Source organism: Talpa occidentalis, unplaced genomic scaffold (genome assembly GCF_014898055.3).
Source record: "Talpa occidentalis isolate TD23 unplaced genomic scaffold, MPIMG_talOcc4v2.1 talOcc4.2, whole genome shotgun sequence".
NCBI classification, from domain to species: Eukaryota; Metazoa; Chordata; class Mammalia; order Eulipotyphla; family Talpidae; genus Talpa; species Talpa occidentalis.
In genome coordinates, this window is record NW_023602073.1 from 152731494 (window position 1) to 152798630 (window position 67137).

Sequence of the window (67137 nt, forward strand, 5' to 3'; positions counted from 1 at the left end):
CCGGAGACACTGGCCCCACAACCCCCGCACACTCTGGGGCCCTGGGCGCCAGGTCCGCAGCCCAAGCCGCTGCAGCCTGGGGTGGGGGAGCCGCGGCTTCTCCCTGGTGGGGTCTGTCCTGGTGCTGCCCCTCGGCACCCCTGGTGAGCCGTGTGCGCCACCCCGTTTGCCCCTTCTGGCCCAGCACCGGCATGGCTGTTCCCTCCGGTCCCTTCTCCCCCTAGGCGCGTCAAAGCCCCGCCCCAGCGTGTCCATGGAGGCCGGGTTGGCCGGGGGGTGGCTTTGTGGTCCCTCCCACCTCTCTCAGCTCTCCGGGGCGCAGCTCTCCAATTCCGGAGCAAACTCTCCTGAAATCTAAGGCGAGGCTGTCATTGCCTTCACCGTGTTCTGGGGGACACCGTTCCCCGCAGGGGAGCCCGCGAGAGCACTGATCCCGCCACTCGGGGCACAGCGCTGGGCCTTGGCAGGCGCCTCCACGGGGAGGGCGCGCTGGACACGAGGGGCGCTCAGAGGCCGGCTCTTCACACGGGGGCCTCCCGGGCAGCCCCGATGGCAGGTGGCCCCACGCCCGCCCCGCAGCCTCCTCAGCGAGCGCTGAGCCCCGAAGTCAGGCCCGGCTCGGCCCGGCTCCATCCCCCCTGACCGAGGGCCTGGTCAGGTCCAAGAGAATCTCGGGTGGCCTTGAGCCCAGCCACCTCCGTGAGCCCAGCCACCTCCTTGGACGTGGCACGTGTGCTCCACATGCCGAATTCCATTTTCTCCCTGTAAATCACGACATTTCATGGGTGTTCTGACTCCACACACACACATCAGTGCCCCGCGAGCCGCAAGGCCAGGGAGGCCCGAACCCATATTGATCTTGGAGGCCAGGACCCAGGTGGCAACGCCCTTCCTGGCCCGGCCGCCCCCATGCCTGTGCTGCGTGCCCACGAGGTGTTGGGTGCCTGGGGCAGGCCCAAGCTCCACAGGTGCGCGGGGAGCCTCCAGGGAATGAGCTGCCCTGTGCGCGCCCGCTGCGTGCCAGCCTTGGGGCTAAGCGCGGGAGCGTCCAGGCCTGCAGGGCCAGGGTCAGAGGGTCCCCAGCCGGGCTCCGGGCTGTCTTCCAGGAATGCAGAGTCTGCCATATGTGCAGCTGACAGCCCATGAGGGCCAAGCAGCTCCGCCCCCGGGTGGGATTATGTCCCCCCGACAGCCCGGCCAGAGGCTGAGCACAGCCCCAGCCCCGGGGAGGCCGGCTGCCGGGCGATGCTGAGGGTGCCTCTGCATTGGGCGCAGCTGTGGGCGACGGACAGGCTGGCAGGCCCTGGGCTGGGGGCTGGGCGGGGCTGGGGGCGGCAGGGACGGGGCGGGGAGCTGGGGGGCACTGGGTGGGTGCTGGCAGGGGGCTGGGTGGGGCTTGGGGCGCTGGGGAGAAGGCCAGGCAGGGCTCTGCTCCGCGCGTCCCGCGTCTGTGTGGTCCACAGGCCCAAACGCCTGTTGCCACTTGGAAGTTGTTTCCTCCCCCACCAGGTCTCCTGGGAAGAAGGGAGAAGGTTCCCCGGGGAGGGAGGGAACCGGCCTCCAGCAGCCACTTGCTGGGATGCCTGGGCTCTGCCATGGGGCCAGGGGGCACCGGGGTGAGAGTTTTGGGGCCTGGGGGGTGCCTGGGCGAGGGTTTTGGCAGGATGCTGCGTCTCTGCGGCGCAGACACCACAACTGGTTTCATGGGGGCAAGGTGAGGACGGCTCGGGGACCGACGGGGGGGTGTCTGTGGGCAGGGGGCGTGTCCGGCCTACTCTGGGGCCGGAAGGGGCCCTGGCTGGGCAGGAAGAACCAGGCCTGGAGGAGCTGCCCCGCTGGGCAGCCCGTGGGTCTGGGTGAGGCTTCGCTGAAGCGCAGACTGAGGGGCGGGGGTGGAGCGCTGGGGGGGGGTGCCGAAGGGGAGGAGCAGCGGGTCCTCGGGGACGGCGTGGGCACGGGGCTGCAGGACAAGAGGCGCCCCTGTGGGGTGGGCGGCTGCCCAGGGCACCCTGTGGCCGGGCCTCCTCTCCCCCGCCTGGACAAGGCTGGACGGCGGCCGGGGGCTGGGCTGGGGCGCAGGTGTTCGTGAAATCGCGGGAGCCAGTGAGCTGACTCGACGTTTTCTGGTCAAACGTGAATCAGCCAGAAATAATAACGCGATTGTCCTGCGTCTGCAGCGAGCACGAAGCCCTTCCAGCCGAGCATAGTAAAATAAACGCGGGCAGCGGCGCCTGGCTGGCAGCGGGCGGCGTGGGCTGGGCGGCGTGGGGGGCTGCAGAGACGGGGCCGTGCCCCCGCATCCCCTCTCTGTGGCGCTCGAGGTCCCGGCGTCTGGGCTCAGGGGCCAGCGGCGGCAGAAAGGCCCTTCAGCGCTGACCGCGTGCCTGAGAAGGCAGAGTCTCGGGGGGCTGCTCGGGCTGCCTGGAAGACGGTGGCCAGTGACCCCCGCTAGGCGTTGAGCAGGCGAGTCACGGTCCGAGGGGCCCGCGGGCCAGCCGGGCCCCCGAAGCACCCAGGCTGCCTGGGGGGTGCCCCTTGCGCTCAGGGCCTGCCTTGCCTGCCGCGTGGCTCCCGGAGCCCTTGGGGTGAGTGGGGCGGTGCGGGCCTCTGCCCCCTGCTCCCCGCGCCCGTGACGGGGTCATCGCGTCGCTCCGTGGCCGCCTCCCAGCAGCCGCGGGGTGCAAGGACAGACGCGCCCCTCCCGTCACCGCAGAGGACCCCTTGACAGCAGCCCCCGGAAGCGCGAGGGCCGGCCTCTGCCTCGTCCCGACGGTCGGGACCCCGCGGGCTGCAGCATTTGCTTGGCTTTCACCTTTTCCCAGTTCCCTAGTATTATTCCTTGTTCCCTTAACCGCTTGCAGCTGCTTCCCCCACCTGCTCCCAGGGAGCTCTGCTGGGGTTTCTCGCTGGGCCTTCAGGGGCCCCCACGGACGTGGACATGGAGGGGCTGAGGAGCCGCTGGAGCCCGGGGAATGGAGGGTGCGCGCTGGAGCCCCCCTCTCGGGAGAGGGGCCCTGGCCTGGTGGGAACGTGGGCGCGGGGGGCAGAGCGCCTTTGTCTCGGGCCGCCCAGCCGGCCCCAGGACCCCGGCCGGGAGCCAGGGCTGCGCCGTGAGCGTGGGTGACGGCGACGGCGGGGTCTGGAGCTTGAGCGCTGCCTCCCCGGCCAAGCCCCCGTCCTGGACGCGCCCCACTCCCGGTTTTCTGTGAGTCAGAACCGGGCTTTTCCCTGTGCAGCCGGAGCGGGGGCCAAACTATTCCAGCAATGCTGCTGCGTGGACGCCGTCCAGCCCGCGCCCCGGGCCGTGCCTGTGCAGCCTCGCGCCCCGCGCCGCTGGACCTCTCGGGCGCCGGCCGAGCCCGCCCGTTGTCCTCGGTCCCGGGCTGCCCCGCCGCCCTCCAGGCCGCCCGGGCCGCCGGCTGCGGGGTGGACCTGCGGGGCCGGAGCCCGACCTGCTGCGCGCCCAGCCGCCGGCCGGGGGCGGCCCGGAGCCCACAGGGACCTCGGCCGGCCCGCCCGGGCCGTGGTGCCACCGGCGGGGCGGGCGCGCGGGCGGGCGGCGCGGGGGGGCCGGCGCCCACCGGCCGCACCTCCCGGTGGCCCCTCGGCCCCTCCCTCCGCGGCCGCCCCTCCGCCGAGCGGGGCGCGGGGTGGGGCGCGGGCGGGGCGAGGCTCCGGGAAGCGCCGGCTTGACAGCGAGAGCAGCAGGAGCGCCGCGTCGGTCCGCAGCCCCGGCCCCGGCCCGGCCCGGCCCGCCGGCCCGCCCGCGACCATGCTGCTGCCGCGGCTGTGCTGGCTGCCCCTGCTGGCCGCGCTGCTGCTGCTGCTGCTGCTGCGGCTCCGGCCGGCGCGCGCGCAGCGGTTCTCGGCGCTCACGGTGAGTCGCGTCGCGCCGGCGGGCAGGTGACCCGGCTCCGCCGCAGGTGGGCCCGGACCGGCCTCCTCCGCGGGCGCCGCAGCCTGGGGCGGGGCGGGGCGCGGGGGGCGGGGGGCGCTGCGCGTCGCGCCCCACGCGTGGGAGGCCGGGAGGCCGCGCCCGCGCCCGCGCCCCGAGCCCCGCGCCCCCTTGGCGGGCAGGCCGGGGCGCCTGGCGGCGGAGGAGGGGCTGCGGGTCCGCGCGGCGCCCCCGACCCCCGCCGGGGTGCGCAGGAGCAGCGACCTTGAAGACTCGGGGTCTGCCGGAGGAGCAGGGGCGGGGCTGCGCGGCCTCGGTCCCGGGCTGCCGGGTCGGCGACCTTCTCCTTCTCAGCTGAGCTTCGGCGCCGGCCAGGTGCGCGGCCAGCCGAGCCCGAGCCCGAGCCGCGGGGCGGCCCAGCCCGGGCCACCGAGCCTGCAGCCCCGCCCGGCCCCTCGGCGGGGGCTGCCCGTAACGAACGCGATCTGCGGAGGCGAAACCATCCCCCTCACTGCGTTTTCCAACAAGTGCTCGAGAAAACACCAAGGTCCGGCGCCGGGGCCGCCTGCCCTGAAGGCCGTGCTGTGCGGCCAGGCGGGCGGCTGCGGTCGGTTCTGCTTTTCAGCAAATTTGAAGCAGTCCTGGGAGCCTCTTGTGAGCTGCGGAGGGGGAAGGAGCCGCTCGCTGCTCATACCTAAAATTCTTCTGCAGCAGCCCGGGTCCCTGCCTCCTGCCTCACAGACCGCTCGGGGATTAGCGCCGCTCCCCGGCCGGGGGCTCCCCACGCCCCGCTTCCCAGCGCCTCCGAGGCCCGGCCGGGAGGCTGACCGCCGCACGTGCCTGGACGCCCGGGCACACGCCTGGACGGGCCACTCCCGCGGGGGCCGTGGCGGGGCTGACGGACGCTCCGCGCTTGCCAGCTCAGCTGTGGCACCACAGAGGTCCTGGGGCGCAGAGGCAGCCCCCATCTGCCTGCTGGCGGGTGCCCCAGGCCTGCCAGTCCCCTGGAAGGACAGAATCACCGGCCAGTGCCAGGAACGATCGAAATCTCAGCCATGTCCCCCGCCCTGTCCTGGCCACCTTGGCCCTTACGGCTGCTCAGGGCCCGGGCTGTGGCCGAGCCGCAGCGCCCCACACACGGCTGCTCGGGGGTGGGGGGTCTGAGGCCGCACTGCGGTGCCCCGAGCCCCTCCCGGAGTCGGGGTAAGATGCGGTACACGGTCCCGGGCGGTGGACGAGCTGGACTGGCCTGTGCTGTGGCCTCTTTTCAGGCCCTTTCCTGTCTCTGGGGGTCTCTTCTGACTCCCGACGCCCCCGCGGGTCAGGAGCGGCGCCCGCGGGCAGCAGGGCGAAGCCGGGGTCTCTGGGACGTGCTCCCGCTCCCTCCTGGGCCATGGCTGGGGAAGCTGCCTGTGGAGCAGCTGCAAGTGGATGTGGGGCTTCTGGTCAGCTGGCTGGGCGCACGGTGGTCGTGCGGACACTATTACCTGGACACGGTGCCCCAGCCGGGCCAGGGGGGTCAGGGCCAAACCCTGGGGGATGGCGCAGCGGCGCGGGGCAGCAGACGCCCGCAGCCTGCTGGATCCTGCGTGTGCGAGCTTGGCCGGGCGAGGCGCAGAGGGCTGGACGCGGCCCCTCTCACCTGCCCTCCATGTGTCCCGGCCTAGAGCCAGCTGTGACGCCTGGACCCAGCACCTGCTGCCCTCCCGCCCTCCTGGCCTTTGCGGGGGGCCCACTGGCCACGCTCAGGCCCCCCCAGACTGAGAGTGGGCGTGGCCCCTGCCAGCAGCGCCTGAGCCCCTGTGGCTCCCCGAGGCCTCCTGATGCCTGCGCCCCGTCCCTGTCTCTAGCCCGTCGCAGGGAAGCAGGTACAGCCCCAAGGAGGCAGCTCCTTCGTCCCTTCCCGAGCGCGGCCGACAGGGGCGTCCGCAGAGGGCACTTTGGGTGCTGTCGCACTTACGGGGTCTGCCTGAGGCACCAGGGGTCATTGCCGTGACCCTTCCAGAAGCCTCTGACATGGAGCGTGGGGCTGCTGAGGGTGGGTCTCGGGGCGTCTGTCCCCACTGAAGATGCAGAGGGTAGGCGGCCCTGGCCTGTCACCCACAAGGTCCAGGACAGCGTGGCCTCTGTGCCCAGGCCTGGCCCCGGGCACACCTGTGCCATCATGCGGCCCTCACAGCCTCCTGACTGGACCTGGTCTGCAGTCTCCAAGTCCCAGAAGTTCCCGGAGGCCCTGCTGAGCCCCCTGGATAGCTGGAGGGAGGCTGGCCCCTCAACCTGGAGCTGTCCCCTCAGGGACACCCCAGGGCACGCCTGACCCATGGCCTCTCCTCGTGGTGGGACAGCGGCCACCTTCTGGGCCTGGGCTGGTTTGCTGCTGGGTGCCTGAGCCCGGGGTAGGGACGGTGGGCCCGGCCTTGGCTCCAGTGTCCAAGCTCCCGGCCCAAGAGGCTCTCAGCGTTGGGCAGCGGGACCGACGTCCGTGCCCGTGTCCAGCCGTGGCGGCGGACATAGGGCTGGGGTGGGCTGGGCCACGCAGGGTTGAGTCTGGGGCATGGTCGCCCCGGAGACAGAGGGGGGTACCAGAGGAGGCCAGGGCGCTCCTCAAAGCCACCTGCAGGCGGGTAAAGACCGAACGCCCAGGACAGTCACTGCGGCTTTGACTTGAAAGCGAGACTGAAGTCGAGCTGGGGCGGGCGCGGCCCTGGCGGGCCCCCAGGGGCTCCTTGGCACTGCGCTGGGCCCGGTGGGCCGGGTGGGGCTGGGTGGCCAGTGCCCGTGCCTGGAGGGAGAGCGGCGCTCCCCAGCCAGCCCCGGGGCGACGCTGCAGGGTTGACGCAGAGGAGGGTTGAGCGGCATCCCCGAGGCCTCGGACGGGGCCGGCCCAACCCCGCGTGGTCATCTTGTCCTCGGGGTGTGAGGGACACTCGGTGTGCTGGACGCGGACCCACAGCCCCGGGGGCAGGTTCCGAGAACGGCCTCTTGCAGGGGAACGAGATTCAGTCACAATCACGACAGCCCCCGGGCGCCCAGCGCGGCCCGACCACGTGCGGGTCAGGGGAGTGACGCCGGCTGCAGCCGCGTGTTTGTCGGGGACTTAGAGCCGCCGGCCATGGCGGAGATGGGAGCTCGTGCCCTCACTCCACCCGCTAGAGCTGCCTCGGGGGCACCGGGCCGCCGTGCTTGGCGGCCGCAGCAGGAGGAACGTACACACGGCGAGAGGACGCTCCCTGCAGCGTCGCCCGCTGCCCCGGCCTCGCGGCCCCGGGCCTGTCATCCTCCCTCTGCTCTGCTTCCCGGCCAGTGGCCGAGCTCTGCTCTCTGGCCCCGGTCCTCCTGCTCCTGCTCGGCCACAGGGCCGTGCCCTCGTCCTGGAGACCAGCGCGGGGGTGGGGACCGTCACCCCCGCCCGAGCCCCACACCGTGGATTCGGGGGAGCCAGTCCTTAACTTCTGAGGCTGCTGGCGGGGCTCCCGGAGGACGACCCTCAGAAGGCGTGAGTGCCTCGGGCAGCACCGCAGTCCGGGTGGGCACCGCCGCCGCTGCTCAGACTCCCACGCTGGGTGTGTGAGGGCTCCGGGGCCGCCAGCCCTGGGGGAGCAAGGCCGCCCAGAGCCCACACTGTCCCCCCGCGGGCCGCCCGGAGCCCATGCTGTCCCCCCGCAGGCCGGCAACCCCTCTGCTGCTCTGCCAGGTGGTCCCAGCACTGGACACGCCCGGGCCCCAGCCTGCCCTCGCGCCCACAGAGGGCCACGTCCCTGGGCTCGGCCGCTCCCGGCGTCTGCACGGGGCCAGCAGTCAGGCCATGCGCCCTCCCTGGAGCCCCCTGGGCGGCCCTTGGGGCCCCCACGCTTAGGCGCAGCAGGGGGATGCCTCCTGGTCGGCCCCGCAGAGCTTGGCCCCGGTGGACGGAGGTGCCAGCCTCCCTCCCGGGCAGCGTGCGGTTGTCCCATGCTTTCCCTCGTGGGCCGGCCGCATGTCCCTGCCCGTCTGCCCTGGGGGGCGCCAGGTCCTCCTCTCCGGTCGTGGCCTCCGCGGCGCTGGGGGGACGTGTGGCCAGGCTGGCTGGGGGCACGGAGCTCTGTGCCCCTTGCTGGCCGCAGAAGGGACACAGCCGCAGCCGGTCTCGGGGTCAGGGCCTGGGGACAGCGATTCCCTCGCACGTCACCCCCTCGGCTACGCTGCCGTCTCTGACGTGCCTCCCGCGAGGGACGGCGAGGCGCTGCCCAGCAAAATGGCCGAGTCCATGGACAAGGGGTGACCCCACCGCATCCCAGGCAGGATTCCCTCGGCCGCCTCGCCCCACCGGTCCCCGCCGCCCGTCTCAGAGGGCTGTGCTTGGAGGGGGCGGGGGGAGGAGGGGGGAGGCGGGGAGGGGGGAGCAGGAGCGAGGCCGGGCGGGGAGGGAGGGGCTCGGCCCCTCGGCTCCTGACCTGCTGCCCCTGTGCAGGCGTCCGGCCCCGTGGCCCTCTCTGAACAGGCCCATTGAGCTGCGGGGCCGACACCCTCCTGGAAGGGCCTCCCTGTCCACAGCGGCCTGGACCGTCCAGCGTGAGCCCAACAGCCGCCCGGGGCTGGACCCTCGGTCCTTGCCAGAGGCCCTGGCTCTGGCTCCTGTGGGCCCCTGGCCGAGCCTGCGGCCCCTCCCCTTGCCACGGGCCAGCGAGGCGCGGCCTCCAGAGAGCGCGCCAGGGCCAGGGGCCCCTGTCAGTCCCTCTCTTCTCGAAGCTCACGCCGTCCTGTAGTGGACGCCCACGAGCAAGGCTGCGGGCGGGCTCTGAACATGGCCCTGCGGCCCCCCACGCGCCCCACCCCGCCCGGCCCCGCCCAGCCTCAGGGCCGCCCAGCGGGGGGCACCCAGCCCGGCCCCCCCCAGTCCACCCCACCCTGCCCGGGCCCCCTCCCCCGGCCCAGCCAGGCGGGTCAGGGTCGGCCCACGGTCCGTCCTGGGAGGTGGCCAGCGGCCTCTCCCACCCGCCCCGCTCTCTGGCCTCGAGCGCCAGCTCTCCGGGCTCGTCTGGGCGGCTTGCTCGCTCTCCTCACCCCTGCCAAGCAGCTGCGTCCGCTTCCTGGGCGTGTGGCCGTCTCTGCGGGGCCTCGGGCCAGGAGAGCGAGCCCCGGCCGGCCTGTGCATCTGCAAGGCCCACGGGGCAGCCGCCAGGGAGATCGTCCCTTTCATTCGAGAGATAATCCGGGCGGCCCGGCGGCTCTGCCCGCAGCTGGCGGCCGTCCACAGGCTGAGCCAGGTGTGGGGGTGCGGCCGCTCTCCCGGAGGCATCGCAAGGCTCAGCCTGGCCACAGTGGGGCGCGCGCGGTCTCGGGGCGGGGTGGGGGCCACGGTGGGGCTGGGGGTGGCCACAGGGGGCATCTTGGGCCCAGGGAGAGGAGGCCGCCGCGGCTGCGTTCAGTGCCCAGGGCCCAGCGCCCAGCACTGACTCCCTGCAGAGGAAGTCCAGGAGCAGGCGCTGTCACTTGCTATTTCAACAGCTTTCCCTGGAAGCGTGGGGCGCAGGCCGTCTGGGGCGCTGCGCCGGGGTCAGGGAAGGGCGTCTGGTCACCAAGTAGAGTCTGGCGGCCGATCCGCCAGGCCCAGGGCCTCGAGCACCGCCGTGGCTGCCCCGCCCAGGGCCCTTCCCGCTGCAGGTCCCGTCCGCTCGGGCTCGGCGGGCGGGTGTTGCCAAAGCCGTGGCCTGACGCGCTTCACCTGCTGGGTGGCCCCTGCCGCGCTCTCGGGCGAGCTGTCTGCCTGGCGTGGCTTTCACGGAACAAGCAGCGCTTCCCTCCCTCCGCTTGCGGCAGTTTCTTTTGCGATGGAACCTTTGCCAGGGAAGCCTCCCGGTGCTCTGGCTGGGGGAGGACCTGAGGGCCAGGAGGGTCCCAGAGGGCGGGGGGGGGGGGGGTGGGCGGGCAGGGTCCCAGGAGGGCGGGGAGGCGCTCCCCAAGCCCGGGGCGGCGCCATGACCCCCCTCAGCTCCTGAGGGCCGGCCCTGACCCCGGCCGCCTCCTGCGCTGGGCCAGGCTAGGGGAGGTGCGGGCCCAGCGGGGCACGCGTGACGCCGTGTCATGGCGCCGCCTCCCAGCGCGGGCTGAGGCGCGTGCCCTGCGAGGGGGCTGAGGGGCAGCCCACAGGCCGGCACCACCTGGGGTCCCTGCCATGCTCCTGCCCCTGCCGCAGCAGCCCAAGGCCCTGGGGCGCTCCTGGGGTCCACCATCTTGAGGACCCCCACACCCAGAGAGCGGGCGCCTAGGCGGGCCCCCCCCGTCCGCCTCTGCCGCTCCCGGGGGCTCCCTGTGTCTCCAGCTGGCCCTGGCCCGACATCCCGCCCCAGGAGGGAGGGGCTCCGAGCCCCGGGGCTCCGCTACCACCTGCACCCCAGCAGCTCCCGCGGCCTCCCACACGCCGGCTGCGTTTCCAGGCACAGACGTGTCTCTCCCGTGTCTCTCCGGGCTCCTGGGGCGCCGAGTCCCGGAATGTCTGTCAGCTGCAGACAAGAGCAGAGCCCGACCTGCCGGCCTCTGGGCACCCGGTGCCCCCTCCCCACCCGCAGTCCCCGCGTGGGGGGCTCGGGCTGGGACCTCGCGCTGGCGGCCTGCGCCCGGCTGTCATGGCACCTCTGGGGCCGGGGCTGTGGGGACGCGGGTGGAAACCCTGTGGCTGCGGGCAGGCCCGACACGGCACTCACGCGCCTCGGGGCCTCGCAGCCGTCCCCTGCGCACAGGGGCCGCCATTTTGCTGCTCGGACGGGGCGGGGCGGGCCCAGATGTCCAGCCGTGCGCCTGGTGGCTCTGGAGCCCGGCCTTGGGGGTCTGGGGCGCTGGAGCTTCCCGTCAGAGCCACCCAGGGGGCTCAGGAGGCCCTGCAGGGTGCAGGGGAACAGCCCAGGAGGAGGGGGGCCTGGAGACCCAAAGAAGTGTCAGTGGGGAGTGCAGGTCGCAGAGCACAACGGAGCTGGGCTGGGGCCGGGGTGCAGCTATGAGGCTGGGCCTGGGGTGCAGCTGTGAGGCTGGGGCTGGGGTGCAGCTGTGAGGCTGGGGCTGGGGTGCAGCTGTGAGGCTGGGGCTGGGGTGCAGCTGTGAGGCTGGGGCTGGGGTGCAGCTGTGAGGCTGGAGCTGGGGTGCAGCTGTGAGGCTGGGGCCGGGGTGCAGCTGTGAAGCTGGGGCTGGGGCACAGTGTGACACTGGGCTGGGGCCAGGGTGCAGCTGTGGGGCTGGGGCCGGGGTGCAGCTGTGACACTGGGCTGGGGTACAGCTGTGAGACTAGGACCGGGCCGGGGTGCAGCTGTGAGGCTGGGACTGGGGTACAGCTGTGAGACTGGGACAGGGATGAGGTGCAGCTGTGAGACTGGGCTGGGGCCAGGGTGCAGCTGTGAGGCTGGGCTGGAGGTCGGGGTGCCTAGTGGAGCTGGGGGCTCGTGGGTGCCTCACTTTTTGGCCTGGACACACTCTGCTCCATCTCCGGCCCCAGAAGGGCTGGCCGGGCCCTGGCCGGGGTCCCGCCTGTGCATCTCCTGTGAATCTTCCGGAACGACGGTAGATCTGGCAGCAGAGCCGCCCTCGCCACCTTCCCAGTGGCTTCTCAGCATGGACGAGGGCTGGGCGCGTCTCCAGGTGGGGCTCGGGTTCGGCAGCCGCTCTGGGGTGGCCAGTCGCGTTGTCCTGCACGCTGGGTGCTGCTGGGTGGGCTGCCCCCCCCCACTAGAGACGATCGTGGTACCTGCGCTGTCCTTGCTGTGGCCTAGTCTGTGCCGCCTCCCTCTGGAGCCACTGCTGGTCTGTGAGGGACAGGACAGGGCAGCTGGCAGGCGCTCAGAGAGGGGGACGCGGCTCTCGCTGTGCTCCCGGGGAATCCGGAGCGGAGGGGTCGCGAGGCGGTCAGCCTGCAGGAAGCTGGCAAGCCGGGGCCCTGACCTGGAAGGAGCTCGACCAGAGCCGCCCGTGTCCACCACAGGCTGGCGGCTCAGGCCCACGGGAGGAGGCCACGCAGGGTGCCCGCGCACGCCTGTCCGCTGAGGCAGAGGAGGAGACGGTGGCTGCGTCACCTGCTCACCTGCATGTCCCCTGGTGTCACTGCTCGTGCTGACACCCTGGTGTCCACTGGCCCTCCGTGCAGCCCGGCTTCCGTTGCTGGGGCCCCAGCCGCGCGTCCATGTGGGCTGCCGGACGCCAGCTCGTGTGTGGGCAGACCCCGGGCGGCCGGTCTTGACGTGGCCTCCGAATTCCAGTGTGGGCCTCGGCGCCCTGGCACTGGTCAGACTTGGGTGCACTGCTGGTGACCCCCTGACCGACGGGCCCTTGGTGCTGGGTCTGGGCAGCTGCAGTGAAGCATGAGCTTGAGGTGCTTGGGAGGGCGCCTGGGGTGCAGGGCTGAGCGGTGGTAGCTTGACTGCTGCAGGGTCTACTCGCAGGGCTGTTCTCGGGGGGGGTGCTCTGGGGGCTGTTCTCGGGGGAGTGCTCGGGGGGTGTGCTCTGGGAGGTGTGCCCTGGGAGTGTGCTCGGGGGGTGTGTGCTCCAGGGGGTGTGCTCCCGGGGGTGTTCTCAGGGGGGGTGCTCTGGGGGCTGTTTTCGGGGGGATGCTCTGGGGGGGGTGTTCCCAGGGGTGTGCTTTTGGGGGGAATTTGCTCTAGGGGGGTGCTCCCAGGGGTGTGTCCTGGGAAGTGTGCCCTAGGAGTGTGCTCGGGGGGTGTGCTCTGGATTGTGTGCTCCAGGGGGTGTGCTCCTGGGGGTGTGTTCAGGGGGTGTGCTCAGGGGGTGTGCTCAGGGCGTGTGTTCAGGGGCTGTGCTCCTGGGGGTGTGCTCCAGGGGTGTGCTTGGGGGTGTGTTCAGGGGGTGTGCTTGGGGCGCGTGCTCCCCAGGCGGCTGCTGCCCCCCCCACCACTCTGCACTTGGCCGCTTCCCACCATCCCTTTCTGCCCAGGCGGGTCCGAGTTTTACTGAGAAGACAAAGCAGGGTCTGTCCGGCTTGGGGGCCTCCTGGACCCCCACCCCCAATCTGGCGCTGCCTTCCCGTCTCCTCCTGCCGGCTGCCCGCGCTCTGGGGCGGCGGCTCTGACCAGGTGCGCCCGAGCAGGCAGGAGCCTGTCCCTGGGGCCCGGTGCCCGCACAGCTGGGCCGGATCCGCTCGGCGGGGGGCCCAGGATGCTGCCCCGGGTGTTGGGGGGCTCCACTGCCTCAGGGGCCGGCAGGGCCCTGCACGCAGCCGCCTGGCAGTGGGAACTTTCCAGAGCTGAGCGGGACCAGGTCCGCGTGCGCTGTGACGAGGCTCCCGCACTGTTTCTGTGCTGGCCGGCGAGGTGCTGGGCGCCCCAGGGCCTGGCCTCTGCGGGGGCCCCGGCGGGGGGTGCCGCCTCCCCCGTGCCTGACCCCGCGTCGGCCTGTGGGTGACCAGGTGCCGCCACCGGGAGGGCAGAGTCGCGTCCTGAGCACACGCCGGTGCTTGACGTGACCCGGGGCGCGAGTGGCGGGCGCAGAGGGCCCACGGAGGTTGCCCCGGCCCTGCAGCACGCGTCCCCTCCCTCCCTCTGCACCCCGCTTGGCTCTCCTGGGGTGCGACCCCCGCTGCTGGCTCTGGTGTCCCTGGAGTCTCCGGCCCCTGTCCCCCCCCAGCAGGCAGGCGGGGCCCTCAGGCCGGGCGCGTGGAGGTGTCGGCCACGCCAGCTCCTGGAGCCCCTCCTGATGACGGGGGCCTCGGGGCTGACTGCACGCGTGAGCACGAAAGTGGGGAGCGGCCCGTGCAGGGACCCCACAGACACCTCGGGCGACAGGCTCCTGCAGGAAGACTCGCGGCCCAGGGCCAGAGCCTGCCTGTCCTGCGCCCAGGAGGTCGTGCCAGAGGTTCTGGGGGCCCCCGACCGGCCTCATGGCCTGCTGGTCAGCTCCCGAGGGCCAGCTCCTCCCTGCAGTGGGGCGGGCCCTCGCCTGCCCCGGCCCTTCCTGGCCGTGGGCTCCTCCGTGATGCAGAGCGGGCGGCTTCCCAGGAGGGTGTCCCCAGTCTGCCGGGCGGCCCTGGGTGGTGCTGGCGACGGCCACTGCTGTCCCTGGGCTCCCTGCCCCTCATGCCCTCACGCATGCTGCCCGCGGGGCCTGGCCCTGCTCCTCCACCCGCCGGGCAGGCTGGTGCTGCCCCCTGTCCAGACGGGTCGAGTTTCTCCCACTGAAACCCTGACGTCCTCAGAGGCCCCCCTCGGAGGGGCCTTTTAATTTGCGTCCCGGTCCTGGTCAGGGCGCGGGGCGCACCGCAGAGACGGCCGCACAGCAGCCGCGCCCCCCCCGGGGACGTGCCCTGAGGTGTCCTGCCCCCAAGCCCCAGCGAGACCCCTGCACACTGTCAGGGGGCACCTTTGAGGAGAAAGCAGGGCACTGGCCGCCACTAAGCGGCGAAAGGCGCCAGGGAGATTTTGTTTTTCACAAACGGGAGGCGCACGCGGGGTCTCTCCGTGCTCTGGGGACACCGGCGTTTTGGGGGGACACAGGCTGGGCCTAAGTGGGAAAAACGCAGGACGCCCGCTAGACCTCTGGCCACCGCCGCCCAGCTTACCCCTCCGCGTGGCCGTGATGGGCAGACGCAGCGCACAGCGAATCAGGAACACCCGCCCGAGGATGGAAAATGGTGGAAAATGTCAAAAAGAGAAAAAAGAAACAGGAGCGATGACGTGAAAGCGAGTCTGGGGCGGGCGGCTGCCGAGGTCAGCGGGAGCCGGCGCTGTCCTGGTCACCAAGTGCGTCTGCAAGGCCCCCTGCGAAGACCTCGGGCGCTGCCGAGGGGGGCACCCGGGGGCGGGGCCTTTGGGGACGGGGTGTCCTGGGGCCGGGGCCTGAGGATGGGGCTGGACGTGGGCGGGGAGGCAGCCTGGGGGCGGGGGCCCCCTCAGCCTCTCTGCCTGGGAACCGACCCGCAGCACCCGTGGACAGACCTGGCGACGCGGGGCGAGAGTGTCCAGTGGCCGGGCGGCCGGTCAGAGCGGGTGCCTGGCCTCCCGGCCCAAGTCTCTGCTGTGGGATCTGGGGCTGCGAGGAGGGGGGCACCCAGAACAGGCTGAGGGGGAGTGGGCTGAAAGGTGAAGCAGGAAGAGGGGCTCCGGGTAACACCCGGTGCCTGCAGCGCCCTCCTGCCGTCTCTCACCTCGCGACCCGCTCCAGTGGGGGTGCCCAGCGAGGTGCCCATCAGAGGGGGTGCCCAGCGGGGGTGCCCAGCGGGAGGGCCCCGAGGGACGGGCTGGGCTCCGCTCCCCGGCAGGTGCCACCTGCCCCACCTCCCCGGCCAGCATGGGCTTTGCTGTTGCTTCCTTCAGCGGGGACTGGCCAAGGGCACGCCTGCCTCCTGCCCCCTGGCCTGGCCAGGCCCGCCCCAGCGCGTCTCGGGTGCGTCCTCTCCATGGTGGGGCAGCAGACAAGGTCCCCAGGAACGAAAGGGCTCCCCAAGGTCACCAGCGGCACCACCGGGGAGGCTTCCGGGCTTCTCGGGACTGTGCTGGTTGACCCTGCCTCGTGGACGCGGCTCTGCAGCCACCGCATCGTGTGGAACGTGAGTGTCCAGGCGGCGGGGGCGGAGCTGCAGAGCCCCGGCCAGCGCACCCTGACCCCTGGCAGGCCCCAGCCCCTGGCTCCCGGCCCCACACTGGCCCCGCTGCCCCCTGCTCCCCGGGGCTGCTGCGTCTTTGACTGGGCCACTGTGGCCAAGCCCCCTGCCCCCCCACCCAGTGCTGTTTTTAAGATGAGTCGCACATTTCCCCTTCGCGGACGTGCTCTTGGCTCCGGGAGCGTCGCCTCCAGCCGGCCAAGGCTTGTTCACCACGGTCTGTCTTGAATTCTCCCGCCACCGACAGAAGCTGCGCTTTGCCCCCTAGATACGGGAGAACAAGCTTGGGGACACGTCTGCCCCCGAACTTCTGGGCTAGCTCGAAGGGATTTGCTCCAGCATCGAGGTTTAGGTGCCATTTGGGATCCGAAGCCCTGGCCGATGGGCCGGCATCAGCGGCAATAATAAAAGGTTTCTAGAATTTTCTCCCTTGGAAAGTCTGAGTCACTGGGTGCACATGGGGAAACTGCTGCTCTGTGATTTTTAAGCCCTTTTTCCTGCAGTGAGGTTCTTTGTTCCAGTGACCCTGAGAAGTTGAGAAAGGTGGCGGGCGCTCCGGGAGAGCGGGGTGCCCAAGCCCGAGGCCGGAGCCACCTTGGGGTCCCCGGAGCTGGACACTGGAGGGTGGAGACGCCCCGGCAGGCGCTGGGGCCGTGACTCAGCTGTCCTCCTTCCGTCCCTCTGAGCGGTCAGTTCCCAGCAGCTCCCAGAGGAAGCACTGGGCGCCTCCCGGGCGCAGGCACAGGCACCTGCAGGGGCTCAGGTCCAGCCGCGGGGCCCCCTGGATGCTGGGCTGGCTCTGCGGGGTGCTCACGGGGGTCCTTCTCGTTTGCACTTCTCTTGTATGCAGCGTCCCGTCCGCGGTGTGGGAAGGTGACTGTGCACTAAGGAAAGCCTCGCCGGGAGCTGCGCGCATCTGTGTGCCGTGGAGGAAGCGCCGCTTACTCCGCTCTTGCTAGTAAAGGGTGCGTCCCTGAATAATTCTCCTATAAAAGCGCCTCCAGGAAGCTCCGGGCTGGCTCTCGGCCAGTTCCCGTTGAATCAGCGTCAATAACAGCCTCCCCGGAGGTGGGGGCCCCAGGGGGCGAAGACGCGTGTGTCCAGGGGGTGGGTGCGGGGAAGGGCCACCCCCCCCCCCGGCCCCGGTGGGGAGCAGGGGAGGCGCTTCCCGGCCCCTCTCCCGTGTCCTCAGGCCAGTGCCCTGTGAGGCAGGGCCCCGGGTGAGTGGTGTCCGGCTGCTGGCCCGAGGGGAGCCCCGGGGGAGTCCTCCCGGCAGCGCAGATGTGCAGTGAGCCCCCGTGGCCCCTGCTACCTCCCCCAGGCGGGCACGTCTGGGGAGCGGCGGCGCTCCCGGAGCGCTGTGGTGACGTGCCCACGAGTCCAGCAGTTTTGCCGCTAATTCTGTGCACTTTCCTGCGGTGTCGGAAGGGAACCGCCGCCACGCCCAAGCCCGGCCATCAGGCCGCGGGGGTGTTGGGGGTCGCTGCACAGGCAGGGCTGCAGTCCCCGCGCAGGGCCCGAGGGTTTCTCTCCAGCAGCTCAGGGCTCCTGCTGGACGCGGCCCGACCACTGGCCATGTGTCGCCGGGGCCGCAGAGTCTTCTGGGGGGGCCCCGCCTGCGGCGCTGCCCCGACGGCGGGTGGTCTCCTCTGGCCTGGGCTGGGGGAGGGCTGTCCCTCGCCAGCGCCCCTGCTCCCTCTGTGAGTGTCCCAGGGAAGGGAAGCAATGTTGGTGGCAACTCTCGGACACCGAGGAGCGGCTCGGCCGTGAGAGAAGCCGGCGGCCCTGGCTGGGGCCACCGAGTGCCTGGCCCGCGGTCAATGGTTTCCACGAGCAGGACGCTTGGTGGGTTGAGCTCAGTGAGCAGTAGAATCCGGAGGGTCAGGACTGGACTACAGCAGCAGCTTCTGGATCGTTCTGCCTGTTGAAGCGGCAGACTGGCCCTCCGGAGCGTGTTGCTCGCCCAGGCCAGCCACGCCTGGGCCGCCCGGGCCCCGCGCCCGCTCCCCGCCGCCCACACCCCCTGCGCTCCCGCCCGGCAGCCTCCTCGGAAATGCCTGTCGGCCTCCGGAGACACGGGCACACGTCCCCAGCGCACGCGAGGCCGCGTCAGACGCGCCTCGTCGCCTTCCGGCTGGGGATTAAATTAGAAACAATTTTCTCGAGGCTTGATCTGCCCGCGGAGAACACGCGCCGCGTTTTAGGTGTGTCCTGTTCTCAGCTTGGCCTCCCCGAGTGACCGTGTGTGACTCAGTGGGGGTTTCTCCGGCCCAGCCGAACCTCTGCCCACTGCAGGCTGCGCCAGACTGGCCTGTGGCTGGTCCAAGGGCCCTGGGGGAGGGGGGAGTCCTGCGGGGGGACCCAGGGGAGGGGGAGGGGCCCTTGAGAGGGAGGGGTACAGGTCCCCCCTCCAGGCTGGCCACACCCAGAGGCCGTTTCTGAGGGTGCAAGTGCCTGGTCAGCGTTCAGGTCTCACTGACGCTGCAGGCCGGGGCTGGGAGGGAGTGTGCGTGCGCGCGAGCCGGCGTGCCTGCAGCAAGTGTGTGTGCACGTGCGTGTGTGAGCGAGTCTAAGCGTGTGTGTGTGGGGTGTGCGTCACCCGGGCAGGGCTTGGGGTCTGGTGTGATAGGTGCAGGCGTAAAGGAAGGAACTGGCATTGAGTCTGGATTTTTGGCCCAGCCCCTTGAGGAGGGACCTCGCTGGGCAGGGGCAGGGCAGGGCAGGGGTGGGGCTGGGCTGGGCAGGGGCAGGGCAGGGGCTGGGCAGAGCAGGGAAAGGGCAGGGGACAGGGCAGGGGCAAGGTAGGGGCGGGGCTGGGCAGGGCTGGGGGTTTGGGGTAGGGCAGGGCAGGGCAGGGGCAGGGCAGGGCAGGGCAGGGCTGGGCAGGGCAGGGCAGGGCAGGGCTGGGTAGGGCAGGGCTGGGTAGGGCAGGGCAGGCAGCCTCCTGGCTCCCTAGGGGCTGGGCCCGGGGTGCCGGGGTGGCTGGGGCTCCGCAGGACCCCGTCCGCTCTCGCCCCTCCCCGGGGAGGCCCGGCCTGCCCGGCGGGCGCTGCACCCTGGCGGGGTGGGGCTCTGCCCGGCGGGGCGCGGGTGCGGCTGTCAGAGCCGGGAGTGTCTGTCGGGAGTGGAGTCCGCGGAGCGGCTCTCGGGAGACCCGGACTGGAGCTGCCGCCGGGCCTGGCGGGGCCGGGCTCCTGGCACCGCGCCGAGGCCCGGGCTCCCCACCGCCGTGGCGCCGCCGGGCCGTGTGTGTCGGGGGCCACGAGCAGACGCGGGGCGTCTCGAGAGGCCTCGGTGCGGACGCGGAGGCGCCGGGCGGGCTCGCGGCGCTGGCGGCGGCCCTGGGCGGGGCTCGGGCCCCTGGAGCGCCTCGACGGCTCTGGGCCCGCGCCGGGGCCCGCCCGGGCGGCAGTCAGGCTTCTGCGCCGAGGCGGGCGGCGCCTCCGGTCCCGGGCAGCAGGTTCGCGCCCTCGGGTTCGGGTTCGCGCCAAATCCCCGCGGCCGCGGCCAGCGCCGGCCCCAGCCCCGGGGGACCCCCCTCGCCCCCGCCCCCCGCCCCGCTACCGGCCGCGCGTTCTCTGGCGCTGTCGCCCGCGGCGGAGGACGGGCCGCCCTGGGCTGCCTCTGGGGGCCTGGCCGTGTGGCCGGCCCCGCGCCCGCCCTGCCGGACCTCGGGGCGCACGCGGCAGGGGCCGGGCCGGGAGCCCCCGGGCTGCGCGACGCCCGCCCGCCCGGGCCCGGGTCCTGCGGCTCCGACGCCGCCCGGCCGCGGCCCGGGCCCGGCCCGCCCTCAGCCGCGGGGGACATGGGGCAGCGCCGGCGCCACGCGGGAGCCTGCGGGAGCCCCCGGCCGCGCCCCCACCACCACCCCGGCCGCGCCCCCCCCCCCCCCCCCGCCACCAACCCGGCCGCGCCCCCCCCCCCACCACCCCGGCCGCGCCCCCCCCCCCCCCCGCCGCCACCACCCCGGCCGCGCCCCCCCCTGCCACCACCCCGACCGCGCCCCCCCCCCACCACCCAGGCCACCACCCAGGCCGCGCCCCCCCCCACCCCCACCTTGCCACCACCCCGGCCGCGGCGGCCTCCCCTCCCCCCGAGCCGAGCAGGCCGGACCGCAGCCCGCAGGCGGGGAGGAGGCGCCTGTGACGGGTCGGGACTGGATGCTCCGGGGAGACTCGGGGACCCCAACAGCATCTGCGAGCGCCCCCCGCAGCGCCGCCGGCCAAGCAGGCCTGGGGGCGGGGCCTGAGCGGGCGGGGCCTGGGTTGGAGGCGGGGCCTGAGGGCGGCAGGGGCGGGGCTGCGGGTGGAGCGGGCCTATGGGCAGAGGGGGTGGGGCGGGGCCTTGTGGGGGAGGGGACTCCGGGCGGGCGGGGCCTGCGGTGGGCGGGGCCGCAGCTCCCCTGTGCCCCCCTCCCCGGGCTCCCCCAGCCGGGTCCTGCGGGAGGCCCCGGCGTCTCACAGCGGCCAGGCCGAGCCGCAGGCCTGAGGGTCAGGGTCACAGTACGGGTCGCCCGCGATGCCCCGTGACTGCCCCACTCTGCCACGCAGGGACTCATCTGCGGCCGCCGTCCATCCCGTCGGCAGAATGGCGGGAAGTGGGGAGTCCGCGTCATGGGGGGCCCTGGTCCTGGCGCGGGGTCGCTGCCAGAATGTTGCAGACACCGGCCCTGGCGGGGCCTTGGCTCAGGGAGTCAGCGACCCGCGCAGGGCGGGGGGCTCGGTGCCCCACCTGCCGGGGCCCATCTGGGCTGCTCCCTGAGGGACAGCGACTGTTTCGGGAGCCCCTCACCCCGCCCCTCTCTCTTCACTGGCCCCCGTTTCCCTACTTTGGAAGTGAGGCTCAGGATGCGCGTTCCCCTCGGGTAATGACTCTCTTTGGGATTTACACAACTCCGGGGGGAGTCCAGCCTGGGGTCCCAGTGCGTCCCCGTTCCCCACGCGGGCGAGCGCGCCGCTGTCCGAGGGCAGCGTCTGTGGGGCAGACTCGGGGCGCCCGCCGCCTGCCCCCTGACTGAGCAGCCACCGGTGCTCAGAAGCCAGGCGTTCTCGTTCCCGAAGGCCGCGGCTGGCCCTAGCTCGGCCTCCCTCCCTCCATCCACCTCGTGTTCTAGAGGCCGGCGCGGGCCGGGCGTGAGCGGACCCGCTGGGGTCGGCCTCCACCGCCCTCCCGCCCGCTGCTGCAGTAAGTGGCTGACAGTGGGTGTGTCGCCTCGAGGCTGTCCAGAGCTGCAAGCCGAGCGGCCATCTGTCCACCACGATGCCATCCACTGCCCATCCAAGGTCACCCCTGCAGAATTCAGTGGGCACTGCTCCCGAGCAAGGCTTGGTGACCAGGCGGCTTCTCTGGGTGATGGGAGGACTTTGGGCAGTTGGTGGCATTCTGAGACCTGGCGCCTCATGTGGGACAGGGTCCAGGAGTCTGGACGCTCCGAGCGGGTGGCCTGGGGTGTGGGTGTGACCACGGGAAGCTTCCTGGGCCCCACGTGTCCCCCCCCCAGGACTAGAGGCGACGACAGCGGAAGTCCTGAGGATCGGCTCTGCGGGACGCCCCCTCGCGAGCAGGGGAGGGTGGTCGTGCGGGGAGGAGCGGGGCGGCTGGCGGGGCTAGCTCGGGCAGCCTCTGAGGGGCAGCGGCTGGAACTCCACTAACTACGGGTTTGGATTTGCGAGATACTGGGGCCCGTCACTCTGTGTCTCACCTGCGAGGTGCTTCCCTGGGGTTCGTGGGCTTCACAGCAGGGGGGCACCCAGAAAGCACCTGCCAAGATGTTAGGGCAGACGTCCTGGGCTGCTGTGTGCCAGCACGCCCTCGTGACCGGGCGCCACCTTAAATGGCAGGCCCGTGTCTGCCGCCTGCGCACTGGAGGAGCTTCGGGTTGACTAGAATTCCTTTTCCAAACGCGCACAAATGTTCATTTCTGCTCCCGGTCAGGCCGTCTGTCCGAGGGCGCCCACTCCTCTCCCGCGCCTGCCCTGAGCCCTCCCTTGGCTCCATGGTGGTCGCTGGCCTGTGCTGAGACTGAGTCCCCGCGGGAGCAGGAGCAGCCGCCCAGGCGAAGGTGCTGTGAGGCAGGCCGAGGGCGCCAGGACTGCGGGGGCAGCCGAGTTCGTCTGGCCTCTGCTTCCATGGCGGCCTCCCGTTTCCCTGGCCTGGCTGGCGTTGTTCCAGGCGTTGGTCAGAGCTGGCAGGGCTCCCCAGTTGTCCAGGAGGGAGGGGGCGGCTCCCCACACTGCCGTGAGCGGACCCAGGCTGGCCTGCAGCGGCCCCGCCCCAGGCTCAGGGGCACAAAATGCTAATAGCCATTTAGCAGACAGGTGCCAAGGGGCCGCCCCACCCTCCCCCACCTCCTGGACTTGGACCCCGGGCAGCGTGGTAGGGCTGGATGGGAGGCGTGCCAAGGATTCCGTGCTGCCGGGCTCCCGCACCCCTGGGCGCTGTCGCAGCTGGGGAGGGGCGGGCCCGGCTGCTCTTTCCCCTGCGCCTGCTCTCCTGCAGCCGGAACCCAGCAACAGCTGAGACACGCCGTCCCCTAGATGGGTGCTCTGTGACTCCTGCCCCTAGATGGAAGGACCCCAGGGCGGAGCCAAGCCGTGGAGAGCGGCAGGGTCCCCTCTCGAGACCCTGATCTGGGTTGACTTCTGCCCAGCCACTCCCACCCCAGGGCTGTCCTCAGGCCCCCTCCCCACTGCCACCAGCAGTGCAGGACTGGGCGCAGGGCCCTGGAGGGGGCACGCAGGGGGACACGATCATGGCGCTCAAGCTCTGTCCACCCCCGGGCAGAGCCAGCCTCACAGGCCGGGAGCGGACACCCCGCGGCGTCCCCCATGGCTGCAGCCGGCTTTCCTTCCTCCTACGCTCTGTGCTCCTGCGGGGACCCCTCTGTGGGGCAGGCGGTGTCGGGGGCCAATGGCGCAGGCCCCCCGTCCTGCCACTCTTGGTACCTTGCCTGCCCGACAGAGGGAGACAGGGCTACGGACGGCCCGAGATGTGGGGGCGGACGGGAGGGGCTGGGGCGCCCTGTCACTTGGCCTTGCTGGGGCCGCCTGCAGACCGGGTGGACGCTGCCCACTCTGAAGCTGGGCGCCGCTGACACCGTGGGCCAGGCGGGGGCTGGCTGCTGGGGTCCGAGCTGGGGCCAGCGGGCTCTGTGTCACCCTGGCGGGTGGCCCTGGCAAACAAGGGGCGCTGCAGCCTGTGCCCGGCCCTCCTGAGGGTCCCGGGGGCCAGGCCCTGGGGTCGGCCTGAGGCAGGCGGCTGGTGTCCGGAGGGCGGCGGGCTGGGTCTCGCCTGCTCCTGTGGTGGCCGCTCTCCTCACCTGCCTGGTTTCTTCCCCGCCCCCCCAGTTCTTGCGAGTGGACCAAGACAAGGACAAAGACTGCAGCCTGGACTGCGGGGGCGCCCCGCAGAAGCCCCTCTGCGCCTCGGACGGCAGGACCTTCTCATCTCGCTGCGAGTTCCAGCGCGCCAAGTGCAAAGACCCCCGGCTGGAAGTCGCCCACCGGGGCAGCTGCAAAGGTGGGCGGCGCGGCCAGCCGGGTTGTGTGGCCCTGGGCACTGGGTCCTGCCGGTGCAGCCGTCGGGAGCGTGTCCGTGATGGGGGCGTGGCTTCCGAGTGCTGGGCGTGGTCTCTGTCTGTGGGCGTGGCCTCGGGCAGGTGGGCGTGGCCTCGGGCGGGTGGGCGTGGCCCCTGGGCGGGCGGGCGGGCCCCAGGCGGGTGGGCGAGGCCTCGGGCGGGCCCCAGGCGGGTGGGCGTGGCCTCGGGCGGGTGGGCGTGGCCCCGGGCGGTGCCGTCGCGGGGCGGCCGGGCCGGGGCGGCGGGTCCAGGGGCCGCACGGCCACTCCGGGCCCCGGGCGGCGCGGCCCGGGCTCCGAGCGCCCTCGCCCCGGAGGCCCGGCGCCCCCTGACGCGCGCGTCCGCAGACGTGTCCCGCTGCGTGGCCGAGAGGAAGTACACGCAGGAGCAGGCGCGGCGGGAGCTGCAGCAGGTGTTCGTGCCCGAGTGCCGCGAGGACGGCACCTACAGCCAGGTGAGCCGGCGCCGCGGGGGGGGCGGCCGGGTCGCGACCGCCCGGCCCCCGCGGCGAGGCCTGACGCGTCCAGGCCGGGGTGGGGGGCGCGGTCAGAGGAGGCGCCACACCCGGTGCGGGGCCCCCTCCAGGGCTGGGAGCGTGGGGCGCAGCCCCCACCCGGCCCCTTGTCCAGAGACGCCCGGCCCAGGCGGCCCAGCGGGCGCCGGCGCCGTCCCGCCCGCAGCGGCACATCCGTGCCGGCTTCACCCCAGGAGCTCGCCCAGCGCAGGCGGGCACCCCGGACCCCGGACCCCGGGACCCGGTCCCAGCACCGCAGCGCGGCCGCTGCCGTGTCCCGCCCTGCCCTCAGCCCGGGGCTCGCCTCCGAACCCGGGGAGGCGGCTGGTCACTGACCTTCCCCTGCGGCCGAAGCGCAGCCTGGGAGGGCGCCCCGCCCTGCTGTGTCCACTGCCCCGCCCCGGCCACCCACGCCCCGCCTGGGCACCCCAGCCTCGCCCGGAATCCCCATGGCGTCGCAGTGTGGGCTTCTTTTTGTACATCATCACCTGCCCTTTGAAGGGGGAGCGAGATGTGGGGGCGCGCAGGGGAGGCAGCGCTAGAAGGGGAGAGAGCCAGAGACGGAGACTCAGCAGCTGGGGACCGGGGCCGGGGCGGGGGTGCCGGGCCCTGGCTGGCGGCCGGGGCGCCTCACGGCCGCGAGGGCAGACCCTGCAGAGTGGGGCGCAGCGGGCAGGGGCTCCTGGGGTGGCCGGGGGCTTCCTGTGGGTGCTCTGGGCCCCTAGTCAGGGTCTCACCCCAGCGGCCTGAAGCCCTGGCCTCCTCGGGCCCTGGACGGTGCAGAGCTGAGGTGGTGGCCGCGCCTCACTGCCCTGTCCTCCCCGCAGGTCCAGTGTCACAGCTACACCGGCTACTGCTGGTGCGTCACGCCCAGCGGGCGGCCCATCAGCGGCACCGCCGTGGCCCACAAGACGCCCAGGTGCCCAGGTAAGTCCCCTCGTCCGCTGCCGTCTCACCTTGGAATTCAGGGACGGCTGTCTGGGAGGGGGCGTGGGCCGCGTCCAGGAGCCGAGAGCCCGCGGGCACCTGTTTCTGGAAACAACCACAGGGGCGCAGGGGCCGGGGGCGTGAGCACAGGCTGGCTGGGGCTGAAGAAGGGCAGGTTTGTGGCCCTGTGCGCGTGGGCTGGCGAAGGCGGGGCGGGCTGCGTCTCGGGGGCTGGTCCCTGTGTCGGGCACGAGGCCTGGAGGCGCCGCCGCGACGCCGGCAGAGCAGCTACAGAATGGCCTGTTTCACCAAAAACGCTTTGAACGAAAGCAGCTTGTGTGAAAGCAGTTTGTGCTGAGTTTCGATTAATTTCTCGGAAGCGCTGTCGGCCCCGCGAGAGGCTCCGGGCGGGTGGGAGCCCTCGGGCCTGCGGGTTCAGCCACGCAGCCGGCTCGGGTGGCCCTGGCCTCCACGTCGTGGAGCGCACCCCCGCACGTCCCCGGTTTCGGCCTCGGGTCCGGCCCCCCACCCTGTGCAGCGTGGGGGTCCAGCTCGTGGCTCCCAGCTCCGGTGGCAGCAGGACACGGGTGGCAGGGGCGCGTCTGGGTGGTGCCCACCTGTCCAGGGGCTGGCCAGCGGCCAGGGCCAGGGGCTCCCTTAGCGGGATTAAAACACATCCGAGTGCTTGTTTCTGCACAGAGACACTTGTTTTTAAGAACCATTTTGTCATCCACGCAGAGCTCGGTCTGCGGCTGCTCTGGGGCCCCAGCGGCCGGCCCCTCCCAGCCCCCCCCAGGTGGCTGTGTGTTGCGTGGGCGGGAAGGCTCCTGGGGGCCCTGGCTTAGTCTGGGGGTGCTGAGGCCCACCCCCCCGCACGGTTTCCTGCCTTTCCCGAGCCCAGCGTCCAGGAGGCCAGTCCTCGCCCCCAGCTGTCCACGAGGAAGCGCTTCCGCTGCCCGCTGTTGTGCTGCGATGCTCTCAAGAGCGAGGACGGACTCCCTCAGCCTCCAGAGCCTGCGTCCCGGGGACGCCGGGCAGCGCCGGGCAGCCCGCTCCGCGACTCAGGTCCCGCCTCGGGGGCTGCTGCCGAGGGGCCGCGGCTCCGTCCGCGCGGTTTTCTTTCCCGCTCCTCGGAGCAGATTCAGCCACGAGGAAGCAGGAGGGCCGGCGCCCGGGCAGCGTCTGGAGAGGGGAGACCGGCCGCCGCGGAGCAGGAGCCCCCGCCCGCGCGTGCGCGCCTCTGGGTTGTGTTGTTTAAGATTTGTTTTTTGATTCATTGAATTTTTTCCTTCCACCTCTGTCCCCGGAGCTCTCCCGCCACGCCTCGCCGAGCACCCCCCCCAGCCCCTGCGTCTGCCGGTCTTGCCCCCCCTTGCTGGAGGCCTCAGCTGCCCGTTGAGACTCTCCCTGGCCTTTCGCGGCGTCTCTAGGCCCCACAGAGCAGCGCGGCCCTCGGCGGCGCTCGTTTTCCTTCTGATGATTTCGGCCGGTGTCACCCCTCGGCTCCGTCCGTGTCCCTGCGAGGGGGGTGTCTTTTCCGATCGCTGAGCAACAGCCCGCTGTGTGGCTGCACCACGGCTCTTGGGTCCGGGCGCCTGTTGGGGGCGTTTGGGGGTTTCCGTGTCTTGGCTGCTGTACCTGGGGCTGCAGACACGGGCGAGCAGGCTGCCCCGGGCTCGTGCGTGTCCGTGGGGAGGTGCCTGGACGGGGTCGCTGGGTCGCGTGGTAGAGCCGCGTGCACTGCTCAGCGGGACCCCGCGGGCTCCCCGCCGTGACCGGCCGGTCTCCCTCTGGCCATGGGAGAGGCTCCTTTTGCTCCACACCCTCTTGCCGGCGTCTGCTGCTTCGGTTGCTCTCCTGACGGGGCCTTCCTGCTGCAGCGGGTGGGGGGGGGGGGCTTGAACGCACTTTTACTATTTTCAAGCGCTTCTGTTGGCATCCGTCCACGGCCCCGGCAGGGTGTGCACTACCCATGCCAGGCTCGTGGCCAGCGGTCAGGCCCGGCCCAGGACTGGCCTTCGGGCAAGGGCGTCCTGGGGTGCCAGGGGCCGAGCGCCGTGACCGCCGGTGGCTGCGCCGGGAGCAGATGGCGCGGCCCCGCGGCCCCTCCGCCCGTCACCTCCTCGCTTCCCTTCCAGGCTCTGCGGGTGAGAAGATGCCGCAGCGGGAAGGCGCGGGCAGGGAAGGTAAGCGCCTCGGGACGCGTTCCCGGGATCCAGACTGTGCCTGAACCACCTGTGAAGTCAAAGCTGGAAACACGCAGGACGTGACTCCCCGCCTGCCCGCTCACCCAGCACACGCTCGGCCAGCTGCGCGGGTGCGGACGCGCTCGGGCGCCCGCGGGCCGGGAGAGCTGCTTGGCCCCAGGGGCCGCGGGGTGCCGGCGGGCGTGCCCCTGCGGAGAGCAGGCCAGGCCTGGTCCCCCGCCGCTCGGCCTCTCCGGGGCTCCGGGCGCTGGAGGGAGGCGGCTCGCCCGCCAACGGGGCTGGGGCGCAGGAGAGCCGGGGCCGGCCGCCAGCCCCTCCCCAGCCCCTGTGCCCGGGCCTCGGGCCCTGCCGCTGCTGGGCGCCCACCCTCTCCTCGCCAGCACCCTGTGCCCTCCGAGACCCACCTCTGCGTGCACCTTGTGGGCCTGGTGGTCGGAGTCGCTGTCCTGGGGTACTCAGAACGCCGCGTGCCAGCACCCCAGGCGGGAGCCAGCACAGGGCCCAGCTGACCCCCAGTGACCCCGCCCCCCGCGGGGCGGCCGACTGCTGGGAGATGGGGCGGCCCGGCAGGGAGCCACCACCAGGCGGGAAGCCGGTAGGCGGGACATTGAGGGAGGGCGGCCTGGGCTGGAACCCCTGCCCTGCTGGGTGGGCCTGTCTGCATTTTTCAGAGAAAAGCACAATATTCCTGATTAGAAAACTTCACTGGCAGTGGAAAGGCAGGAGGAGACGGAAGGAGGGTGTCCCCCACCCTCAGGGCTCCAGCTGCAGCCGCCACAAAGCGAAACCAACAGTGGGGACCGGGCTGTGGCTGGGAGGGCGGGAGGACGGTCAGCTCCTGCCTGGGTGGCGCACTGAGGCCGGGACACGCTGCCCCTGAGACAGCCAGTCCTGCCAGACAGGCAGCCCAGCCCCTGCGGCGGGGCCGGTGCCCGCGGTGGCTCTCCCAGGGCCGAGCCCAGAGGCACCAAGGGTGGCCAGGGTGGCCGGGGGTGGCCGGGGGTGGCCAGAGTGGCCGGCCCAGCACGTGGCCTCTGTCCCGCCTTTTGGTATTTCCCTGGAAAGAGCTTGTGGGGGGCTTTGTGTTTGCTCTGCAGACAGCCGGGTGGTGACCAGCACCCGGCCCTGCCGTGCCCCTGGTGACGCGTGGTCAGGGACTGGGGCAGGAGTTGGGGGTCCTGGGGGCCACCAAGTGCCCTGACCAGCCTGCTGGGGAGCAGCTGGGTGCTCCTCACCAAGCCTTTCTGTCCATCCCAGAACCCTAAAGCTGGGGAGCCCACGGCGTTCCCCGTGTAGTCCAGTGGACTGGTCACCAGTGGCTGTGCCCTGAGTGGTCAGCTGCTGCCCCCTCACCGTCCCACCCACGGGCCTTCCCTGCACAGAGCGGGGCCACGCCCTGCTCTCCACCTAGGTAGAGGGGCCCCCAGGGGCCTTGGCCCCCACTCCCCCCCAGCACTGCCAGCCCCTTCCCGGCAGCGTCTGGACCCAGTTCCTGCCTTCCTGCCCCGCCTCCACCTCATCAGACCCGGCGCGGCCCGGTTTAGAGCCCCCGACATGGTGAAGCAGGAGCCTCCTCTGGGGAGTGTGCACCGGGGCGTCTTGTGGGGGTCCCGCGGGGGGTCCTGTGGCGAGGATGCAGGGGTCTGTGGGGTCCTGCGCCCCCACCCGACACTCACTCTCCCGGTTGTAGTCTCCTTGCAAACCTTTTCCCTTCTGAATTCAGATGATGCCTCAGCCCCAGCACTGGAGACCCAGCCCCAAGGAGACGAGGAAGGTGAGCGGGGCGGGCCCGGGGCGCGGGGTGGGCCTGGGCCGCGGCTGCGGCTGCGCAGCCCGGTGAGGTGGAACTGCATGGAGCCGGCACGGCGGCCCGACCCTGCTGCTGGCGCTGGTGAGGGCAGCCCATCTGGGAGCCACGCAGGCCGGCCCCTCCCTCGGCCTTGGAGCCGGCGGTGTGGACGTTTGCCAGGATCCCGGCTGGGGCGGCCGCCCGGGGAAGGGAAGCGCCTCGCAGGTGGGTGGGAGTGACAGGCCGTGGGTGTGCGCCCCGCCGGGCGGCCCCCAGCCCCACCCACTGCAGCCCCCGGACCCCCAGACTCCTCCCCGTGGCGCCCCCCTCCGTCCTGCCGCCGTGGCCCTCAGGCCCTGGGCCCCAAGCAGCCCCGACCCGGCCACACGCGACCTCGGCCCCGCTGCCGCGGGGACCCCAGCCACCCGGTTTCCGCCCTTGGGCCGTAGCACAGACACGTCTTTAAGCTGTTTCAGGCAAAACCGAGCCTCACAAAGGGTCACTCCTCGAGGGACAGGCCCTTCCCGCTGGGAGAACCCCCAACACCCGCCAGGGCGCGTGGGGCGCGGGTGCTGGCAGCTCCCACCGTTGGCTGTGAATGAGGAAGGAAAGAAAAAAACATTCTAGAGCGTCTCTGGGTCACTATTTCCTGAGTCACCCCCACCTGCGAGCCTCCGGGCGCGGCTCCACCCCAGGCTCCGGGGTGCTGACCGCTGCCCTCCCCGCAGATATCGCCTCCCGCTACCCCACGCTCTGGACGGAGCAGGTCAGAAGCCGGCAGAACAAAACCAGCAAGAACTCAGGTGAGCGGGCCCGGGGCTTCCAGGGCCCCCCTGGGCCCCCCACAGCCCTCCTCCCAAGTACCCTCCCCGCCTCCCCGCGGCCACACAGGGTGGGGTGCGGTCGCCCCCTGGCCTGGTGGCCTGCCTGGGAGCCGCGCCCACTCCTGGGGGCTGGCGTGTCCACCTTCAGAGTGACTGCCGAGCGCTGTGCTGGGCCGGGGTGGCCGTGCCGCCGGGGCTCGCGGCTGGGTGCCCGCGGGGCCTGCGGTCTCGCTGGTGGAGGCTTGGCGCCGTCTGCCTTTCCCAGCACACCCAGGCCTCCCCGGAAGAGGGCGTCTTCCAGGCTGGAAGCAGCTCTGGGGAGCACAGGCTGGGGACGGGGTGACCCCGCCGGCCGCCTGGCCAGTTCTGTGGCCTGTCACAGCAGGTCCGCGGCGTCCTTCGAAGTGCATTTTTAGCATCCGTGGAACAAAACCACAGGGCTCAGCGTGTGCCGGCCGCTGGGAGTGGCCGAGTCGCCGTACCCCCATTCTGGACATGCCCTAAATGTCCAGGCCCCAAGACAGAGCCCACAGGGTGGGGGTGGCCACTGGCACTGCCCTCTAGGCCCAGGGGACGGCGCGCAGGCCAGCACCCCGTGACACCCCCGCACCGGCCAGCCTCTCCCAGCGCTCCTGCTGTGGCCGGTGGGCCGAGATGCGGCAGGGAAAGTCCCGAGGCCCGACCGCCTGGGAGGACGGGAGGCCTGAATCCAGCTCAGAACAACGTGCGGTCAGCGAGCACTGCCCAGAGCTGCCGCTTTGTGCAGGCGACTCCAGTGCTTAGCAGGACAGCAGCTCGGCCCTCACCAGCCCCAGCAGGGCCTTCTGGCCGCCCCTCGCTGGCACCAGGTTGTCGGCCTGCGGGGATCCGTAGCTGGAACTGACTGGTACAGCAGCCCAGCTCCCCGTGCAGCCTGGCCACCCGGGGCTGCGTCTTGCCGCTGCCCTGCTCCGTGGCCGGTCTGAATCAGCCTATGGGAGCGCAGCTGGAGGACCCCCTGGCCGGCAGGGCCGCGTGAGTGACCGGGTCACTCAGCCGGGTCAGGCAGCCGCTGTGGGCAGACAGAGCCTCTCCCAAGGGCGCCCGGTCTGAGCAGACGCCTTCCCGCGCCCACTGCGTGCCCACCGCGGTCAGCAAGGCTTCCAGGTCAGGGAGCCGCGTCTAATTGATACCTGTAAAGGAGGCTTCCTTACACTTGCCCGGCACGTGGGCAGAAGCGGGCAGCTTGCTGGCCCGGCTCCCGGACTGCCTGTTTGTGGCCGCTGGCCTGGCAGAGGCTCCCTTGCTCCCACCGAGGGCTGTGTGTCAAAGTCCAGTGTTAGTTTTGTCACCAAACACACCGGCCAGGATGCGCTGCGCACGTGGGCGCCCCTGCGCGTCTGTGGGCAGCTCTGCCGGAGGGTGCTCCTGGCGGAGGACAGAGGGCTTCCCCAGAGGGACAGAGGGGGCCGGGGGCGGCCACAGGCGGGGCGTCGCGGGGCGTGGTGGGGCGTCGCGGGGCGTGGGTGGGAGGGCAGCACATCCCACAGGACCCTCCCGCCCCTGCCCTGCGGTGCCAGGCGTCGTGGCTTCTTTGTTCCAAAACAAACCCCAGGGAAGGACAGAAACGCGTGGCCCCTGAGGGGCAGGCCCGCGTGGGACAGCGGCCTGCACTGGATGGGCTGGATGAGGCTTGGACAAAGGCGGATGCTCCTTGTAGTGCCGGGAAGGCCCCTGAGCAGGCTTCCTATGATCCGGGCAGACGGGATGAAGGAGAGTCCTGGAGCCCTTGGTGGCTTTTCAGGCTTTTATTGAGCTGTTACATGTAGCGCAGCAACCAGGCAGGGGTGGGGGGGCCGGGACCCCGGCAGGCCCCCAAGCCCGCAGCAGGTCTTCACTCTGGGCTTCTCCGGCTTCTTTCTCCCTCCTCTCCCCTGCCTGCCTCCTGCCTCTGCTGCTCCTGGCGGACGTCTCAATACTGGACATCTCAATACTGCGCCCACGGCCCACGAAGTAAACCGCACAGCTTACAACAACGTAACAACCGCAGGTGCCCATCAGGCAGGGCGATCCTAATGGTGGGAGGGCAGAAAAGCCTGAAAACCATCTGCCCTACAATCCACCCCCTCGGGGTTTTCTGCCATACAGGCTCCGTGTAGGTTATATAGGGTCTTCCCTTAGCAAACGTAAACACTGCAGCCCTGGCCCACAAAAGAAAAATAAGCAATACAACAGAACACAAATAAGTCCAGGCAGGACACCAACCTAGTGGCAGAGGACAGGGTTACTGGCACCAGCAGATGATCCACCACTCCTGCTGCCCAAGGCACTGCTCATGGGAGGGGGGCACTTGGGCATCTGCCGTCCCACACCAGGGGCTGTCAGGCTTCCCGGCCTTCTCCGGCTGTGGTCTCGGTCACAAGCCACACCACATCCACGCCCAGGAGGCGCTCACTCTTGGACTGGCGATTCTGTACTCTGAGGGTAATCGCCCGATCCTCAGGTTCTGTCTGCGGTCGCTCCAACACTTGGCTTTCACAGCCGCCAACGCGACACGCAGACCCCTGCACTCAGGCCAACCCACGGCACAAGCACCTGGGTCGGGGACCCGTGGATACAAGCTCCACATGTGGCCTCTCTTGGGTCCCCTCTTCGGCTGTGGGCTCCACCACCAGCCACGTTCCCCACCGTCCCCCAAGGACGGGTTCCTCAGCTCCTCACCCTCACTCAGCAATGAGCAGGGCGTCCCCCACAGGTGATTTTAAGAGACTCACTGGCCTTCCTCAGCTTACTTGGGCTGCTTAACAGCCGCTCAGGGCTTTCCAATCTCAGCACCAGCTTTTGCCTTTCTAAGTTGGCTTTTTTCCTCTGCCTGGCTGCTGGGCAGTGCACAGGCTGCTTTTGACCATCAAGGCCCACTGGCCACCCCCAGATTCCCATCTCCTGGGATGCACAAACAATACCATCCACCCTCAGGGTCCCCAAAACACCATTACCCTGCCAAAGTTCCTCCGCCTTCTGGAGGGATTGTCAGTCCAAGTCCGTCCATTGTTCCTCGCATCAGCACTTGGCGAGCTCCGAGTCATGGTCCTTCTCCCCCAATGATTTTGCTGCCTCAGGGGTCGTGGGCTGATCCTCGTGGGCCGTCTCCTCCTCCACGCGAGGTCTCATCCCACAGCTCCCGAACCTTGTCCACCTCCTGTGCTCCTGCAGCGTCTCTAGCTCTTCCAGCAGCTCCTGGACTCTGGTCACCTCCCGTGCTGCCATGGCACATCCAGCGTTGTCACAGGCTCACCGTCTGCTACTCCTCAGTCCCTCCTGAGGTCTTCAGAGGGCTCCATACCCGTCTGCTTTGAATCATCCTGCCCACTACGCCAATTGTAGGCGTAGTCAGGGTGGCCACAGAGCAGGTTTCTTTATGATTCAGGCAGACCTAGAGCCCTCGGTGGCTTTTCAGGCTTTGTTGAGCTTTTACATGTAGAGCTGCAACCAGACACACAGCAGGCAGGGGTGCCAGGGCAGGGGTGCCAGGGATGCCAGCGGGCCTCCAAGCACCTGGCAAATCTTCGCCCTGAGTTTCTCTCTCCTGGGTTCTCTGCTGCCTCTGCTTCCCTTGGCAAATACCTCAATACTGCCGCCGTGGCCCACACAAGTAAACAGGTAACTTATAACAATATAACAAACGCGAGCACCCCATCAGGCAGGGCAACCCCAATGGCAGGAGGGCAGAAAAGCCTGAAAACCATTTACCCTGCACTCCTCCTCCTGCCTCCTTGGCCAGGACAGTGGCCTCCCGTGTGCCTCCCTCTGCCAGGACGGTGCCCTCCCTCGTGCAGACCCCAGCAGACCATGTCAGTGTGCGAGGCTGAAAAGTGCTTTCCCTAAGAGTGTGCCCCCAGCCCCCATCAACATGAGGCTGATGGTCTTTACCTTCCTGACACCCGGTATGTCCAGTTTGACTTGCGCTCAGCAGGCGAGGAGATGGGTACCCCTGGACCCCTCACCCATGGGGCTTGGCGGGGCTGTTTCCAGCTCCGAAAGGCCACACGCACATCTATTAAGCACAAATCGAGCGGTGCGCTCTCTGCGGCACCCCTGGCATCCCCAGACTCCTGCCTCTTCCCTTTAAAGCAGCAGATGCTGAGGAAGAGGGCACAGGTCAGGGTTGGCTGGACAAGTCGCCGCTATCCGGGAACCGGGCTCTGCTCAGGGCAGCAAACTCCCGCGTGGCCTCTGGAGCCTGCAGAGAACAGACACTCTCTGCAGGGCAAAGTATTTTAAACAACATGAAACAGCACAGAACAGCTTCCACAGGAACTGAGGATCCCAGCGGGGCGGGTGCGCCTGGTCTGGCGTGGGGCCGCCTGGTAGGAGGCTGGCCAGGAAGCTCCCGTGGGCGTGGGGCCCTGACCTGCCAGGGGCCGGGTTTGTCCCGAGGGTTTTTAGCCGTCAGCGTCTCTGGTGAGGACCAGGCTGTCGCCGTATAACCTTTTACCAGCGCCGCCCGGCCCTGTCCTGCCCGCAGCCCCGCCGCCCCGGTGTGGCTCCACCTCCTTCGGTGGGTGCTGGGGTCCCGCTGTGGGTGCTGTTGTAGCTGGAGCCCCTGGGCCTGGACCCCCAAAATGACATTTCACACCAGAGAAGAGTCGTTAGCTTTTGACGTTTGTGGGGTCGACCTACACTGGGGACTCTCACAATGTTTGAGGGGAAAGGGCCAGGCTCTCCAGGCCAGGCCTGAGATTTGAAGTCCAGGGGCGCCAAGGGCAGAGACGGCAGGCCCTCGGGCTCAGGGTCGCCTCCAGGGCTTCTCCGAGGAGCTGTGGAGCCCTGGGGAGCCAGGCTCCCGGCAGCCTCCTGTGTGGTGGGCTGGGTCTTGGCAGTGCCCCCTGGGTACACTGACCCCCGCCCCATGCAGGACACTGGGGCGCTGGCAACCCGGGGTCTGGATGGAGAAAGCTGGGGTGCCCCCTGGGCCGCCCTGCATGGCTGGCAGTGGGGGGGTGGGACACCTGTGGGTCTGGGATAGACGGGTCGCCCCTCCCCACCGCCCTCACTGCGCCCCTCCCAAGGCCACGGTGCCCTGGACAAGGCGGGCAGCCCTGGCTAGGGCGTGGGGACCAGGCGGGACTGGCGCCCGCTGGCTTCCCGGGCGCGGGGAAGTGCGCTCTGCGTGGGCGGTGCCGGCCTGGCCGCGCAGCTGTCCAGACCCGGAGTTGGCGGGGCTGTGGGTCCCCTCTCCCTGGAGCGGCCACGCTTCCAGCCCCCTGTGGGGCCCGGGACAGTGTGGGGCCCGGAGAGCTGGCGCCTGCGTCCGCCTGGGACACGCGCCCGCCCTGCGCCCACCCGCAGCCTGTGCGCCCTCCCGGGGAGACGCCTCCCACCCCTTCTGCGCCGCCCAGGGCTCTGCCCAGGCTCCGCGCCCCGCCCCCACTTTTATGGGCCCTCAGTGGAAACATTTTTCTGCTTTACCCAGGGTCAATAGTTTTTGTTTTATTGCACACATTAAAATTTGTGCCAAAAGATAATTATCTTTTGATTCTGCTTTAAATCACAGTAAATTGCCTTCCCCGGGGAAAAATAAGACCAATTATATTTCCCTTCTTCATTTCCAAGTTTGAAAATATTATTTCCCTTTTATCCCTTCTTTCAAGCGTACATGCGATTGCACAAGCATCAAGGTGGCAAGTGGCTCCCTCAGCGCTCAAGGTTGGGGCACTTGGAGAGATCAAAATAGTAAAGTCAGTCAAATGGCCGCTTGGAAACAGGCCGTGAAGGTTTGTCGTCTAAATATCAATCAGCTGCCGAAATCACGCCGCCTCGCTGAACTGGAAAGGAGGGTTTTCATTTCAAACACCCCGTTCTTGGGCTCAGTGTTCACACTGGTGGGGTGACCGGGGGCGGCACTTCAGGGCGAGGCCAGGCAGCAGCAACGGAAGCGAGAAGGTCGGTGGCCGAGGACTGGGGCCCACGGGCCCGCGCCAGGTGTCCTCAGGCCTCGGCGGATCCGGTCACTCTCGAGTGACCTTTGCGGAGTCGCTGAGCAGGGCTCGGCCCGGGGCTGAGTCCAGCGGCCGAGGCTGGTGCCCGCCGCAGGCCGGGGCTGGATGAGGCGCCTCTCTGGGACTGGGGGGGCTGGCGCCCGGCTGGCCTGACACAGCGTGGGTGACCAGAGGGACGTGGTGGCCGCAGCAGTGAGAAGTGGTGAAGGGGCCTCTGGAGCCCGAGAACAGAGCAACACCCCTTAACCTGGGTCGGGGGTGGCCCAAGAGAGCTGAATCTCGAGGCAATGCTGGGGCACTGCTGGGGCACTGCTGGGGCACTGCTGGGCAACTTCGGGGCACTGCTGGGGAACAGGGGTGTCCCCACCCGGAGGGCTGAGGCCCAGGACCTGTCGCTGCACTGCCCTCCCTCCCCGGGGCTGACACGGCCCCGCCGGAGTCCCTGGGCCATCCCCTCTGAGCTTCAGCCCCTCGCTGGCCACCAGGAGCTGCCCGCCAGGCCCGTGCCCGCGTCTCCCGGCGTCTGCCCTGAGTGGACTGGGCCCTGCAGGTACAGGGAGGACTGTCCCTGAGGGGCCGGGGCGTGCACGCGGCTTTGGAGATGCTGGACGGGGGGGGAGGCCGCCTGACAGCTGACGCCGCAGGACCCAGCGCCTGACGCCCTGCGTGGCGGGTCTGGAGCACGTCCCGGCCCGGCCTCTGCCCCGAGGACGCTGCAGCCACCCCACCCCTCTCCCCACACACCCGCCCACGCCCCACCTCGGGCCTGTGACCCCGCCCACAGCCGTGTCCCCGTCGGCTGTGGCCCCCCGGGTGGACTCGAGGGCCCCGTGCCCGCAGCCGGACGTGCCGCACGCAGGCAGCCGCTCTGGCCTGCTCTGCCCGGGCCGCTCGGCCGCGCCCGCCGCCGCCCCTCCTCCGCGCCGGGAGCTCTGGAGGGACCTGGAGCTGCGTTTGCAGCCGCGGCTCTGATTTTGTTTATGTTCACATCTGAGCGCGGCCGCGAGCATGTGGTAACCATTATCAGCAAGGTCTGGGGCACATTTTAATTTTTCTTGTAATTATACACTTGTGTGAATTGAAACACCGAGTTTCTGGAGGGCCCTGCGAGAGAGCCAAGGCCGGGCGCGCCCGCCGGCCCCATCCCACCCTGGGCACACGTCCAGCGCCCACTGCCCGCTCCCCGCTGCCCCTGCTCGGTCCTCAGCAGCGTCCACCCCCCGGGAGGAGGCTGTGGCCCCGCGGGCCGGCTCTGGCACTCGGCCCTGCCCGGGCGTCAGAGGCGCAGCGGCCGGCTGTGCGGGCAGCGCCCGGCCCTCCCCTCCCCTGCGCCTGCCAGGCCCGCCAGGCGAGCCCCAGGCCCGTGCCCAGCTGTTGAGTCGGTGCAGTCACTTCTCGAAGGAGGAAATGCTGTGAAAGAAAAGCGCAAATCACGCGTTTACTGAAATCGGCCTTGTTTCGGGGTGCGCGTTGCCATGGGGGTGTCCCCAGGCAGTGCTCGCGGCTGGGGCTCCGGGCTGCGGTCTTTTTCAGAAACCCCCTCTGGACACTCAGCCCTCGGCCTCCAGGGCCCTCTGGGCGCACAGGCGGCTGCAGCCTCCTCCCCGGCTCCGGCCTCCCTCAGGGCCCCGCCCTGGCCCTGCAGCCACAGTCGCCCTAAAGCCCTTTCGCTGAACACAGTTCACAGTTGGGCTCACACTTGAATTCTGGGGGTGCACAGCACAGGCCTATTCAGTCTGGCCTGGATTTGGGGGTTCTGCATTGAGGTTCTGCGTCAGCTTCTCGCGAGGCACGTCTGCCCTCCCCTTCCTGTTCACTGGAGCTCACAGCGTCTCTGCAGCGTCCTTCTGCCGGGACCACAAGTCGCGAGCCACAGCTCGACCGTGCGGGGTCCCCGCAGAGTGCGTTGCACGTGAGTGTGTGGGGCCTGTGTGTGTGCGTGCGGGCCTGAGGCAGGGCCTTCGAGAGCTGCTCTCACTCACAGAAGGGCACTTCTCTGCTCTCTGTGTCGGGCACAGGAGTTGGCACGGGTGGCGGTGGGTGGAGGTGGACGGGTGGAGGTGGCACCGGCACCAGCAGAGGTTGCACAGGTGGTGGTAGGCGGCGGTGGGCGGGTGGAGGTGGACAGGTATGGGTGGAGCTGACCCAGGTGGAGGCAGCCCAGGTGTCTCGCTCGGGAGCAGGGAGGGGGTCCTGGGGGAGCCCTCTTGCTGCAAAGCCAGTTTCTGTCACTCTGCCTTCCTGAGTGGAATGGCCAGCCTGGGCCACGCTCCCGGTGGTGGACAGGGGGCCGTGGGTGGGACACGCTGGGGCCGGGGGTTTGGCTGGAAGCGCACATGGCTCCTTGCGTTGACTTGCCGAGGCCGGGGCCATTGTCTCCTGGGGGGCTGCTCCCCGGCCCTCCATCCTCGGCGCCCAGGCCGAGTGTGTCCTCCGAGGCGGCTTCCTCAGGCCTGGGGCCTCGTAGCAGGCGTGCTGCTTTGTCCTCAAGGGCTGTCCCGGCGTCGTCAGCTTGAGGGCCCGCCGCCCCTTGGGGTCGCGCCCATGCCCACATGCATGCGCACACACCCGCCGTCTGAACACTCGGCCGTCTGGGGCGTCCCCAGAGGGGCACGCAGAGATTCTGTGTAACCCCAAGAAGCAGCTGAGCTGGCCACGAATGCGCACGCCTTGACGTCAGGAGCCGCTGTTAGGGGTGCACGGCGGCGCTCAGGGCGAGGCGGCCGACATGCGGCTCCTCCATGTGTCCTCCCCGGGCCAGGGTCAGTCTCCATGTCGACCACTGGGCTGCGCCCCTGCAGAAGGGGACCTGCGGGCCCACCCAGGGGCGGCCCCGGCGGGTGAGGTCCAGGAGAGATGCCGGGTGGGGGGGGGCAGGGCTCACCAGGATGGACCGTGTGCTGCCCCGGCCACATGGCTGGCTTGGGAGGGCACGTGGCCGTCCCCGCCTGTCCCTGGGGGCCATCGGGAGCCTGTGCGGGTGTCGCCCGGGGCTCTGACCCAACAGGGCCCGCGGCCTGCCCCCGACGGTGGCGCTGGCTGGCCGCAGCTCATCCGCTGCCTTCCCCCAGCGTCCTCGTGTGACCAGGAGCAGCAGTCCGCCCTGGAGGAGGCCCGGCAGCCCCGGAGCGACGACGTGGTGATCCCCGAGTGCGCCCACGGTGGCCTCTACAAGCCGGTGCAGTGCCACCCGTCCACCGGCTACTGCTGGTGCGTCCTGGTGGACACCGGACGCCCCATCCCCGGCACCTCCACCAGGTGAGCGCGTCCTTGTGGGCCAGAGGCCGGGCAGCGCAGGCGGGCCCACCAGCCCCCCGGTCCCGTGAGCACAAGGCCACCCCGCTCCCGGCCGTGCCCCAGAGGTGAGTGCCATGGACACTGTCCCTGTAACGGCCACCAGGGGGCAGTGACGGGTGGGGGCAGTGAGGGCTGGTGAGGGGCTGGGCCCAAGGCCTTGGGCAGCGTCGCCCCTGAGCCCGCAAGTGGCCGGGACACAGCTCCCCCTTAATGAAAGACGCTGCTCTGGGCCTCAGGCCCAGGGAGCCCTCACTGGCCCCATTTGGCCAGCTTGGCGGTCATGTCCTGCCCTGCCCCTGGGTCTAGGGGTGGGTGACCACACCGGGTGGCAATTCCTTCTTGCGCCAGTTCACACCAAGCCGCCTGCGTGTGGGAGCCTGCCCGCTGCCTCCGCCTTTCCTGGGCCGGCCCTTCCTGACCCCTGGGTCAGCTCCCTGGAGGGGCCGGTGCGGCCTGCGGGATCTAGAGGAGGCCGCGCTGGCCCGGCCCGAGGTGCAGGCGGCATCCAGGCCACGTCTGGGCCCGGCCTGGGGATGCCTGGGGCGCTGGTCCCTGGAGGCCTGGGCGGGCCTGGACCCCTACCCTGGCTGGCTGGGGTGTCCCCAGCAGGCCTCTGAGAGGCACCTGCGGGCCGAGCCGCCCCGGGGCTGTGCTGGGAGGAGCAGGCACCCCGGGGCCACGCAGGCTGTGGGGGAAGAGGCGCGGGGCAGTGTGGGGTGCGGGCGAGGGGTGGGGGCGGGGCCGCGGCGGCTGGTGGAGGGCGCCCTGGAGGGAGTGTGAGCACGTGGAGTGGGGCAACACGCGGGGTCAGGGAGGGCAAAGGGGAGCCGAGAGCCTCCCTTCAGGGCGGACACGCCCAGCGTCCAGCTGCTGTGGGCGGCGCATGGACGTGGTGCGGCCGCCTCGCGCGTCTGGGATTCTGGGCTGAGGCTCCGCAGGCGCCGCGGGGTCTGGGGCCGTGAGCAGAGGGGCAAGCGGGTGGCGCGGTGGCCTCGGGGTCGGGAGGCAGAGCCGGGGAGGGAGTCGGGGCCGGGGGGACGGAGGTGCTGACTTGGCCACGTCCGGAGGATGTTGGGAGAGGCGGGAGGTGTCCTGGAGGGGTCCCTAGGTCTGGCTGCTGGACCCGGGCGTGGCCCACCGGGGCTGGGGCCGCGCGTCCTCCCCCGGGGCGGCCACTGTCCTGGCAGTGGGGCCGCGGCTGGGCGCCCCCTCTGAGGACCCGGTCCCCCCGCTGGTGTCCTCGCTGCTGTCCTTGTCCTGGCCAGGCGCCGTGGCCACGCGCCCCGCAGAGCCCCGGCCCCTCGTCCGGGCTCCACAGTGCTCCTCTGGCCCAGCAGCCGCCCCGTGGGCCCTTGGCTGAGGGGGCGCCAGTCCCTGTCCCCACCCGGGCGGGCGTTGGCCGGAGCCCTGGAGGCCGCCGCGGCCCCGTCCTGCTTCCCGCCCGGGCTGGGCCAGTGCGGGGTCCACGGAGCCCCCGGGCCCCCCGCCGGCGCACCCGCTGGGAGAGGAGGGCGTGTGGGGTGCCGGCCTCACCCCCTCCGCGCCTGCTGTCCAGGCAGAGCCGCCGGCCTGTGAGGGACAGTGGGGGCCCCGCGCAGCCCCGCCCTCCCTCAGACGCCCCCTGGGCCCAGAGGAGCGCTCCTGTGGGGAGAGTGTGCCCGTGTTTGATGGTGGGGAGACCAGTCAGCAGTGGGTGACGGGGCGAGTCTCCCCGAGGAAGACCCTCTCTCTTCCAGAGTGGGAGGGAAAACCGGGCGAGGAGGGGCCGGGCCTCGTGGCCCTCCAGCCAGGCTGCCGCCGCCCCCGCCCGCCCCCAGCTGTGTCCCGCCCCAGCCCCCGGGCCCCAACTGCCCCCCCTTTGTCCTGCACAGTCCCCAGCGGGGCTGAGGGAGGTGCGGGCGGCGGCTCTGGTGTCTGAGGCCGCGGGATGCCCCGACCAACCCGCGGCGTCCTGGGCGCCAGTGCCCACCGGGCTCAGAGGCGGTGCCTGGGCGGGTCCAGCAGGCGTCCGCGGCCGCGGCTGCTCGTGGGCCTGGGCCGGAGCCCGCAGCGCGCGTCCTGGACCCGAGAGTCCGGGCCTGCCCCAGGGGCCTGCGGGACCGTCCCCACAGGACCGTGGTGGGGTCGCCATGAGAAAGGCTGTGGCTTCCTGTGGCCACGAGAGCCCGCCTTGGGGAGAGCCTGGGCGTGGCTCTGAGAGGCTGGTCCTCCCTGGCGGGGAGGGGTCCCGCGCCCCTCCTCCCGGCCGGGGGCCAGGGCCTGTCCCAGACACTGCGGGGCCTCGGGCCGCGCCGCCCGCCCTGACCGCTCTGTCCGCCCGCAGGTACGAGCAGCCCAAGTGCGACCACACGGCCAGGGCCCACCCCAGCAAGCCCCGGGACCTGTACAAGGGCCGCCAGCTGCAAGGTGAGCGCCCCCCTGCACCCGCAGGGCGCCCTCCCCGCAGGCGGGCCCCGAGCGGGCTGAGGCCCGGGCTGTGCAGGCCAGGACGGCCAGGGCGCACGGCCCCGTGTCGGCAGCCCAGACTCACTCCGTGCGGCCCCCACCCCGCGGGCTCCCTGGAAAGGCCCGCGTGCTGCCCAGAGCGGCGGGCCCGGCCGGTGACCAGAGACCGCGGGGGCTCTGCGGCACGGCCTGCGTCCGGGCCCACGCGCTGACCCCCAGGTGGACGTGGCCTCTGCGGGCTCTGGACCTGTAAGGCCCCCCGGGGCGGGGCACGGGTGGGGCGTGGGCAGGGTCCAGGCAGGGCGGGGAGGGCCTGGGGCGTGGGAGGGGGCGGGGCGGGGGCAGGGCGGGGGCAGGATGTGGGCAGGGTGGGGAGGGCCTGGGGGGACCCCGGGTGGGGCGGGGCGGGGCCGAGGTGGCCCAGGCTGGGGCCTCCTGAGACCCAGGAGCAAGCAGGCTCGGCTCGGCCCCAGGCCCCAGCGCGCCGTGTTCCTGGGCTCCCTGCGAGTGTCCTTTTGGGGAGGCGTCTCCCGGTTGGGCACCGTTAGTCCAGGGCCCCGGGACGCGCTGTCCAGTCCTTCCCGGAGAGCCTTGGTCCTGGGCCTCCCACGGGACCCGGGGATTCCCGCTGAGGGCAGCCTCCGGTCTCCGTGTTACTCGCGTGTTACTGCGGAGAGGACCGTGGTTCTGCAACGTGAAGGCGTAAACGTTTGTGAACTGGGGGGCAGGCCGTGGGGTGTCCCCGGCCATCCCTGACCCGACCTGGTCAGCAGAAGCCCCAGGGGCAGAGGCCCCGGCCCTGTCCTGCCGCGAGGGCGTGGCCCCACCCGCGCCCCGCAGCTCTGTGGCCACGCGGTGTCTCCTCCGCGGCCCTGGGCCCTGGCAGCGCCTGTCGTGTGGCCGTTCTCTGCAGGTGTCCCTGTGGTTAGGGGTCCACGGGCGGCGGCGTCTGTGTCCACGTGGTGTGAGGGACAGAGAGACGGCGCAGGAGGGGCAGGGAGCGGGGCGGGGGGCCTTGGGGCTGGTGTCTCTGCCACGCTGCCTGCCCCGGGCCTGGGGGGGCTCCCCGCACCCTCCCCCCCAACTCTTGCCTCTGAGGCGAAAGGCTCTTCCTGGCACCGTGGGAAGGGCGCTCTGCCACGTGGCCGAGCTCGGCCATTCCCGCCCCCACCCACGCCCGTCCCGCCCGTCTCCACCTGTCCCCGTGCCCCGTCTGCTCCGTCTGTCCCGCCGCCCAGCCCCGCGTCCTCCGCAGCAGCTCGGCCCTGCAGTTGACGTGCCGGCCGCAGGCTCCGCTCCTCAGGGTGGGCGAGGCCTCCTGGGGTGCGCGGGGAAGCGCTTGGGCTGGGGCCCAGCTCCATCCACGCTGGAGCAGCGATGATTGAGGATCAGCACCTCTGCACCTGCGGGCCCACGTGGGCGCCGCTGGGCACAGCCGGGCTGCTGGGGAAGGGGCCCCTCCCCTGCGCACGGCACCTCCGGCAGCGGGGGACGCCGCGCGGCCCTGTAGTGCAAGTGACCGGGAGCAGGGCCCGCAGCTCCCAGCGGGTGCCCGCTCGCAGGCCGCGGCTCAGAGCCTGTGGGGGTGAGGTCTGGCCCCGCAGAGGCGGCCCCCCGAGGGACGGCCCCGGCGCAGGTGGCCCCGGCACAGGCGGCCGCCCTCACCCAGGCCCCTCCTCGCTGCCCCCCACGGAGCCCCAGCCCCAGACTCCTCTCTGGCAGCGGCAGGCTCCGCGGTTACAGGCGCGTGTTCTGGTACGGCTCTTAATCATCTTGATTTGGGGAGATAATTCTCCTTATAAGGGAAAAACAAGCAGGTCTTAAAATAGCCGCAGAACAGAGGTCGCCCTTGGCTGCGGGGAGAAATCTGTTTCCCAAAGCGCAGCAGTGAGCGGCCTGCAGGCTCTTGACGCCGCAGAGGATCACCTTCTTCTGGCAAAGCTCCGCTTCCGGTTGCAGCGGGGTCTCCGGGCTCCAGCCGGCGACTGTGCGGCCCCTGGCCGGCGAGCGCTGGGCTTGCGGCTCGGAGGACTTGGAGCCTCTCCTCGTCGGCTCCCTGGGGGGTCCCGGCTTCGGTCGGCCCGGACCCCGCCCTGCGGGTGGGAGCGGCCTTCAAGGCCCTGGGCGCCAAGCCCTCTCCCGAGCCCCGGCCCGTGTCCCCATCCCCACGCCAGCGTCCCCAGCCAAGGCCGTCCACTTGGCCTGGCTGCGGCCCACGGCCTCTGCCCTTGGCCGATGCTTCACTTTCTGCCACGTTGGGCCTCATTTTCTCCGTGGGTTCTCCGTGGCTGAGTGGGGATGGGGGTGCCCTGAGGTGAGGGCTCAGCTATCCTGGGGCCCAGGGCGCGGCCACCTGACTCACCACGTAGGCCGCCCGCCGGAAGCGGAGCAGACGCCTGCCCGCCTGTCTCCTGGCTCACGCCCAGGGCCAGCGCCGCCCCGGCTCCTCACAGGCGCGCACGGCCGCAGACCTCCCGGCTGAACCCGAACCCAAGCCCAGCCCGAGCCGGCCGAGGCGGCCGCGTTCAGCATGACGGGGGCCCCATCAGGCCCAGGCCTGTGTCCTCCCAGCCCCTGGGGGGGGCGTTGGGCTTTGGGGTCCGCCCGGGGGATGTCGCCCGGAGCCTCTCCATGAGTTCTCTTTGCATGTATGTCCGCGATGGGCAGGGCCGGCCCCCCAACCCCCCAACCCCCCCGCCCCCCAGCTCCTGTGTGCAGGCCCCGGCCAGCTCGCCTGCGGCCTCGGGTTTAGGTCCACACCAGGCTCAGACCCAGAGGTGCCGGGGGCCTCTGCCGGGAGGCGATGAGCAGGGCCACGGGGGGGCACAGGCCGCCACCGCCTCCAGGGCTGCTGTGAGCCCTCGGCCCCCGAGACAGCCCCATGCAGAGGCCGTGACCGCGGGCCCCGCGTCTGGCTGGTCCTGTGCCTGCGACCGCCCTCCCGGGCACAGGCCGCGACGAACCTAGCGCCGGGCCCGAGCCGGCAGTGCGGCCTTGGGGGCCTGACTTTCTGGTGGACGGTGGGCGAGGGGTGGCCCTGGGTGGGGGGCGGGGGCACCGCAGGTCAGCTGAGCTGAAAGGGGAGCGGGGAGGGTGGTGTCCAGGCGCAGGGCGCTGGGTTTCTCGGGGGCTGGCTGGGGCTGAGGGTGTCGGGGAGGTTTTCCAGGCTCCGCTCCCAGGCCTGGATGTGGGCAGTGCGGGCCGGCAGCAGGAGGCTGTCCTGGGCTTGTCCCCCCCGTCCTGGTGCCAAGCTGGCGGTCATCTCCCGGGGCTCCGGCTCCCACACTGCACGGCAGGGCCGCACCCACCCTTCGGGGGAGCTCCTGTGCCCACGCGGGCTGCAGGGATTTGCATTTGCCCTCGGACACCGCGGGGGACAGGCCTGGGCGGCGGAGACGCCGGCCCCTCGCCGTGGCTTTGCAGAAGCGCAGCCTGGCTGGACTGGACGCTGTGCGGGCCGCGGGCCAGGCTGCGCTGGGGACCTGTGTGGCCGCAGCAGCCTGCCTGTCCTAGGAAGGGCCCCGGCTTCTGGACCCCCAGAGCTGAGGAGTGAGGTGGCTCTCTGGGCCAGACTTCAGCCCCAAGGCCACGCTGCCCCGTGGGTGCCCCAGAAAGCGTTTGTGACCAGCAGCTTCTGTGTCCACTGCATCTGGGAGGACGCTCTGGAGCGCCCAGCTTGGCCTTCGCCCTGCACCGGGGATGGCTGACCCGGGCTGCCGCGTCCAGGTGCCCGTGGGGGGCCCGTTCTCCTAGGCTGGGGCCCCTCCTTGACTCCTCTCTGGTCGAAATCCCCCAGGTCTGATGGTGGCAGGGACTTGGGCGACTCGGGGCCGGGCTCTGGCCGCGCGGAACCCCAGCCTCACCCGCACTGGCCTCGCGGCCTCCCGGGGCAGCCCCTTCCCGGCGCCTGGCTGTGCGGGTTCTGCTCCCTCTGCTGTGCGGGGCTCCTGGGAGAGTTGGGCGCGAGCTGCGCCTGCTTCCTCCAGCCCGGGGTGCTCCGCGGCACCCGCCCCCCGCCCCGTGCTCCCCGGGGCAAAGGCTCCTCCTGTGGCGGCTCGTGGTGTCCCGCCTCCCCCGCGCCCCGGTCCTGGTCTCCCGCAGGGGACTTGGGGGCACAGGGGCCTTTGGGTAGCGTTTCCCGTCCTTTGAATGGCTGCCTGGGGGTGGACTTGCGGGCGGTGGGTGCTTCCAGTTGTGGTATTTTGAGAAATCGAAACAAAATCAGGCATCCCTCGTGTGGCACACGCCAGTGGGACGGGGACGGGGCGGGGGGCGGGGGGCGGGGGGTGGGGAACGGGACGGGGGGCTGGGGACGGGGGACAAAGGGGCGGGGGAGCCGCATCGGAGCAGACCAGGCAGCTGACTCGGGCCGGTGCCGTGCACCCACACGAGCCGCGGGGGGCGCGCCTGTACCCCGAGTTGTGTGCAGTGCTGTAAACCACTGTTGTCCCGATAAAACTCAACGCAGTTTGCAAAGGAAGGAAACCCCCAAATCTCAGTGTCGCCGCGAGAGCCGGGGGAGGGCGAGAGCGGGCGGCGGCGAGGTCGGCCCCGGGCCCCTGTCCTCGGCACCCCGTCTGCCGGTCGTGCTCACGCGGGGCTGGCCTCGGGGGGCAGCGGGGAGGCCGGCCCGGGGCCGTCCGGTGGAGAGCCCGGGGCGGGGCGGCTCCCGGCACAGAAGGCGCCCCTGGGCCAGAGCCCCGCAGAGCCCCCAGGCGCCTGCGGCCCAAACCCCCGCCGGCCCCGGCGCGACCAGACCGCCTGTTTCCTGAGAAGCCCGCGAGGGCTGCGGCCCCTCGACCTGCTCCTGTCGGAGCACAGCCGGCTCCCGCTGCTCCCCTGCGGGTGTTCACCAGCGGGACCCCCGGGCGGCAGCGGAGACCGAGAGTCAGGCCGGGGAGCCGGAGCCGCGCAGGCCCGGCCGGGGAAGGGCTTGGCCGCGAGCACAGGCCGCAGGAGACCCCGGCGCTCCCGCCGCCCTGCGTGCTCCCCTCCCGGCCCTGGCAGGCGGGCAGCACAGGGGCCAGCGGCGGGGCGCCCGGAGCGCAGGCGAGGGTTAGGGGTGGCAGTTGGGCTTCCGTGACAGCGCCCCGGTCTCGCGGTGGCGGGTCCGGCTCCTGAATCCCGGCCCCTGGCGCTGCCGCTCGCTGCCTGGCCCCGCTGCGCCCCGCTCGCGAGTCCCCCACGCTGGCGCGCCCAGGCCCGCACCCCCACCCCACCTCCCCGCCCGGGCCCTGTCCCCCGCCCCGACCCCGCCCCCTGCGCCCGGTCCCCCCCACTCACGCCCCTTGCCCTGGTCAGGGGCCCCCCACGGGAGCACCCCCTTCCTGTCCCGGGGCACCCGTGACCCCGAGTCCTGGGAAACACGCACTTTATTTTTCAGGTTGTCCTGGAGCCAAAAAGAACGAGTTTCTCACGAGCGTTCTGGACGCGCTGTCCACGGACATGGTGCACGCCGTCTCCGACCCCGCGGCCTCCGGCAGGTGGGCGGCCCCTCCCGGACAGCGGGGGTCGGCGGGCCGGACAGGGACCTCCAGGGCCGCCGGCTGCCCAGACCGCGGCTGACACGGACTGCGGCCTCGGGAGCGTGGACCGGGGAGCTGCCGCGCCGGCCGCGGGCTTGGTAGCCGGCTTCGCTGCCAACGCGGCCCCAGCCCTGGGAGGGGTCGCGGGGCCGGCCGGGGTCTGCGGGGCACCTCTGGAGGGCGGCGGGGGCAGGAGGGCAGCGCTTCGCGCTCTGGAATCGCTTTTTAAAGCCTCCGACTGGACTCAGCCAGGAAATGCTTCGAGAGGCGCGTGGGTCGTGCAGAACGTGCCCTCACACCCGCCGGCCCGGGCGGGCCCCGGTGTCCACGCGGCTCCTGGGGTCCTGGCCGGCGGACGCGCTCTGGCGTGAGGGCTCTCGAGGCCGCCCCCAGAACCAGCAGCTGCTGCCTCTTTACTTTGAGGGACGCCTCTGCGGGGCCCGTCCTGAGCGCTGGCCCTGGCCAGGCCGCCTCTCCCGGGCCAGGGGCTTAGAGCCCCTGGGGCTGACGGGGGCGCGCAGGGAGGAGAGGGAAGTGGGCGGGTAAAGGGGCCTTTCCAGAGTCCGCGCTCCACTCGGGGGTCGCGCTCACCCCGAGCTGTGAGGCAGCGGCCCCTGGAGGTCGCGAGGGAGCCGAGTCCTGGGCCGGGGCTGCCCCTGGGGTCCTGCAGCCGCCGGGGGGCGCAGGGGGCGGGAAGTCCAGGCAGGCCAGTCTCCTCCTAGTGGACGCTGCCTGGCAGGGGCGGACACTGCCAAGGGCTGCCGAGCCCAGGTCTTCCGGGGGTCGTTCCTTCTTTCTTCAAGTTGCATCTTTTCAGCCCCAGGGACCCGTCCAGGGGCGTCGCTGGGAGGCCCTGCCCCCCCGGCACAGGCTCTGGACAGGGCTTTGTCCTCACGGGCTTGGCCGGCGCGTGGTCGGCACACAGAGCCCCGCCGTGCCGTGGGCGCCGTGGAGCGGGTTGGCCGCGTTCTCCTGATCCCTTTCTAGAACTTACTTTGAAAGCCCGTGTCTAGAGCGGTGATGGCCGCGGCTCGGCGGCGGCCCGCGGGGCCCTCACGCCGGTGTCCTTGCAGGCTTTCCGAGCCCGACCCCAGCCACACGCTGGAGGAGAGGGTGGTCCACTGGTATTTCAGGCTGCTGGACAAGAACTCCAGCGGCGACATCGGCAAGAAGGAGATCAAGCCCTTCAAGAGGTTCCTGCGGAAGAAATCAAAGCCCAAGAAGTGCGTGAAGAAGTTCGTGGAGTACTGTGACGCCGACGGCGACAAGGCCATCGCGCTGGCGGAGCTGACCGGCTGCCTGGGCGTCGCCAGGGAGGGCAGGGCGGGCAGCCGCAAGCACCCGGGTGAGCCCCGCCCTGCCCTCCCCGGCCGCCCCGCCCCCCAGCGGCCAGCGCTCGCTCTAACCCCTCTCCCCACCGCAGCCCCCCGAGGCAGCACGGACGGCGCGGCCAGCAGACAGGTGAGTGCGTCTGTCCTGCCGAACAAACTGCAGCCACTCCCAGGCGGCCGAGGATCCGGCTCGGCCGGTGCCGTCCCTCGGCCCCCAGAAGGCCAGAGCCCGCTGGGCAGAGCTGCGGCCACGCCCTGGCCCGCGCCGGGCCTCGTGGGCCTCTCGGCCGTTGGGCCCTTGCGGGGGACCCCGTGCGTCTGCAGGCCCGGCCGTCGTCTGACTGGCGAGAGAGTGTCTGCGCCCTCGGTTGTGGGCGCGGCGGCGTGAAGGCCTCCCCAGCCGCCTCGGCCGCGCATCTGGCGGGGCCGGCCTCGACCCCTGTCCCCGCAGCCTCCCAGCCGGGCCAGCTGCTCCAGGCCTCGACCGAGCTCGCGCCGCCGAGTCTCTCCACACCCGCCGGGCCGGTGCGGGCTGCGGGGTCCTCCCGGGACAGACGCGGCCGCCCGGAGCACGCGGGCCTGGGGCAGTGCCGCCTGCGACGGGCGCGGCCCTCTCTCTGGGAGGACGCGGGACGTTCTCCTTGTTCAGCAAACGCTGGTGGTTTGCCTTTTCCGCGCACGGGGCCCCTCCTGCCGCCCGGGGGCCCGAGGAGCCGCAGCCCATCCTGGCTGAGGCGGGCAGGAGGCACAGGGCCGCCATCCCCCGTGGCTGCAGCGCAGGCCCGCCGGGCGCCCCGTCCTGGGGACCACGGACTCCGGAGCGAGGACAGAGCAGCCTGGACGGAGTGAGGCCCCCTGCCCTCCCGGGTCTGGGGCGCCCGGGGAGCCAGCCCGGCCTTCTCCTCACCGTGGGCCGGACGCGGTTTCCTCACCTCCGGGCCCAAGGCGGCGTCTCGCCCCTCTCGCCCGCCAGCCCCTCCGCCGGCCCCCCTCTGGGGTAGGAACCGCAGCCCGAAGCCTCCGGCGCCGCAGCTGTGGCCGCTGTACCCGCCGGGGCGCAGCCGGGGCCCTGATGGCCGCGCCGGTGGCCTCAGACAACTCAGGCGGGAAGACCCTTCATCCTCAGTCACTGCCCAGCAGAGAAGGCGCCAGGTCCCGCCGACCCGGCCGCGCAGGCCCTCGGCGCCGCGTCCCGGAGGCCGGGGAGCAGGTGGGGTGGATGGGGCGGCTGCGCCGTCAAGTCCGCCGCAGAAGCTGGACTGTCAGAAACCGCCGCCGAGTCACAGGCTGAAGCCACGGCGTGTCCGGGACGCCTCCGCGCTCGGTCCTCGCACGGGAGGCAGACGCCGGCACCCGCAGGCTCCTGGCCGAGCCGAGGGCCCCCCTCCGCGGACCTCCCGGCTCGGGGCGCCTCGGGCGAGTCGGGGTGAGGCCTGCGGGGGCCCTGCCCTAACGCGGCCTCTCTCTTGTCTTTTCCAGCCGAGGAAGCACGGCTAAGCGCCGGGACTGGCCGGACACGGGAGGCTCCCTCACCAAAGCGCAATTAAAAAACCCAAAAAACAAAAACATAGTATTTGCACTTTGTACTTTAAATGTAAATTCACTTTGTAGAAACGATATTTAAACAGACTGTTTCAATCTGTGACGGGCGAGGGCTGCGCGGAGTCGGCCGCTGGCCGCACCCTCGCCCAGGGCCTGCTGAGCCACTGGCCGCCCGCCCGCCCGCGCGGCCTCGGCCCACCACCCCTCACTGCGTGGGTCCACGTGGGGCGCGTCGCTTGCCTGAGCGTCCCGCACGCTGGAGCCGGCAGACTGGGCCCGAGCCGGACGCCCTGCTGGACCAAACGCGGTGGCCGACGGCGGGCCTGCTCCTGCGTCTCGGGCTCTGCTCGGTCCGTCCTGCAGCCGAGGCCACAGGGCCCAGCGGGCACCTGGGAGGTCCCTACCCACAGACGGTCGATGCCCGGGGCTGGCCAGGCGCCCCGGGGGCAGCTTTCCCACACCTGGCCGTCCTCCCACGGCCCACGGCCCCCGCAGGAAGCCCAGGTCACCTGGTCACGGAGCAGGCCTGGCCGGGCCCGCGTGCTGGTCTTGGCCGCGGACTTGTGCCCCCTCCCGCCCCTCTGCCAGAGACCCCTCCCGGCACTGGCGCTCGCAGGGGCCAGGTGGGCGCCCGAGCTGGACCTGGTGGCCGCGCCTCGGGCCCCCCGGCGGCTGGGGGCAGGCGCTGGGGGCGGGTCTGGGGGCACCGGCTCCGGCTCGGAAGGACACTCCCGCGGTGTCGTCTTATTTAACTGCAAACGCCGAACCCCAGACGAGCGAGTGTGTGACGTCGCGTTTAGGAAACGGTTGTGACCTTAAATTTATTGGCTCATCTTTGATATTTCTGAACTTTGAAGTTAATCGTTTTTCTTAGATTAAAATGAAACGTGTCACCGAAGCCGTCCTCAGCCTCTCCTTCCGGCCGCACACGGGGTTTAAGGCGCAGAGCCCAGGCCCGCGTCCCCGAGGCCAGTGAGGCTGGAGCTGGGCCCTTGCTGTGGCCGCTTGGCTCCCGCCCTCCGTGGGCAGGTGGCAGCACCCCGGGGGACCCTCTGTGCCCGTTGGCGAGGGGCCAGGGCTGCCATCGGTCACCCTCCTCTTGGGAGACGCCCGGTCTCGCCGCTGCTGCAGGGACGACGCAGAGAAGGTCCCTATCTGAGCACAGCCCCAGGGCCAGCGGCCCCCGCCTCACTCCAGGCCCGTGCGCCTCCCTCGGGCACCCCCACGGCTCCCCACGTGGCCCCCGGGGCTGCGGTGGTGGCCGCTTGGCTGGCGTCCCTCCCAGGGTCTCTGCCCTTCTGAAGAGCCCCCCCGCCCCACAGGATGGTCTCTGCTGTCCCAGTGACCTTGCAGGGCTTGGCCCCGAGTCAGCTGTGCCACAGAGCTGGCCCTGGGATGCCGGGGACGGGCAGCGGCCAGGGACTGCCCCAGGGGCCTCGGTTCCAGGCAGAAAGGCGCGGGCAACCCCGGCTGGCGCAGCCTGAACAAAGGCACGAGGGGCCAGTGGCATCGGGGGTGCCGGGCGGGCAGCTGGATCCCATCACGGAGCATGACGGCTCCAAATCTGAAACAGAAATCCACGTCCTGCACAGAGCTGGGCAGCCCTCCTCAGCGGCGGACGCCGCCTCCCTGCTCCGGCCGCAGCCCGAGCGCGCTCTTGAGGTCACGCCGCGGCGCCCGCTCTCGGGGCGCGAGCCGTCCGGGCGAGAGGTGCCGGCTTCTCGGGAGAAATGTGCAGACATCACTGGTGACATCAGCACTGCCAGAGGGACAGACAGCCGGGCGGGGGGGAGGCGGGAGACCCCAGCGGCCGGCGGGAGTCCGCACGCGCCTGTCTGCTCTGAGTTCGTTTCCCAGCCCAGGACAGGACACGTCGGAGGCTGCGGGGGCAGCGCTGGGCAGCCCGGCCCGTGTGCAGCCCGGCCTCCCGCAGCGACGAGCCGAGGCCGGGCCAGGAGGGCGGGGGGGCGAGGCGCTCCCGGCTGGACAGCAGCCTCTCCGGGCAGCGGTGAAGGCCGCTCGCTGCTGAGCTCTTTGTTCCACTCACGATAAAAAGCAGCTGGACATGAAACATGAAGGCGGCTCCTTTGGGGTATTAGCCCCCCGTCTTCCAGGTTGCGGGGGGCTGATTAAAGTGCACTTTAAAGATTCAATTCCTGCCTCTGCTGGCATTCGGGGGTGACAGGTGCCCCGAACCCCGGTCTTCCGGTTACACTGGGCTCCACCTTTCTCACTTCCCTTTGTGACCGCGGCCTGAGGCCGGCCTGGCAGTGGGGTGCACGGAGCACACGCCTCGGGCCTGGCACCTGTCCGCCTGCCAGGTCACAGCTAAGACTCGGGGCCCCCCTCCTGCACGTGTCCAGTGCAACGTGGACACAGCCTCCCAACGCCCTCCCAGCCGGCCCACTTCGTCTTTGGGGGTCCTTCCAGAGCTCTGCAGCGATTGTACCACGCCCCTAAAGCACAAGTCCTGGGGGACAGTTTCCAGGGGAGGGGAACCCCACCGAGCCAACAGGGGCCTCCCTGGGGCCGCCGACTTACTCACTGGAGCAAACATTTCGTCCCCGAGGAAGGCCGGAGTGCAGGGGCGCCCCTCTCCGTGCGAGGCAGCCTTGCTCCCGGCGGCTTGGCTCTCGCATGCGTGCGCGGTCGCTGCAGGAGCAGGTGAAGGGCCCCCCAGGAGCTGATCCCGTCCTGGCTTCGGGGCGCCCTCCAGGTGAAGGGGGAGAGCCTTGGTCTTCACAACATTCTCGACCTTTCCCGAGTCACAGCATCTGACTTCAAACACATCGAGGAAGGGCCAAGTTCCAAAGAGAACAGTCAGAGGCCAGGCCAGGCCCAAGGCCACCCCCACCCCTGCAGGCCCCGCTCCTGCTCCCCCTAAGTGTCCTGCTCACTGCACCCCTGCCCCCGCCCCTGCCGTAAACACAGACTTCAGCAGCACCCCCGCCCCCGCCCCTGGAGACAGCAACCTCTGGGCGCGTATAAAAGTCACCTCAAGGGCCTCTGCGGTGCCGGTTCGATCCCCGGCTGCTCCCCGGCCGCCGGGCGAGGGTCCCCCATGGCGTGCAGACCTCTCCTGCCGCCCGCTGCTCCCCTCAGCAGTGTCCTTCGGTCCTTCTGCCTGCTCTGCTCCCCGCTCTGGCTCTGGTGGATCCTCTCACCCTCCCGCGCTTCTGACTGTGCCCAGGGCTTGTGTGAATAAATGAATGAATCTTTAAAAAAAAAAGTCACCTCAAGCTCAAGCTCCCGCGCGCAGCGCTGAGAGACACAGCGTCCCGAGCGCGTTGTTTGAACAGCGCCCGACTGAGAGCCCAGTTAGTCAGAACTGTTGGGACTGCAGATGCCGCAACGCTCCCCGTTCAGACGTTTCCGCAAGGATAAGGATCGGGGCCTGGGCGGGGGCCGGGGCCTGGCAGAGGCACGGCGTCTCCTCCCTGAGCGGGGCACGTCACCCGCTGCCGTCCACGCCGCCGCCTCTTCAGCGTCCTCATCCCACAGGCTGCGCTGCAGCCTCCAGACCCGAGTCCGCCTCTTCCACCAGGCTCTGGGGCCTGAGCCTTGTTTCCCGGAGCCCCTCGCCGGAGCCCGATCACTCCTGTGCCCTCCGAGCGAACCGGACACCGTCGCCCCCGGGTCTGAGCTGGGCACGAGCGTCGGGGTGACGGGCAGCTGCCCTCCTGCCTCCCCCGGTCCGCCGGACACCGCAGCCGCCATCGGGGTGCCGCGAGGGCTGCGCAGAGGGGCCGAGCGGCGGGGCCTCCTCTCCGGCCGCCTGGGCCCAGCAGGGAGGACGCCTCCCTCCGCCCTCCCCCAGAGAGCTGCCCGCAAGCACCGGGCCCCCACGGCCCTTGGGAGCCTTTGGCTGGCGATCTCGAAGCTCTTCCGCGCGTGCAGTTCTTGTTCTTTGTTTTGTGTTTTCTTTGTTTCTTAAGGACTCTGTGTTTTCCGAAAATTCATGGGATTTTAGGGCCAATGTGTAAAAGACAGGCCTGAGAGCAGTTTGCAAGGTCAATTGTTTCTCTCCGGGGGCTGCAATAAAGCACATTCTTGGCTTATTTCTGGGTGATGAATCGGGAACCGCTTGGTGTCGCTTAAAGTGATTGCGAAGGCCTGACACTCTCAGCAGAAATCCCGGCGTCCCATGAAGAGGAGCAAGCCAGGGGTGAGCGCCGGGGAGGCTGTCGGCGGGCGGGAGCGCTGGGCTGCTCTGGCGCTCAGGAGGACGCGGGGTCTGAGGCCTGAGCTGGGGCACCCGGGGCCCAGAGGGCATGGACACCCGGGTCATGTCCACCCCGGCCAGGTCCACCCCAGCCAGGTCCACCAGCTGCGTCGTGACCGCGGGGCCTAGATCGTTCTTCCACAAAAGTGAAACAACACTGAAACCCGAACTCGGACTCAACACCCCCCATCCCCAGACGCAGGCTGGCGCCTGGGCCTGGGCCTGGTGCTTGGGGCCCTTGCGGGGTCAGGTGGCCCCAGCACGTCCCCCACCCGACCCTGCGCGGCGCCGGCCCCGCGGGTCCACACTGCCCCCTGCACCCGCTGCTCCAAGCCACCAAGTTACCAGTGGCCGAGGTCGCCCTCTGCCCTGTTTATTATTACGGGCCTCTCGGAGAGGCTGCTGTGACTTAATATTTCTGTTATGAGGACGGAGGCAGGGCCGTGACGCCCGGCAGGCAGAAAACTCCAAAAATGGCATTGAGAACGGCGAGGGGCGGTGCTGCGAGCTGGCCTGGGAGGGCGGCTGGGCCGGGGACCGCGCCGGCGCCCGCAGCTTCCCTGCCGCTTAGAGGACAAGTGGACACGCGGGACACCCCGTCCTGGAAGCCCGCGGACGCTCTGGCATGGAGAGGGGCGGCCCTCACGAGGGCCAGGCGCGCCGCCAGCGCAGGGCCGAGGCCCGGAGGGACTGTGGGGCGAGCTGACGCGGCGAGGCCCAGCTTGAGACGCCGTCCCGGCCCAGGGCTGGCTGCACCCGCGGGCACTTTGTCCCCCATTCCAGATGCCCCGCCCCTGGACGCCCCGTCCCAGAGCCCCACCCCGGACACCCCTGGACACCCCGTCTCAGACGCCCCGCCCCTAGAGCCCCTGGACACCCCGCCCCTGGAGGCCCTGGAGGCCCTGGACGCCCCGCCCCTGGAGGCCCTGGAGGCCCTGGACGCCCCGCCCCTGGAGGCCCTGGACACCCCGCCCCTGGAGGCCCTGGAGGCCCTGGACGCCCCGCCCCTGGAGGCCCTGGACACCCCGCCCCTGGAGGCCCTGGAGGCCCTGGACGCCCCGCCCCTGGAGGCCTTGGAGGCCCTGGACGCCCCGCCCCTGGAGGCCCTGGACACCCCGCCCCTGGAGGCCCTGGAGGCCCTGGACGCCCCGCCCCTGGAGGCCCTGGAGGCCCCGCCCCTGGAGGCCCTGGAGGCCCTGGACACCCCGCCCCTGGAGGCCCTGGAGGCCCTGGAGGCCCCGCCCCTGGAGGCCCTGGAGGCCCCGCCCCTGGAGGCCACCCCAGAAGCCGCCCCGCCTCAGGCCAGTCCCTGCCAGGGTCGCAGGGCCGCCCCGGGTGTTCGCTGCGCCGGGAGTAGTCGCCGAGCGGGGCTCAGGCCGAGGAGCCGGCGGCCACTCCCGAGGGCAGCGCGCCAAGGCCAGGCCGGGCCGCCTCTGCGTCCGCGCGGGCTCGGGGGCCTTGCGGCTTCTTCGTCAAACATTTTGTGAAAATGCTGCAAAATGAAACCATGAAACCTTGTCTGGGGAGTTGTGTCTCCCCGGAGGCGCCAACGAGCGTCAGACGGAGCTGCCCGCGCGGCGTCCAGGGCTGGGCCTGGCTGCTCGGACCTGAGTTCACATTAAATTGTTTTTAATAATTTTAAATTTTAAAGAAAAATAAGCTTTGAAAGGGCTGGTGCAGAAACAGGGCTCCGGGAACGTCGGGGGCCTCCAAGGTCAGACGCTGAATTAGAGCTCTGGCCCCCATCCCTGGGGCAGCGCGACACCCACAATAAATCCTCTCTCCCCCAAGGCGGTGAGGAGGGTTGGGGTCCAGCCCACACCCCCACCTGTCCCCCTTCTCCGAAGCAGGACAGCAAAAGCCTCCCACCCCTGCGCCCCCTTCCAGGCCTGTCCCCCCGCCTCTCAGCCGGGGCCGATGCTCGGAGGCAGCACCCAGGCCCGCCGCCTCTGGCCCTCCAAGGACGCGGGGCCTCACTGTCCACGCGGCCCTCAGGACTGCGAACCGGGCAGGGGAGGCCGCCGACTTGCAGGCAGCACAGTGGGCACTGGGGATGCCCGGCAGAAGGGCTGGGGGGCCTCTCCGGACAGGACTTGTGCCAGGCAGCGGGTGCAAAGGCCCCGAGGCAGGGCCCCGGCTCTCTGGGAACCGTTTGTCCCAGACCCATGGTGAGGTGGAGAGACCAGCTGCTGCTCTGAGGAGGCCTGCCCCTCACCTGGAGCAGATCCGCCCCTCACCTGGAGGAGGCCCTGCCCTCACCTGGAGGAGACCTGCCCCTCACCTGGAGGAGACCTGCCCCTCACCTGGAGGAGGCCCTGCCCTCACCTGGAGGAGACCTGCCCCTCACCTGGAGGAGACCTGCCCCTCACCTGGAGGAGACCTGCCCCTCACCTGGAGGAGACCTGCCCCTCACCTGGAGGGGGCCCTCCCCTCACCTGGAAGAGATCCGCCCCTCACCTGGAGGAGGCCCTGCCCTCACCTGGAGGAGGCCCGCCCCCCACCTGCAGCGGCCTCAGGTGGGCACAGCAGAGACCCCACATAGAAAGGTGTGCCCACACAGCAGACGGGGCTCTGAGGAGGCCGGGGCTGTCGCCATCGGTTCTGCCGGTGGGTCTTCCCGCCTCGGATATTCTGAGTCCCCCGCCCCGTGCCCCGCCGGCAGCCCAGGCCAGCGCCTCCCGCAGCCGCCGCGCGGCCTCCCCGGACAGGGGTGCCCACGCCTTGCTGACGCGAGAACCCTGGATGTTCCATTTCTGAGAATTCAGAGGCTGACCCGCCCTCTCCGAAGCCTCGCTGGCCCCTGCGGTGCCCTCCGCTGGCCAGGCAGCTCCCCGCTCGGGGCCAGCTCGCAGGTCCCGCGCCCCAGCCCGGGCATCGGGGAGTCACCGCCTCTGCTCAGCGCTGTCTGCTCCACACGGAGCTGCGGTCCAGCGGGGCAGGCGCGCCAGGCCCTTGGTCAGTGTGCCATGAAGGTGACCAGTGGGGAGGAAGATGGGCCTGACCTCAGCAAGGAGAGAAAGTGGAGGGGGGTGGGGGGGTGGCTTCTGCGGGTGCCCCTGTCTCCCAGGTCCTGGTGGGCCGCGGGGGCCCAGTGGGTGGGCCTTGGTTATGGGGGTGGCTGTTCCCTGGAGAGAGGAGAGGTCGCTGGGAAGCGGGAGGTGGGGGCCTCAGGGCGCTGAGCGTGCAGGTGGAGGGCGGCGCCGAGAGGAGGGTCCCTGGGCCGCGGCCGCTGCCCTGGCCACGCCGGCCCTCCCATCCACGCCCGCGGCTGTGCCCTCCAGCAGGTGGGGGGCGCGGCGGAGGCGCAGGCGGGCAGCAGCCCACGCCGGCCAGGCTGGCCCTGACGCTCTGGCGCCGCCACCCGGGCCCCCGGGCGAGGGCCGGGCCCAAACCCAGGAGCCCCCGGCCCGAGGCGTCCCGCGGCGGCTGCCCCCAGCCCACTCGCCCCGCCCCGGCCTGTCCTCTCGTGGCTGCCGGGAAATAACCTGTATTTATTTTGGAATAATGCTTCCTGCCTTTTCATTCCGAATAAATATAATTTATATTTACTGAAGAGAATTAAGAAAATGCAGGAATGTGCACGGAAGACATCCAACTAACTCGCCTCCGCCACCCAGAGAGAACCGCCGTCGGCGCGGCCCGCCAGGCCCTGCCCGTGGCCTGCGGCGGCCCTGGAGCGGCGTCCGGCCAGCTCCCCGCCTGGCCCCACGGCCCTGAGGCCGCGTCTCTGGTTCGTGCCTGGACGGGGGGGTCCCTCCCAGGACCGCTGCTGGGACGCGCGGCCGCCTGCCCCTCCCGGCCTGGCTGGGGGCGGGCGGGGGGGCCGGGCATGCCCCACCTCGGTGAGGCCGTCCGTGGCCAAGCTCTGCCCACGCCCCCGGAGCGGGAGGCCAGGCCAGCAGGACACGGGCTCCGGGAGAGGAGCAGGCCGGGCCCTGGCGCAGCTCCGCGGGTGTCGGGCCGCCCTATCCAGCGCGACAGACGACCTTATGATCGGGATGTGGGGACCCGACACTCGCAGGGGGCGTCAGTGAAGAGGCTTCGGGAGGGGTGGCCTCCTCGACCTTTCACCTCCGGACCCCGGGACTTTTTAAAACCAGGGCCAAGCAGGAAGGGCCGGGTGGGTGAGAATCCGACGCTTGGCATCGTCACAATTTGGAGGAGAGGGTGGCCTTGTCCGCCTCCGCGGCTTCGCACCCTCGGGACACTCGGGACTCTGGGCCAGCCCAGGCCGCTGTCCCCGGCAGGCGGGCCCTGAGCGCACACTGGCCAGGAGCAACACTGGGGTGTGGCCGGCTGCTCCTGGAGGGGCTCCCAGCACCGGTGACCCCAGGTGGGCAGACCCGAGGCCCACAGCGCCCGTGGTCCGGGGGGTGGGGAAGGCCACTGCGGGGCCAGCAGTGAGGCCGCAGGCGCCAGGGGTGCTGGGATCTCCTGCACCCCACCAGGGCCACCCAGAGCCCAAAGCTGGAGGGGAGGACGAGGTCCAGGCTGTGGTGTCGCTCCGCCGCCCCCCCGTGGGGTCCCCAGAACACGCCAGCCTGAGCTGCCCTGTGCGAAGGGCCTTGGAGGATGAGCCGGCTGCAGGGGCTCGGTGGGCCCCAGGCCCAGGGCTGAGGCAGGTGAGAACGAGACCCCCATGAACCAGAAGCTGGTGCAGGAGCAGAGCCCCCCACTCCCCGGGGTGCCTCCCCCCCAGCCCCTCCTGACCCAAAGTGTCCAGCTGGGGCCTTGAAGAGCAGCGAGTGCCCAGCGGCCGGCCTGGGCCAGCTGGTGAGGCCGGGCTGGCTCGGACGGGAGGCCCAGGGGCGCTGGCTCTGGCGGTGTGGCCCCCGCTGAGGGGTGAGGCCTGACATGTGCCCCACGCGCTTGCGCTCGGCCGGCCGGGGGGCAGGTGCAGGGCGGGCGGCGCTGGCCAAGGGGCACCAACCCGGGCCCCTCCACCGGCGCCCCTTGGGGCGCAGCATTGGGGCCGGGGCTCCCCGATGCTGATGACAGGAACGTTCCGGTGCGACCCACAACCACACCGCACGGACCCCAACCCACCTCCTGCGGCCATGCTGGACCACCCATGGGGGTGGGGGGGGTGGACAGGGCGCCCCAGACTGGGGCCTGGCCCGAGATCCCGGCCCACTGTGCTCCCTCCTCGCCCGGACACGGCACGCGGGGGGAGAAGCAAGCACCCGCGGGAGGGCTCCTGCCCCCCACCCCTCCTGCTCAGCCGTGCAGGCCAGCGGGTCCGGGGGAGCTGCGCCCCGGCCTGGGCGAGAGGGGGGCCGGGGGACGCGAGCGGGCCCGGTGCTGGGTGCGTCCTGCGGCCTCTGGGGCTGCCGTCCACTCAGCGCCGGTGTCCGAGCTGTTCTGGTCAGGTCCGCAGGGACCCTGGATCTCCGGCCCCTCAGCGCCCCCCCCCCCACCGTGGGACTCTGGGGGGCCCTGAAGGCCGTGAGGGCCCTCCTGTCCGGAGCTGGCTCCCCGCTCTGAGAGCCGCTCAGGCGGACGGGGCGTCCAGGCGCGCTGGTCACAGACACGGGGGCTCCCCTGCCGGCTGGGCCAGGGCCCCAGGCGGGCGCCCGCAGGCTGACTCGGAGGGCAGAGGCCGTGGGGCGCGGGTGGCCGGCCGGCGGGAGGCTCCCGGGCGCAGGAGGGGCCAGCGCTCCAGGCTGCAGGCCCTGGGGGCCCGCCGGGAAGGGACGCACCTCTGGCCCCATCTGTTCACGCCGTGGCCGGGACAGGGCGCTCGGGAGACACGAGGCGACCGCCGGCCTCAGCTTTCAGCCAACAGGGCCAGAGACAAGCCTCAGCGGAGAGCCTGCTGCCCTGAGCTGCACTTCACAGGCGCTGGTCCAGGGCGAGTGGGGGCCCCGCAGGAGCCAGGACACCCGCCCGAGCCCCGGTCTCCAGAGACTGCCCAGGAGCCTGTCCACGCCCCGCGTCCCTCCCCTCCCTCACAGGCCCTTCCTCGATCCACCCCCCAGCCCACCCCCCCACCCCGCCCCAGCCCCCACCCACCCCGTCGCCCCACCCCGGCGCCTCCCAGGCGTCTTTCTGTCCCCCGCTGTCCATCCGTCCACCACCCCCCTGTGTTCCTGCCGCTTTCTGTCTCATCTCCGAGGGCGCCGACGCAAGGCGGCCCCTTCTCAGAGCGCTTCGTCGGGACGCGCGGCTTGGCCGCCTCTGCTCAGTCACCTGCCGGGCCCGGCCGGATGGGAGCCCCAGGGCAGGCAGGGCGGCAGGGGTGCCCGTGCCCCCAGCCCCGGGGGCGCCTGGGCGCGTGTGCAGAGAAGCCCCACGGCCAGGCCAGCCCTGGAGCTTCTGCCGAGTCCGGAGCCTGGCGGGGAGGGCAGGGGGGGCCGTGAGTGCGGCACTGATCAGGCGGCCTGGCCGGGATGGGTGCACCGCTGCCCGTTTGCCAGGCTGTGGGGGCCACATGCCCTTGATTGTGGGGTGTGGGGGAGAGAGCGGTTGGGGGGTTCTGCCGGACCCCTGAAGGCAGAGCCTATTGGAACCTTCAGGGAGGGGAGAGCAGCCAAGAGACTTCCCTTTCCTGGCGGCGGGTGAACAGGAGTCCCCAGCGGAGCAGCGGGGAGTGCGGGGTTACCAGCCGTGCCCTTCTCTGGGGGCCACTGCATAGGGGGCTGTGGGATTTCAGAGCATCCCCAGAGCACTGGCAGTGTCCCCCCAACAAGCCCCAGGGCCTGGAGGGGAGGGCAGAGCTGCCTGGGGCAGCCACAGGCTTCCTCTTCCAAAGGGTGCTGGGGCAGCTTCTCCCAGGCGAGCACCTCCTCGCAGGCGAGCACTCCTCCCAGGTGAGCACCTCCTCCCAGGTGAGCACACCTCCCAGGTGAGCACCTTCTCCCAGGTGAGCACCTCCTCCCAGGTGAGCACCTTCTCCCAGGCGAGCACCTTCTCCCAGGTGAGCACTCCTCCCAGGTGAGCGCTCCTCCCAGGTGAGCACTCCTCCCAGGTGAGCATGCCTCCCAGGTGAGCACCTCCTCCCAGGTGAGCACGCCTCCCAGGTGAGCACCTTCTCCCAGGTGAGCACCTCCTCCCAGGTGAGCACTCCTCCCAGGTGAGCACCTCCTCCCAGGTGAGCACTCCTCACAGGTGAGCACCTCCTCCCAGGTGAGCACTCCTCCCCGGTGAGCACTCCTCACAGGTGAGCACCTCCTCCCAGGTGAGCACTCCTCCCAGGTGAGCACCTCCTCCCAGGTGAGCACTCCTCCCAGGTAAGCACTCCTCCCAGGTGAGCACTCCTCCCAGGTAAGCACTCCTCCCAGGTGAGCGCTCCTCCCAGGTGACCCCACACCGGACTTGGCCGGGCGTCCATGTGGAACCTGCCCACCCTGCGTCCTGCCTTGGTTCCTCCCCTGGAATGGGAACCGGCACTGGCTCTGGGAGGTGAACTCCGGGGCTCTTCGCGGCGACAGGTCCTCCTGACGTGTCACTTCCCTTGGGGGGTGTCCTGGAGGGGTTCTGGGTCGAGGATACGGCTCACTCGAAGGAAGCTGGCACATGTTGCCGAATCGCTCTTCAGAAAGGGCACGGCCCGTGTGTCCTCCCGGAGAGACGCGCGTCCAGCCGCCCCCGGCCCCGGCAAGAACAGCCCCGGCCGTGTCCCCACAGCTGGCAGCGCCGTGCGAGCTGCTCACACACTGGGGCGTGAGTTCCCATTTCTGGCTGTTTTGTTTATTCATATTGTTTTTGGTGATTATTCTATTCATGGATTTTTCAACTTTTAGTACAAATTTACTATTTCAGGGCCTCCCCGGGGGCGCAGCGGTTGAGCGCTGGGTTGCGAAGCTGCCCGCAGCCTCTGCAGCGCCGGTTCGATCCCCGGCTGCTCCCCGGCCACCGGAGGAGGGTCCCACATGGCGCGCAGACCCCTCCTGTCTCCCCGCTGCTCCCCTCAGCAGTGTCCTTCGGTCCTTCTGCCTGCTCTGCTCCCCGCTCCGGCTCTGGTGGATCCTCTCACCCTCCCGCGCTTCTGACTGTGCCCAGTGCTTGTGTAAATAAATAAATAAATCTTTAAAAAGAAATTTACTATTTTATTGACGACTGTATGTTGCTTATTTTCTCAAACAAACATTATTTCCAGTTATCTGGAGCCTAACTTATTCAATAAAGTTCAAATATATACCTTTTTGTTTATAAAATTAAATGAACTACTATTTCTCTCACTTCTTGAGTTGATCCAAGCCCTTCTTGAGCTTGATTTAAGATTATTATGTCTCATCTCTCCCACACGTGTCCAACTCATTTTTTAAAAAGATTATTTATGCTACAAGAGCTGGGGTGCAGGCCAGAGGTGCGGGGGTGAGAGGACTCCCCAGAGACAGAGTGGGGAGCAGAACAGGCGGATCCACTGAAATCACTGCTGAGGGGAGCAGCGGGAGACAGGAAGGGTCTGCTGCGCCCTGTGGGCAGCTCGCTGGCCGGCAGGGACTCCAGCTTGTGCTGCAGAGGCTGGCGAGGGCTTGACGGCGCTGTCTTTAACCCCTGCGCCACCAGGGAGGCCCCGCGTGTCCAATTCTTTTGCTGCTGGTCTGGAATTGATTTTGAAGAATGATATTTAAAAACTACTTAACTGTGGGTTTGGACAGTAGCTGTCTCTTGTCCGCGCGGCTTCCCGGCTCCTCCGGGGGACGCCCATGGCCCTCTGGACTCGGGAGGGTCTCTGCGGGGAGAGCCTGGTTAGCCTCCACCAGCTTGGGGCGCTGGGTCCCGGTCAGGCCTCCGGGCGCACGTCCAGGGCGGGACTGGGGGTCTCTGGCACGTCCCCCGGCCTGTGCACAGTGACGCGAGGTCTCCGGCCCCTCCCTGAGCACCACTGCCCGGGCGGCTCCCGTGAGGTCTCCGGGAGGCGGGAGAACGCTGGGGGATCCCCAGCCAGCTGCGCCCCACCCCCTGCCAGCAAGCGGAAATCCCGCGATAAGGAGCAGCCACCGGGGCGCTTGGAGCCGAAGTGCCTGAGGGTCAGGAGGCCTTCGCGACCCCCGCTGAGTTTCGGCTGCGGCCGCTGAGCTCCGGAGCGAGTGTGGACTCGGCTCCCGGCAGCCCGCACGTGCATTGGAGCCCTTTGGGGGCTTGTCGGGGTCCTCCTCCCGCCTCGGGCACGGGGCAGAGCTGCGCCCGCCCCGGGCGGCCCAGGGCTGCGCGTCCAGCCCGCCAGGGCTGTGCGCTCACTTGCCCATCTGCGGCGACAAATTGTGAGCTGAGTCTTCACCATGTTTTCCTGACGTGCGCTCTAGAAACAGCTCCTCTGGGGGGTCGCCAACAGGTAAAAAGTGCAGGTGCCCACCCGCCCCTGTGTCCCTCGGGCCATTTGAGGGCAGCAAAGATGACAGGACTCTCCAGGGCGTGGAGTGGACGTTCCTGGGCAGCTCCGGGCACAGTCGTGCCTCAGGCGAGGAAGTTTTCTTTCTCCTCGAGGCAATTCCCCCAGAGAACAATGAACAGCACCAACTCACTTAAAACCACTGCCTGACATGGGGCGATTCCCCAGGAGTCGCCGCTGCCCCGCAGGGTCGTCCACGCAGTCCTGGTGCCGGAAGGGTGTGGCCGGCCCCGCCCCGCTGCCGTGCACGAGCGCTGTCCCCGCGTCCGAACCCCCTGGCGGCCCCCCACGGCCCCGGTGTGGAAGATACCGGCCGGCGGCTGTGCTGCAACAAGGGCCAGGCCCGGCCGACGTGCCCGCGGCCCACAGACGTGGCAGGGTAAGTGGCTGCCACCCCCAGGCAGCAGGCCGGGCGCCTTCTGCACCACGTGGAGTCACAGGCTGAAGAAGGATCTGAAATTGAATATTTGTGGTTGGAGCCAGACTGACCAAGGCGGGAAACCGTAAGAGCTGGAGCGCCCAGCTGCCCAGCTGCCCAGCTCCGGCACAACGCCCCCTCCTGTGGGGCTGGCAGCCCCGGCCCCACCGCAGGCACAGGGGTTTGTGCCACGTGGTGAGACCAGCACTGCGTCCGGTCACTGTCAGGCGTGCCCATGTCGGCCAACACTTGTTGTGTTAGTGCCAGGCTGCCCCTGTCACGTGCCCCTCGCCCCGCAGCCACGCGCATCTGCCCTGACCGTCCGTAGCCGTCAGGCTGACATAACTCGCTGGGGCCCTGGCCGGCCCCCTGGCTGCCCACCCACACCCACCTCAGTGGCTGTCCCTTGCACGCCACCCTGTCCCATGCGGCGCCCTCCTTGGACCTGCTGGGTGCCAGTCCAGGCCCCGGGAGCCACCAGCCTGTCCCTCCCGCTGCCCCTTGTCCATCCATCTGTCCCATGTCCTGCAGGCAGGAGCCCAGGGAGAAACAGAGAGAAATGAGGGGCCGTGTAGTCGTGGTAGGTCCAGAGCAGCAGTGACGGGCAGATGGCTGGTGTCACGGGAGGACGGCCGGAGCCACGGGAGGATGGCTGGAGCCACGGGAGGGCGGCTGGAGCCACGGGAGGACGGCCAGAGCCACGGGAGGACGGCCGGAGCCACGGGAAGACGGCCGGAGCCCCGGGAGGATGGCTGGAGCCACGGGAGGGCGGCTGGAGCCACAGGAGGACGGCCGGAGCCACGGGAAGACGGCTGGAGCGTAGACGGACCGCAAGAAGGGGCAGCGGGGAGGAGCGGAGGGAGGCGGCGCCTTTTCTTCACGAGTCAGAGTCGTGCGGACGTTGTGGCCCGTCGTGGCCGTTGCTAGTCACAAGCTTTCCCAAATGTCTCCACAATGCTGATAGCCGAGTTGCTGGGTGGCACAGCAGCACCTAACAGAGCTGACCCGGCCTCCTGCTCGCCCCTCCTCCCCGCTCCCCTCCAGCCCCCGGACGCCGCGGATGCAGGAAGCGCCGCCGCGAGCCTCGGGCTGTCTGTCCGCGGGGAGCGCCTGCTGCGAGGGCTGATGCTGGTTGCTCGGTGGTGGCGCCACCTGGGATCCCCGGGAGCGGGCGTGGGGGGCCTCCGAGTGTCCAGGAGGCCGCCAAGGCCCAGGACAGCCGAGAGCAGGGCTCTGGTGTGGGAGCGAGACCATCCAGAAGAGGCTGCAGGACCCGGCAAACTGGTCACAATGGTTTTGGACTAATTTCAGAAGAAGCTGCTAGAAAGGCCTCTGTGTTGGGGCCTTGGCCCGCAGCTCAGGGCCACTCTGTGGGCCCCGCCAAGAGCCTCTGGGCCATGAGTGAGAATCTGCCTCAGCAGCTGGGCAGGACAGCTGCTCGGGATTACACACGCAGACAAGCAGCGTGTCCCCCACAGGGCCGGGTCCACCTCCCTGAGACCCAGTGGCCTTTGCAGCTGGACATCGGCCTCTGGGTGTCTACGTGAGGGCGCGGAGGACCCCCCCAGGCAGTGGCTCCCTAGCCTGCTCTCTGCCTCCTCACGGGGCGCCGCCCGGGCCGCTGGGTCCCCGGGTCTGCTCGGCCGGGCGGGGCGGGCATCTGGGCATAAGCCCACCGGCTCGTCCCTGCGGGGTCAGCAGTGTCCTCAGTGCAGCCTGACCTGCTGCGTCCCGGCCGTGGGCAGGGCAGGCACTGCAGTTCCTGGAATGCCAGGTCAGAAACGGGCGTCGCTTCGTGAAGCCAAATCCCGGGAGCAGCGCTGCGGGGGACGGCCCGGCCCTCTCTCGTCGCAGGAGCCCGCTGGACACAGCCATTCGAGCAACACCCCAAGGCCCCCCGGGAGCCTCCACCAGCGGGGTCTGTGCAGGCACCGTCGGTGGGTGGCCTGACCCTGCGGGGTGGCTGGTGATTCCCGCCTGCTGGGGGTGCCCGAGCCCCTTCCTGGCATCCCCATCTCTGGGGACGTTCCCACCTCGTACCTCAGACACTGAAGCTGTTTACACGAGGGGCTCGGGCCTCCCCCCTAAAGCCCCCCAGCCAGGGCTGTGCACCCGGCTCATCTGCCTCCTGCCACCTCCAGGGCATGCCCGCCCCCCACGCCTCGGCCGCGGGCAGGAATGATCAGGGCGGCGGGTCGAGGGCCTCTGTTGGCTCCCGCCTTCCACCCCCGGGCGTGTCCCAGGAGCTGCGGTGGGTGGCCTCCTGGGACAGGCCGGGCCTGTCAGCTGGGCAGGCCGGGCCTCCTGGGTCCGGAGCTCAGAGTCCACGTCCCGAGGGGACGGCTGTGCCCTGGGCCAGAGGCCGCGGCTCCCTCCGCCAGGAGCCGGCTCCAGGGCGCAGCCGGAGGGCCAGAGGCAGGCCCTGCAAGGCCAGAAGCAGGGCCCTGGGGTGGCGCCTGAAGGCCGTTACTGTTCCTGGGCCCTGAGATGGACGCTCAGTGGCCGCCGCACAAACCAGCCAAATCTGGTTTCTTTCATGACAAATCTTTGAGCTGAGGCCCGTGCCCCCAGCCCAGACCCCGCCCTGGAGCAGACGCCCTGGCCAGGCGCTCTCCCGGCGGATCCCCAGGCCAGGGCAGACCCCGTGCCGCAGAGACGCCCCAGCGCTGACCGCAGCCAGACAGGCCGTCCCCGCTGGGAGTTAAATAAGAGCTGGAGGAAGCGCCAAGCGCCGCTGGTGAGATTTTAAAAACAAGTAGAGACAGTGAGGTTGGTCTCGGGGGCCAGTCCCGCCCTGGGACCCGGCGTGGACCCCAGGGACATTCCAGGAAGTGGCACAAGGCCACCAGCTGCCACTGGCCGCCACCGGGCGCTGCCTGCCGGCAGCACAGCCTGAGCGCTCGGCCCCAGAGCCCTCGCGGGCGCCCAGGCCAGGCTGCTTGGGGCAGGCAGGGGCCCGGGTGAGGGACCAGCCCGCAGAGGCCTGCCCAGCGTGGGGCCGACAAACCCGGGCCAGCGCCTTCCAGCACATGCTGGCCTGCGGAGCCGGCTGTGCTTTTCTAGACAGAGTTCCCGCCTGTCATTATTGACGTACTTAAGACTGTTTGATTCCTAAACCACAGCCCAAATATTTTCTTTTAAAATCTCAGTAAGTATCGGGAGCTGCTCCACAAGGCGCGAGTGTTCTCCTGAAAACAGCTGCCTTGGAAAATGCCTGCTTTGTGTTTCAGAAAAACACTTAGATCATTTTTGAGGGCCGGCCACCAGCGCGTGCAGATGGAGATGCTTTCTGGAGAAAGTCCTCTCGACTTGTTTTTTAAAAAACCCTGCGCCTTTGCCGGGTGCTTAGAAATCCGTCCCGGTGGAGGCAGAACCTTGCGACCCCCCTGGGGGAAAATGGCCAATTATCCCCAAGAGGCCCCTCCCAGCCGGGCTCGTCCTGCGGGGGCAACGGGGCAGGGCGGCGGCCCGGGTGCCCTCCAGGCCGGGGACGTGGCCCCAGGAGGGGCTGGGTCCGGGCGGCCCTGGGCCAGGCGGCAGGGTCACCGGAGGCAGCGGCCGCGGCCCCGCAGGTGCCTGCCAGCTGGGAACAGAGGCTGTGCTGTCGGCGGCCGTGCTGTGGGCGGCCGTGCTGTCGGCGGCTGTGCGGCGGGCGGGGGCCCGCGCCCCAGACTTTGGGTTGGCAGCGGCGCCCGGCCCTGCGCTCAGTTTCAGCTTTGTCTGTTCCTCTGGGCT

At 70.6% G+C, this 67137-nt stretch overlaps 1 protein-coding gene across 1 annotated transcript; it reads left to right on the forward strand.

Annotated features, from left to right (window-relative positions):
- Positions 1-3772: 3772 nt before the first annotated feature.
- On the forward strand, positions 3773-49563 carry SMOC2 (SPARC related modular calcium binding 2). The gene is made up of 13 exons (XM_054697976.1): positions 3773-3877; positions 22817-22988; positions 23394-23500; positions 24388-24487; positions 26626-26673; positions 28418-28468; positions 29212-29286; positions 38357-38543; positions 40906-40988; positions 46411-46510; positions 47626-47897; positions 47976-48013; positions 49363-49563. Exons 1-13 carry the CDS (start codon positions 3773-3775, stop codon positions 49378-49380), a joined length of 1356 nt encoding a protein of 451 aa, XP_054553951.1. The 3' UTR covers positions 49381-49563.
- Positions 49564-67137: the final 17574 nt, after the last annotated feature.

Coding starts and splice junctions, on each gene's coding strand:
- SMOC2 (XM_054697976.1), top strand. CDS start 3,773: ATGCTGCTGCCGCGGCTGTGCTGGCTGCCCCTGCTGGCCGCGCTGCTG. Junction 22,989..23,393: donor CCACCGGGGCAGCTGCAAAG/GTGGGCGGCGCG, acceptor GCGCGTCCGCAG/ACGTGTCCCGCTGCGTGGCC. Junction 46,511..47,625: donor GACCCCGCGGCCTCCGGCAG/GTGGGCGGCCCC, acceptor GTGTCCTTGCAG/GCTTTCCGAGCCCGACCCCA.